The sequence below is a fragment of the Myodes glareolus genome, chromosome 2, assembly GCF_982192425.1.
Source record: "Myodes glareolus chromosome 2, mMyoGla1.1, whole genome shotgun sequence".
Lineage (NCBI taxonomy): Eukaryota > Metazoa > Chordata > Mammalia > Rodentia > Cricetidae > Myodes > Myodes glareolus.
The window spans coordinates 94669950-94730897 of record NC_142027.1 but is presented as its reverse complement, the minus strand read 5'-3'; the positions used below and the strand labels follow the sequence as shown (position 1 = coordinate 94730897).

At 38.4% G+C, this 60948-nt stretch overlaps 1 protein-coding gene across 3 annotated transcripts; it reads left to right on the top strand.

The window, feature by feature from the left end:
* Positions 1-203: 203 nt before the first annotated feature.
* Ube2v2 (ubiquitin conjugating enzyme E2 V2) lies at positions 204-30916 on the top strand. 3 transcript variants are annotated; one of them, XM_085684968.2, is made up of 6 exons: positions 204-275; positions 16528-16676; positions 20286-20411; positions 25547-25588; positions 26336-26415; positions 30034-30262. In XM_085684968.2, exons 1-5 carry the CDS (start codon positions 260-262, stop codon positions 26387-26389), a joined length of 387 nt encoding a protein of 128 aa, XP_085541094.1. In that variant the 5' UTR covers positions 204-259; the 3' UTR covers positions 26390-26415; positions 30034-30262. The 3 variants fall into 3 exon arrangements, with proteins under 3 accessions (XP_085541094.1, XP_048308409.1, XP_048308410.1); XM_048452452.3 differs by lacking the exon at positions 26336-26415 and having other exon boundaries at positions 30034-30916; XM_048452453.3 differs by lacking the exons at positions 25547-25588; positions 26336-26415 and having other exon boundaries at positions 30034-30916.
* Positions 30917-60948: the final 30032 nt, after the last annotated feature.

Below are 60948 nucleotides of genomic sequence, written 5' to 3'. Positions count from 1 at the left end.
TTGGAACTCACAGACTTTTAAAAGGCTTTTTAAGTTCTTTTGAAAGGTTGTCTTCGTCTCCTAACCCCTCCCGAGGTTATTCTTCAGCGTTTACTGTAGAATCAAGCGTCCCAGCGATCAGCTAAAGCAAATTTCGCCTGGGTACACAGGAACCCAGGAGCGTCCCCATTGCGGGGTCCTCTGTGACGCAGAGCGGAGCGCTGACGGAAGTGACGCGTGACGTCCTGCGTGCGGCGGCTGCGTCTGGTAGCAGGAGAAGATGGCGGTTTCCACAGGTCTGTTCCTAGCCCCAGTCCGTCGCGCTGTCGCTGCAGGCTGTTCGGGCGGCCGCGCGGGGCTGCGGGTGCGCAGTGCGGAGGGCCACGCGGGACGCGGCGAGGGAGGGCGGGTGTCGGGGAGGTCGGGCCGCTAGTCCGAGCCCACGGGGACGGCAAATCTGCGCGCCCACTGCCCACGGCGCCCTGCGGGAGCCCCGACTCAGCAGGCCGCCTCCGCCTCTGCCGCGCCGGGGGTGGGATGTGCCGGGGCGGCTCGGCCTGGCGGGTGTCCCTGCACGTCCGCGAGGCATCCTGGATGGCGCTGGGGGGTCTCGGCTGGGATCCCACAGACACGTGCGTGAGGAAAGGACTAACAGGGAGGACGGCCGCTGTTTGGAATGAGGGAGCAATGATTACCCTTAGCCGGCCGAACGTGTGCTCTGTTTTTTTGCTTGTTTGTTTGTTTTTGTTTTTTTAAATTTAAACTAAAAATTACAGTATCCTGCCCAAGACGAACGCCAATTGCAGAGCAGTTGGTGCTTAGCTAAGGGTTCGATTTCCATTTACAATGTTCGGGTCCCATTAGCGGAGACTTGTAATTTAAGTGTTGATGGGGCTTAGAGATTTGACGACTTAAAAAAAAATGTTCAGTTCCACCAGGTTCAAAGTGTGGAGTTTTAGCATTTAAAGATGATGAATCATAAGATTTATTTTTTTTTTAGTTTTTGTTGAATCTAGGTTGTAGAAATGGAAGAGGTTGAGAGGCTGTTGTGATTGTTACATTACCTTTATATACATTTTTCACAGTGATTATTAAGTCTTACCTTCGTTATGTGTAAGTGTCATAGACAGTAAACTCTTCAGGAGTTTTACCTCGGGGAAGTAAATCAGTCTTCTTGCTAGAGCTGACTTAGACCAAGGATTATTTTTAACGTGACATTTTAATGCTCTATCTCTGATTTCTTTACTCCTTATTAGAAATGTATGTTCATATGAACCGAACCATCGTTTTTAAGAGTTGTGCTCAATACTTCAAAACTTAAGTAATAAAATGGTGCATTGTAATATGAAAAAAGTCTGTTTGTGATTGCATTTGTTTATTGAAACATATTTAACATTACTCTTACGAAAGAATGTTCATTATTTTGAAAAGACCAGCAATTATATTCATGAATGGCACAGAACTTTTTGTTAAACTGTTTTGTTCTTGGAAATTGAATGTATACTATAAATAAGCTTTGGATTATTCGTGTCTTTATTGCATATTAGATATCTGTATCTGGCTTGTCATTTTTACTGGTTTTAGACCAATGAATTGGGAAAGCTTTGGTATAATTAAAATACATTTTAGAAAATTGGACTTATTTATTTATATTTTTGAGTCAGGGTCTCATGTAGCCAGGGTTGCCTTATACTCTAACTGAAACAAAGTTTGGAGGAGTATGATTCAAATTAAACCGAGAATTTCTGTTGAGAAGATTTTGAAACCAAGGAAGTAAAAGCTTATACATAACTGGTACTCTTTTCCTAATGAGTAACTGGAGTATTCGTCAAAGGATGACCTTTATTCTGTTTTAGTCTAGATAATGACTTTCATATCCTGCTTCCTAAATGAATTCATCTTTTACACACTCCTCACGTGGAAGTGGTCTGCAGTTTCCTCATTCCTTTCCCTGTGTGTCAGGAGGATTTCATAAAACTTAGCTTACACATTACTCAAGGGAAAGGATGTTTATTAATATTTAGTATCTGTAAAATTTATTTGATTCAGTTATTGTAATTTACCGTGTAAGAAAGAAATTTCTGTGTGTTCTGTGGTGGTGTATATACCTATAATCCCAGCACTGATGTAGGATTGTGAGTTCCTGATGAGCCTGGTCTGCATAATGAATTCATTAGCTTGAGCTAGATAGTAAAGTCCGCCTCAAAAGGAAACAAAACCCAAATACACTGCTGTAGTAGTTTGTAGATTTACAAAAAAGAAATGTGATGATAGTGAGGTGGGCATACTTCCCTTTGATTGCTTAATGTGACACGTTTGTCAAAATTAATGACCCAGTAAGTTTGTCAACATGTTGTAAGTCCATACCATATTTCCAGTTTTTAGATTAGGTCGCCTTTTGGTATTAAGTACCCAATTTAGCTATCGCATTACACTATAACATGAACTATTAAAAGCAAATTAGTATTGTGATGGTACTGTAGTTTTTTTTTTTTTTAATGAAGATGCATGGGAGACTTAGGGGTAAAAATGAAATTTTACCTTTGTGTAGGTCTGTGTAAGGAAAGGAAACAAAGAAAAATACTCTTCTCAGAAGTGGTCAGAGTTCTGTGTACTGAAAGACTAATGTGGCAGTATTCTGATTTTCTTACTGCTCTAGACTTCTGTGCCCTTTAGCCGTGTCACTTAATCACTAATTCTTGTTTTCCTGGTGTGTGTATGCCAGTGCTCACAAGTAGTACTGGAAGAAAATGACTTGAGCCTCAGAACTATGTGATAGAAGAGTTGAACTCTAGTGTATTTCCATCCCCAAACTTTGACTACTGGCTTAGTAGATTTTTCTTGATGTTCTTGATATACATATGTTCTTGATAAACTCTTGATACTTTGATCAAATAATATAGCCCCATCATACAGACAATCCTTTCTGTACATAGAGGTTTGGGGAAGTAAAAATGGCAGTGAAATTTGTTAAGTGAAAAGGTTATTCTGAAATCTTTGAAACTGTCAGGACATTAAAAACTTTGGTTAACTACAAATGTGAGGATAGTAGTAAAATTAGTAGCTTAACTTAGACTTATTAAAGACATTACAGTTTCATTTTCTGATGAAACACTTGCCAAATGTAGTCTGAATACCACTCTCTTTTCTTCTAATTACCTAAGTTAGGATACAGAACAAGGAGTTTCCTTCTCAAGATTTGGTGAATAGGTGAATACTTCTAAATTTTATTATCCAGCAGTATTTTACCCTTTGTCTCCTCAGTGTTATGAACTGTCTCAGAGATTGCTGTGTGGAGGTTTTTCAGTACTATGACATTGTCCTTTGGATTTTGTTGGTACTGGGATTGAATCTAGGGATTGTGCTCTATTCCCAGCCCTCTTTTGATTTTTTTTTCCCATTGATACAGCGTACTGCTGCTGAGTTGCCTAATAAACAGTCCTTGAACTTGTGATTCTCCAGTCTAAACCTTCTGAGTAACTGAGGTTACAGGCCGGTAGCACCAGAACTATATGAAGTCATTCTTTTCTTCTGACCAATTGTTCCATTTGTGTGAATGAAGTATCTTGGAAGCCGGAGGCTGGAGAATCAGAATTTCAAGGTCATCATCCTTGGCTGGAGGTGGAGACTGCTCTTACACTTGACTACATCATAGTTTGTTTTCTGTGTGTATGTGTACACGTGCATGCATCATTGGATACATGAGCCCCTATCTTTTAAACCAAAACAAAGGACTGGGAAAGATGCTCAGTCAGTGTAGTGTCTTCGGAGAACCATGGGGACCTGAGTTACGATCTCCAGAACCCACATACAGCTGGAGGGTGCAGGTAGTGTTCATCTGTAACCCAGTGTTTGGGGTGGTGTGGGCAAGACAGGCGGATTTCTAGAATTTATTGGCTAGCTACTCCAACTAATCAGTAAACTCTGTTTCAAGGGAAAAACTATCTGATGTTGAGGAAGACATTTGATGTTGACTCTGGCCTCCACATATACACACCATGTACTTGATGTAATGATAGGCTAGTATGGTGGAGGAAGTTTGGAGTAGTTGGGTTGTTATTTACTCCGTGCTAATGGAAATTTATGCAAATGAGAACCATTCAAACCAAGATTACTTAATTGTGAAAACATTCACCTAGTAATTAATTTGGGAACTCTTTAACATAAAACTTCAAAGTAGATAGAAAACATGTTGACTGAATAATAAAATTCATTGCTTGAGAACTGAAGTAGAGTAGGTCTGAACGATGGAAGATAGGCTGTCCGACCAGGTTTGGGAGTGGTGTATTGTTTACAGAATTGTTCTTTTGTCTGAGAATAAAGACATTTTCAGTTTAAGTTGGAACCTTACAAAGCTTCAGGCTACAGAAGAGAAATCTGGACCTTAAGGTCCTTACATATGTTGAATAATAGTTGTAATAGACAGTACATTATGACTCCGCTATCTTCTGAGCCGTTTATTTTGTAGATGAACAGTAGAACTCTAGGCATGAAATGACTTTGAGATTATTTAAATAAATAACCCAGCCATAAGGCCAAACTTGAGTTATGGAACATGGGATGAGTAATACATAAACTTTGTTAACTTTGTTGCTAGCTCTTTTATTGACATCCTTTTGTTAATAGTCATTGCTAGTCTCTTGAGCACATACTCTTTCATCATTTTGGTGCCACTGTGTGGTTTATGTATTCTTTGGTTTATTTGTGCATATCTAGTGATGCGAAACCAGGTGTGATGACAAATGCCTGGAATCCTACACTTGAAGCAAGAGAATTGTAAATTTGAGGACAGCCTGTGCTACTTAGTTTCGGGTCAGACTAGGCAAAGGAGTCCAACTAAAAACATGGAAGCAGGGGGAAAAATGAAAAACTAGTGATGTTATTTCATGAAGATAAAGATTTTTATTAGGATAGAGGTTAAAGACATTATAGATTATTAAAAGCTTCATCCTTTATGGGATGAAATGATGTATTTAAAATTAAAAAAATGGGTAGATTAGTTGGCTCAGTGGTTAAGAGCGCTTGTTGTTGTTAAAGAGGACCCAGGTTTGATTCCCAGCACCCATGTAGTAGCTTATAATCATCAGTGACTCTATTCTAGGTAATCCCATCTCTTTTTTTGACCTCCACAAGTACTAGGCATATGTGTGGTACATATACATATGTTTGAGCAAAATGCTTGTGTACATAAAACCTAATTAAAAAAGAAAAAGGAAAACTGTTCATAGTGTCTAAATATTGTTTCGCATTAACAGATTTTTTTGTAAGATTTTTTTTGTAAATTTGGCATTTTAGCACAGTACAAATGTAATTGTTTTCATAAGGATGGCTATAAATTATTTTCTTTTTGAAGTTCTTTTGATTGAAGGAGGGAAAAGAAGGTTTTTGGTAATGCTATGAATGATTGATACAGAGTCATCTTTATAGTGGGTCTAGACCCAGTCTGATTAGTTGAGTCTTAAACCTTTCTTTATCCTATTATTCCTAAAGTGGCCCTTTTTGGTTTGTGGATGTGCTGCTGGGGATTGAACCCAAGTACTTGTGAGTGCTAGGGAAATGCTGTTCTCCCCAGCCCCAAACTAAATCTTTCAGAACTATCTCACTTACCCATTTTCCCAAATAGGCCTTTAGACAAGACCCGTATCTTAGTTACTGTGTTTTTGGAACCATGACAAAGGCAACTTGTAGGAGAAAGAGTTTCTTTGGGGCTTATGGTTTCAGGGGATTAGAGTTTGTGACCACCATGACACCAGATAGTCAGGTGTAGTGCTAGATCTGTAGCTGAGAGCTCATATCTTGTGAGACACAACCTTGGGGCAGAACAAGCACAGTGGGTATGGTGTGAATCTTTAGACTCAAGGCACTTTTCCAGTGATATATCTCCTCCAACAAGGTCATACCTAATTCCAAACAGTTCCACCAACCGGGGACCAAGTACTCATATGTGCCTTTTTTTATAGTCTCAACACAGTTTAAAAGTCCAAAGTCTTAGACTCGAGTAAATCTCTTAATTGTAGCCCCATATAAAATCAAAAAGCAAATTAATACTTCCAGCATACAATGACACCGAATATACATTACAGTGAGGAAGAACTGGACCAAAGCAAGACTTGAAACCAGCTGGACAAACTCCAAATCTCGTACTTCCTGTATAGTGTTAGGGTGCTTAGATGACTCTGTCTTTCCAGCTTTGCTGTCTGCATCACACTTCTCTCTCCTGTGTCTGTTCCAGTCCCTGTCTGCAGTTCCCTTGGGAGACATCCCATGGTTCTGGCATCTTCCCTTGAGGTCTTGAGGTCTCTTAACAAGTCTAGGCTTCATTTTCACAGCTTCACACAATGTCCTTTCCTCTGCCACATCTGGCCTCAGGGACTCTTCTTAACCCCAGAGGAAGATTCACACAGTCTCTTTCCTCATGTATTCCTCATCACTGTAGAGCCAGAACAACATGGACAACACTGCCAGGAGACTACCTACCTGCTTTGGGGGCCTGGCCTCTAGATTTTCAGAAGCTTTCCTTTGTTATTGCTTTTTAGGGGCAAAAAACTCCCCAGGCCTTTCCTATTTACCAATTGGAAGGTTTGCATTTTATTTCCTAATGTGTTCTTTTCACTTCGGACTGTATATTTTTATTTCTTTTTCCCTGTATGCTCTTTTCCTTTATGGACCTGCTTAAGTGGTTACTAATAACCGCGAGATAGAGTCACTATTAGGTTATCTTGAAATCTCTGCTAAGGAAATCAATCCATTATTTTACAATTTAGCCTCAGGCAGGTTCTTAGAACAAGGGCAGAAAGCCACATTCTTTGCCAATTTATCAAGAATTGTTTCTAACCTCGTTGCTTCTATTGATCTTCCTCTGGAACCTCACGAGCTGGGCCTCCATGGCCTACACTTCTCTTAACAGCATTGTCTTCCCAACCGCATGCTAGGAAGGCCTGCTTGCAGTAATCAAGCATTCTCCTGTCCCAACCCAAAATCTTGCCCATTTCTCTAAAAACTTGTCATGACTAAGCTTGTCACAGAATCAGCCTACTCCCTAGTATCAACCTCTGTGCTCCCTTTCTGTTTCTGTGATAAAACACCACACCACATGTTTAATTCGGGACTTAAAGTTTCAGAGGGTTAGCCTATGGTGGAACAAAGGCTTGTCAGCGCAGCAGCAGAACGCTTGCATCTTAATCTGCAAGTTGGAAGCAGAGAGAGGGCATACAGGGAATATCAGGACTGCTTTGAAGCCCACCCTCAATGACAGACCTCCTCCAACACTCTCAAGGCCACACCTCCTAACTTCTTTTCCAAACAATTCTACCAACTGGGGACCAAATATTCAAACAGATGAGTGAGCATATGGGGTCGTTCTCATTCAAGCCACCATAAATCTCAAACTATCACCATATATTAGGTAAGACCGGGAAGGTTGAACAATATTTCTGGGACCCTGATGCCTAAGGGATTTCCGAATAACCTGTGGGAGAAGCCAGGAAAGCCTGAGTGAACCTGAAAAGAACACGTAAATGGTGGTACAGTTCTGAATGAATGTGTATTAGTGATAATGTTTGTGGCCTTGTCAAACCTGCGGGAAACTGGTAAAGTACCCCAGGCCTCAGGGATGACAAAACATGTCTTAGGGTGGGAGTAGGAATGCTGACAGTTTGTGTAAAAACTAGCAACTTAGTTTCCTCTCTCTCTCTCTTTCTGTGTGTGTGTGTGTGTGTGTGTGTAGCCTGCGACTTGTGGCCTCCACAGACCTCCTCCTGAGAATACTTAACTGCTCTCTCTATGCTAATAATTAATATAAATAAAATAATAAAAATGCTGAGATTCCCAGTTGTGTGTAGTCCATGCCATTCCATCAGAGTGTACATAGATAGCACATTAGTCCTGGACTTTTCTGTATGTGTGTCTGTTCTTAATCTCCTCATTGCCTAGTCATGTTCAGAACCAAGCCATGCAGGATGTAGCAGTTACTAAAATCACCATTCTTTTTTGGCCTTTGACCAGACAGATCATAAAGATGCTGGAACTTGAGTTAAGTTTTAGGGAGTTATTTTTCTACCTTAAAAACAACACCCCCCGCCCAGAAAAACAGCATTGCTGAAATGTACTATTTGAATCTATTTAATGAGTACAGTCTATTGGAGTATAGTGTATTTAGAGGTGTGTAGAATAGAGTAAGGTTTACAAAAAGTGTCAATCATTGATTTATTGATTTATTTAGTGATTTACTTAGAGCACTGCCTATACTGCCAATCATGACTTCACTTGCTACCCATAACAGTGGGCCATCGCTCTTAACAACTTGCTGACTGCCACATAAGCTTCTGTAAAATTTCACCTGTTTGCTCACTCTGCCTTGTGGTATTAAACATGAAATAAAAATGTGAACTGGACCTGAGACTTTCCTGGCTCTGGTCCATCGGTGATAACACTTTCACTTTCATTGGTGTTAGTGTTTCTTCCAGGGAGGTTTCACTGTGCATCGTCATTTCTGCAGTCACTTTAAAGTATTTTCAGTTGCTTAGGAAGTAATTTTAAACACATTGTCCTACTTCCCAGTGTCTAGCAGCTGCACATCACTGTCCTAATAGGTTTGCCCCTTTAGTCTTTTCATATATATTCACTTTATTCTTTCTGTGTTACAGTTTGGATATGAGTACCCTTCTAAAGGTCTCGTGTTGAAGGCATGGCCCTTGTTTGGCAGATCTAGTCATTGATAGTTGATTGACTTTGATGTAATCAGTGGATTAACAACCCATTGATGCATTTATATTTTGATGACAATTTGGGGAGGGGTGGAAAGTAGGAACCTGATTAAGGTTACTGGGATTCTTGTTCCTGGCCTTTCCTCCCTGTTTTTGTGTTTCATGAAGGCTGTGAGGTAAGCAGTTTGCCTTCACCGTGCCCTTTCACCCTGATGGTTCTACCCACAGGTCTGAGACCAATGGGGACACCCCAGGAAGGACTTAACTCCTGAAATTGCCCCCAGTTGTTGAGGTAGTTTCCTTTTTTTTTTTTTTGTTTTTGTTTTTGTTTTTCGAGACAGGGTTTCTCTGTAGCTTTGGAGCCTGTACTGGAACTAGCTTTTGTTGACCAGGCTGGTTTCAGACTCACAGAGATCTGCCTGCCTCTGCCTCTCCCGAGTGCTGAGATTAAAGGCATGTGCCACCACTGCTTGGCGAGGTGGTTTCTTATAGTGATGGAAAATATGCTTTGTGTAATGTGTTAAGGGTCATTTGTATTGCATTGTGCATCAATACCTTTAGTGGTTGAAGAAATGTGGCAGATCTATACTATGCATTTTATTTGTCCATTCACCTGCTGATGGACACTTGACTACTTTTAAAAATTTATTGTGGCTATTGGGAATAAGGCTGCTGTTAGCATTCGTATCTGTTCTGAAATATGCTTTTTAACGTAGAGACTTAGAAGTGGAATTGCTAGTTAATAGTGACAACTGTTGAACTGTTGGAGGATCTGTTGCTGCGCTCTTCCAGAGTAGCTGACTTTACAGTCCTAGCAGCAGTGGCTGGTGATCTTGCTTTCTCAACATGCTCACCAGTACTTCCTGACGCCTGCTTCCAGCCAGCCTGTGCATAGAATGTGGCATGGTTTCTTACTGCTTTTTGTGTTTGAGTATCAGGGTCTGATCATTTGTTACCCCACCTACCAGACATAGTAGAATCTGTCAGTCCGGGACACACATAACACACACATTCTCATTCTCTCTCTCTCAAATAACCAAATGGAGAGTACTCAGATTGGCATCCACAATGCATCTGTGAACAGACTTCTGCTTCCTCTCTCTAGTTCTTACTCAACAGCAGATAACACTCTGCTGTGTGATGGGGAAGCTCAGCCAATCACATTTGGCTAGGGTGTGGCCTCCTGGGGCCAAGGAAACATGAACCAAAAAAATCCAGGTGCCCGCCCCTTGTGCGCGCGCTCTCTCTCTCTCTCTCTCTCTCTCTCACTCACTCTCTCTCACTCTCTCTCATTCTCTCTCACTCTCTCTCACTCTCTCACTCTCTCACTCCCGGCTGCGTGTGTGCTCGCTGGATCTCCGTTGTGTGAGTTTTCTCTGTTTTTTCAATTATTAAATAAATTATTTATCTTTGAGCTGGTCTGGTTAATTTTAACTGCCTATCATCCACACCCTTCACTTGGTGCCCAGCGTGGGGCTTTTTAGAACCATTTAAGGCTCTGGCCAGCGGGGGGCCAGGATACATTCATTTGGGCACAGACCCAGGCGCCTGTGCACCAAACTCAGGAATCCGAAGGTGCCGTCTGCCCACTGCACCTGTTGTACTCGGCTCCCACTCCGCCCCGGCCATTGGCTCCCCTCCAGCTGGCCTGCGTCCCAGCTCCCAGCTCTGCTCAGTCCCCGCTGATTCCGCCAAGCCCGTTCCCTTTATATATATATTTATCATATTGCAATGTACATTTCTACCTCTGATTAAGATACTTATATATTGTTTACATTGCTTGCATTTGGAGGTCATTGTCCTCATTTATTGCACAGTTGTTTATTCTCTTAGTCTTCAAGTTAGATAGGTATCGAGAATTATAAATCAATAGTCATATATGTTTGTCATATTTATATTTAGGCTAATCAGTTTTTTTTAGATACATAGAGATTACATTTAGTATAGATAGTATAATCTTCAACCTCTTCGAAGAGCTGTAGAAAATGGCCTTTAATCTAACCTAGAATTCCGTGCTAGTGAGACACAATCACTCCTGGCAACACTGCTCTACTCCTGAGAGAACGTTGAGCACCAAAGACGCTCCAATTGGAGCTTGTCTTTTTCTTGGCAGAACTGGCCTTTGGGCAAAGAAAAGCCCATACCTCGACCACTGACAGAGATGCAGAGTATCCGTAAATGAATAAAAACAGGATTGTCTTATCCAACCAAGAGAGGGTAAGATAGTTCTAAAAAGTTTCTTGCCTTTAAAAATGGTATGTCAATTACGTTAGGCCTTGGCCAAAGTTGATTGCCTCAACATTACAAATGAGACTTTGGGTGATTGCCCAGGTAGTCTGTTGTCTCTATCATTTGTTGCACATTTTGGAAGTTTCGTTGGTACTTCCTGGCTGCTCAAGTAATATTACTTCCCTTCTCAGATTTTTGACGGAGTTAAAGATTAGATAATTGTAGTTACCCTCCTCATGATTTAGCTAAACTTAATTTCAATACATTATTTAGACTCCTTGAAATAGAATGCTTAGTAAAACTTTTTGTTATTTATTTCTTGCTTAATATTGTTTACTTGTAATTTTATATTTAGTATCTGTTCCTATTATATATAGTTTTATTGGGTTTGGTTTGGTCTTGTTTAGACAAAAGGGGGAGATGATGGGGAAGCTCAGCCAATCACATTTGGCTAGAGTGTGGCCACCTGGGGCCAAGGAAACAAGGACCAAAAAATCCAGGTGCCCGCCCCTTGCTCTCTTTCGCTCCCAGCTACGTGTGTGCTCGCTGGATCTCGGTTGTGTGAGTTTTCTCTGTTTTTCCAATTATTAAATATATTATTTATCTTTGAGCTGGTCTGGTTAGTTCTAACTGCCGATCCACCACGCCCTTCAGCTGTGGATCAGGACACTTGACTTCACAAGACACCTTGTCATTCCCACCACTGATTTGGACCATATAATTCTTTCTCTCTTCACCTAGAGCATTAGCAGCTACCTCTGTGACTCTGTGCTTCTCATAGAGTATGAAGTTTGGATTTAATAAGTTTCTGACATTGGGGGCTGGGAAGGAGATATTCAACTTTATCTTGTCACAGCCGATCAGTCATCTAAGAGGCACCATGATAAAAGCCTTACTGTGGTTTTGGTTGTTATTTCCCTGATACCTAGTGATGATGAGCATCCTTTTGTATGTTTGTTAGCCATTTATGTATTCTTGAGGAGATTTCATGTTTATCAGTTTTATTTTCATTTTTAATCTTAAATTTTAAAACAGGGTGTCATGACATCTAAGTTATCCTTAAATTTAGTACGCAGCTAAGACTGACTTTTAAATCTTTTTTTTAAAGATTTATTTATTTATTTATTAAGTATACAGTGGTCTGCCTGCATATGTCCCTGCAGGCCAGAAAAGGGCAGCATATTTCATTACAGATGGTTGTGAGCCACCATGTGGTTGCTGGGAATTGAACTCAGGAGCTTTGGAAGTGCAGCCAGTGCTCTTAACCTCTGAGCCATCTCTCCAGCCTCCCTGATTTTTAAATCTTGAAATTAACTTATTTATCCTTACATTTGTGTGTGTTTGTGCGCGCGCGTGCGTGTGTGTTTGTCTGTCTGTCTGTCTTGACTGCTACATGAAAGTAACAGTCAGAGGATAACCTGTGGGGAGTCAAATTTTCTACTATTACATGGAAATTAAGGGTTGAACTTGTGTGTCAGGCTTGGTGGCAAGCACCTTTATTTCCTGAGCCATTTTGCCAGCTGATCTTGAACTCTTGATCTCTGGGCTTCACTTACCAAGTGCTGGGATTATAGGCATGTGCTACTGTGGCCAGTTCTTTGACTATTCTTAAATTGGGCTGCTTTTCCTTTTCTTCTCTTGAATTGTTTAGTTGGAGAAGTTCTTTGTTCTAGATAGAAATTCCTTCTCAGATAATATACTTCGCAAGTACTTCTCCCATTTTTTGTCACTTGCCTTCACTTAGCATAATACATAGATGTAGTAATAGAGAACTACATCTGATTATATTTAAGAAGTACAGTTAGTTTTCAAGTCAACTGTGCAAAGAACATTCCTGCTTGCATAAGCACTGTGCCTTTTTATGCTAGTGGGATTTTTCTCAGTTCCTATTGCTACTGCCAAGTCTGCCTTTCATAGAGCCCACTGGGCCAGCTAGAATGTGTTTTAGCTTAGCTTTTATGAATCCCATCCTCCTCCTGTTCTTGTTACTCCTGTTTCCCTTATTTTGAGAACTTGTGCTCATGTTTAGATATCACTTTTTTTTCCTGCTTCTCCCACCACCCATTGCCTCTGCTCTACTACGGAAGTCTGGGTTACCTTTCTGTCCCTCTGAGGACTCAGGCTTTTGAACTCTTGAGTTCTTGCTGCTATTCTTAGGGCCAGGGTCATCCTTTCCTAAGCCTTTACTCTGCCCATTCCTCCCAGTCAATGTGTTTGTCTGTCCTCCTTTTTGATATGGGTGTTGTCTTTAGAGCCTTGTGTAGATTTGTCTTTTGGTAAGTGCTTTATCACCTAGCTTGCCCTTTGTTTTCTAATTGATGACCTTGTGGTTTTATATGGTTACCATTGGACAGAATGGCAGTAGTCTGATTTTACCTTAAGGCTTGAAGTTTAACTTCACATTAAAAAATCATTGTAGCTAGTAACCAGGAATGCTGCAGACCATCTATTCTGTGGAGATATTGTAATTTGCCTAGGTCTTTCAGTGTAGTGACTGTAATGTTACTGAAAAGTATAGATAATGCACAGATTGATATACTTTTATTTGTGTTAGTATCAGCTACCCAAGTTACCAGCTGCTGTTTATTAAACACCACTAACACGAGGTAATTTCCCCAGAGGAAATGCTTGTTAGTCAAAAGTATGACTTTTTTGAAGTGTTTACCTCATAAACTGTGGTTTGAAGGAATAGCTGTTTATTTTGTTTTATTCAATCTTCAACTTTGGATTACACAGGAGAGCTATTGTAACCAGTTAGTAGTCTTTGTCAGAAGACCACACATCTAACTTTTAAAGTATGTGTCATTCCTAATTTTACTGAAAAATTATAACTAGAAGAGAGGATGGAGTGTTGTTACTTGTCTGTACCCCCACTTTATTCTAAGGAAAGCACCCCTTCATAGTTCTTGGGTAAACATTGTTGGCTGCTTTACTGGAGTGTGTTAAACTACTGCCATGTCCTCCCTTGAGCTTGTCTATTTCCTTGCACCACCTGTAGAATGTATAGACAACTTGGTGCTTTGTGTTTGCATGAACCCATTAACCTGGTATTATCATTGGGTCTTAAGATCTTAGGGAGAGGCATTTTGTCCCTGAATGTTCAGTCTCAACAGCACTATTGAGAGAGTAAAAGCATTTGCTGTAAGCTCAGCACATTTTACACTGGGTACCTATTGTGGTGTCATCATTTCCCGTGGTATTGGCGCTATGCCCGTGACTTAAGAATGAGAAAATACAAGTACAGTTTTACATGGTTGTTTTTTGCAGCATTTAATTTACCATTCAGAAATGATAGAATCTAAAGGTATGTTATGCCCAAATTCATTAACATAATTAAGACTTATTTCCTCTTTATCTAGTGGTATTAATATGTAACAAATAGATTTGTGAATGAGTAATCCATGTAGTTTTAGAGTGGTTTTGGGAGAGATGGTCAGAATCTTTGTGATCATCACACAAAGAGTGTGATTAATAATTGTGTGATTTAGTTTTCCTGTTTATATAGTAACCCATGGCCCATACCGTGGTTTCAGAAACTTAGAAGTCATCAAAATTGGAGGTCCTTTGACTTGCATATAGTTCAGATGCATCAAAATGTTCAAAGTTTGATTTAAATTTTTTTTTCATTTTGTCTAGTTCAGTTCTGGGTCATATTTTAGCATCTGACTTATGTCTTACAGTTTAATTGTAGTGCTTTATATCATGGACTCTTATGTAGTTGATGCCATCTTAGATTTATAAGGAGGTAGTTATAAATTTATTAAGAGTCACTCTTTGGGATGAACATGTTAGATTTAAAATACTTTATTCTTCAAAAATGCTTCTCTTCTCATGTGTGAATGAAACATGTCAATTTAAAATAGTGAGTTCCAGGCTAGCCAGAGCTACGTAGTGAAACTCAGTTTTAAAACAAAGGAAAACACAAGAGAAATAAGTATATTTTTAATGTTAGCTGTGTTTTTGAAATATTGATTTTGGAAATGAAAGTTAAATTGCTGTTCTAGTGACTTCATTTTAGCAAGGTACTCATTTTTCTTTTCTATCCCCATCCTACTCCAGAGACAGGGTTTCTCCGTGTAGCTTTGGCTATCCTGGAACTTGCTCTGTGGACCAGGTTGGCCTTGAACTCAGAGATCCACCCATCTCTGCCACCCAGTTGCTGGGATTAAAGGTGTGTGCCACCACCACCAGGCTAGCAGGAATGTCTTATCTGTTTGTTTTTCCTCTGTGAATTAAAAATTTACCATTATACGGGCATTTGTATAAATTGTGCCTAATGATGGCTGCAATTTAATTGCAAAGTTTTTGTTTTCTAAAGCTTAATAGGGATGGGAGCTTAGCTCAGTGGTAGTGTGTTTGTGTGGGGTGCTTGAGGCCCTAGGTAGTTCAGTGATGGGGATGATCTGGCAGATGTAGGGCTCCTTTGATCAGGTACAGGAGCCCTAAATTCTGGGACCAGTGGGGGACCATGGGTGGTGGTTCACCTCAGTATTCTAGAAAGCCTTAACCCTTTGTTACATTTTCTAAGATTGAATGAAATTCTCGTAAAAAGTTATTAGAGTTTGTATATTCATATATATCATTTGCTAATTGAACTGTCTGGTTTTGCCCACTAATTTTATGTCAGCGTTCTTGACTGAGAACCTCAGCTAGGGGAAAATGTTCATTTTATTATACTTTCTTCATAATTGATATATACCAGTATAAAATTGATTGAGTAGGAATTTACATACATGTTCAGTACTGCTATAGTGTTTTACACAATGCTTTCCAGTGACATTTTCATTAAAAATAGTTTTTTCATGCTGTATATTTTGATCATATTCCTTCTCCCCAAATTCTTTTTATATTCTCTCAACCGCCACCTGTTAGTCATATTTTGTCTGTCTGCCTGTCTGTCTATGTGTGTGTCTCATAAAACGAAAACAAAATTGAAAATCAAATAAAAAAGCCAATAAGGTAAAAAATAGCAAAAGAAAACAAAAAGCCTATGCACACACAAATCTGGAGTCTATTTTGTGTTGGCCTTCTGCTTCTGGGCATGGAACCTCCCTGGAGTGTGGTTGATATAGTGACCATCTAGTGACATTACATTAGAGAAAACTGACACTCACAGAGACCACCACAGCACATGACCTGTCCAGGGTCAAACCAGACAAAATCCCAGCACCGAGAAAGGGAAATGGATACAAAGTCCCACTTAACCAAAAAGCTATTTGCAATTGATACCAACTGTCCTTTTCATTTTACGGGATTATTAGGCCAGATATTTCCTGAGGCCCAATACTTTTTTGAGGGAAGCTTGCCTTTGGGTGTAATATTTTGTGAAAACTAATCTACAAAAGGCTTAATTATGCATCTCTTGCTGGGTGGTGGTGGTGGCGGTGGCGTACACCTTTAATCTCAGCATTTTGGAGGCAGAGGCAAGCAGATCACTGATTTCAAGGCCAGCCTGGTCTAACGGTGAGATGAATTCCAGGACAGCCAAGGCTATGGAGAGAAACCCTATCTCAGCCCCTCCGCCCCATACCAAAAACCTGAACAAAACAACAAAACCTTTATATCTCTTAATAATTACGAGCTTTTACGTTGACACTGACATTCTTTTGTATAGGAGTTAAAGTTCCTCGGAATTTTCGCTTGTTGGAAGAACTTGAAGAAGGACAGAAAGGAGTAGGTGATGGTACGGTTAGCTGGGGCCTTGAAGATGATGAAGACATGACACTTACAAGGTGGACAGGCATGATTATTGGGCCACCAAGGGTCAGTGCTAAACGTTATACGTGTTTACTGTTAATATTTATTGTTTATTTTGAGTGAATGTTTAATTGGTAATAAAAGAAAATTGTGATAACTTTTGACAGGAAGAATTCCTGCATTTTAGTATGTTTTATGTGTATTTATTTATTGATACTTCTTGTTTGAAAGGTATAAGCTTGGAGAACTGGGATTGAGGAGGAGTGGCATGGTTCTTGCTCCCAAAGTGTTTGTGTTTTAGTAGAGAAGAAAAACAAACAAACAAACAAACAAACAAAACCAGTCCAAGTGTTAGATTTTAATGTGGCTGATCAAGTTCTTCCTGTTTTTTCTACTGGAATAAATTGAGGAAGGCTGAGCAGAGAAGGAAGTTGCCTTTGGAATGGGCTATAAAGGACCGATTGGTAGGATTTTTGAAGGTTGAGACCTGTGAGGATAGAGGACATTCTGTGTCAGAGCGGAAGTGAAGGGAGAAAGTGGAGAGGATATTTGGAAGAGTATCACGTGTTGCCTGCTCTCTTATGTGACTGAAGATGGCTAGATTGACGTGCAGTGATTACATATTGCTGTGCCCTCTTTAGAGATCTTAATATCATAATTTACAAGATATAACAGCAAATTTAAGACTCTCTGGAGGTAGAATATATGAAATTAGAATGCACATGGGGTTTTCAGCAGCAATAAAACAAAATAGCTAGGATTCTTTTTTTTTTTTTTTTTCTTTTTTCTTTTTGAGTTAGGGTCTCTCTGTGTAACCCGGTTGCCTGGAACTCGCTCTGTAGACCAGACTGGCCTCAAATGCAGAGATCCACCTGCCTCTGCCTCTCAAGTGCTGGGATTAAAGGTGTGCACCAACATTGCCTGGCTAAGATTCGTAAATATTTTCTAGTACCGTTATTGATCTCCTGTGTATTTGTTCTTCGGTCTTTCTCAGAATTGTCTGAAGTATTTTTACATAGTTTTTTCCTAGATGGAGATACTTTTTCCTACCGTGCATTCTTTATTTAGTAGTCTCATTCAGTGCGTTCAACACAAATTTGAAAGATTTATTTATTTGTTTGCTTATTTATTGTGATACTGGGATTGAACCTAAGGCATCACCCATGCTGGATATGTTTATTACCACTGACTCTTTTGCTTTTATTCTGAGACCCAATCTCAGCATCCTCCAGGCTAACTGTGAACTCAGTGTGTGGACCAGGTAGACTTTGTACTTTAATCCTGCTAGTTTAGCCTTCTGAGTGGTTTAGGATCATGACCTCTTCTATGAGGACCGATTTTTTTTCTCTTTTACCTTCTGTTGGAAGAATTTGACCTGTTCTGTTTAGATAGAATTTAGATTTTTTTTCTGGTTATTAAAAAGTGTAATTAGCACTGTTAGACGAGTGTATTCTGTGGCATTTGCTGGTGTTCCTTTGCAATCCTTTTATACCAAGTCTGTTAAGAGTACACAGTGTGCATATTTCATGTGCACTACTGAGAGCCTCCTTCTGACTTCTGCTCTGATTTTTCCATAAGACATTTGAGAAAGGAAATATAAGATTGATGGTTAAAAGACTTTATAACTTAGTATTTGTGATAAAACTGATTTTTTTTTCACTGTAAACATTATGATAGTCTAGCTAAAATAAAAAGTAAGTAGTTTTAACAGTCTGGCTTAGATTGGTTTGAAGATTTAAGTCAAAACTTGGTAAAATATAAGTTTGAAATTATTTAGATTGGTTTTTCTCCAGCCACTACTCTCAGTAGACTTTGCATCTGAAGAATGTGTTGGGCCTGTGTCTTGCATACAGACTCTTAGCATAGTTTCCTGATAGGAACTACTTTATTTCTCTCCATTTGGGTTTCCAGTGGGATTCCTAAGCTACTTGCTTTTTCTGGTGTAAAGGCTGTTTGTGTAGCTCCTCTGTCTCTTAGCTGACTGAGACACAGGCTGTAGGCCATGGGCCTTCTCTGTTGGGTCGTTGCATTGGAGTTGTGTGTGTGTGTGTAATAAGGCTTATGGTTGAGGTGTGTAATACACATTTATTTCATTAGAGTTTTACATGACAAGGTAGGCTTTATAGAATTTTATACTGCTTATGTAAGAGTGAACAGTCTGGAGTATGTTTGTGCAAAGAGAGCTTAATCCAGTAGTACTGAATAGAGTGAGAGGTGCTGAATAAGGCCTATTACGTTCTTTTCAGAGATGAAAATTGCTTTTGTTTTCTGGCTGTAGGGATATGAGATTTATTGGCCTACTTTAGGATATGCCTGCCAGGTTTTGTGATCTGATTCAGGGGAGAAGAAGAGAAGGATCTGCTTCTGTTCATTCTTTTGTTGGCTTTTAGGGGGACAGGCAGAGTCTTGCTGTGTAGCCTAGGCTAGTTTCAGACTTGAAGTGATCCTCTTGCCTCAGCCTTCCTAATGCTGGTATTGCAATCATACTGCCATGCCTGGAATTTTTTGGTTTTTGTTTTTAATATATTTTTTTTAGATAATCTGATCTGCATTCAAATTGAAGAACCATGAAAAAGATTCTCTCTTGAGAACTGTTTGATTTCATTCAATTTTATATAGTACCAAATTGCTGGGTGTATGACTGTTAACTGTCAAATTTGGGTGAGTTTTATAGAGCTCTTTCAAAATATTGAAGTGTTTAATAACATATATCAGGTTGTTTCATAATTTTATATTACAGCAGTTCAATGTTATGTATCTGAACTCTACTTGGAATAGCTTTCATTTATCAAAGCTAAATGTTTGAATGAGCTCTTTACTTGTTAATATGGCTTATTTTCTCCCTACTTTTTTACAGGCATTTATTATGCAGTAACCTATTTCAGAACTGTATTAGTAAGTGAGCAAAAGCTATAATGAGACAGAAAAGCTAATTATTCCATGAGAATAAACCCTGAATAGCTTTGAAGTGTAGTCATAGCCTTAAAATTCCATTTTATAAGAATGTAGTATTAGCTAAACTTCATTAATTTAGAAACCATATTTGAAAATATGTATAAATATGATGTATACATTAATTCAGATAATGGAGTTAATAAACCACAGAATTCATTAAGCAGTAGTAAAGTATTGGGAGACAAAAATTGTTTTATTGTAAGATGAGTTATGTTAGGATTTTCTTTTGCTAGAAGTACTTATCTGTGAAAAGTGGTCATAATTTTTTAGCCAACAAATCCATGTGAGAATAAAAAGAGGCATTGTTAGTATTACTGAAATAATAGAAACCAATGAGATTATTCTGGATGATGAAAGCCTTTATATATGTGTGATATAAGCCACACACTTGTCCTTTCAGTATCTTTTAAAAGTAAAATCTAAATGTAAGTTGTTTTTACTTCTTTCTAATTTGTTATTGACACCATCTGTGTTACAAAAAATAAGTTCTGATTATACTGATTCCACTTGGTAGAATTATTTTGGTTTCATACTATAAGCATGAAAAATGCTTAGTGAATTTTTTTCCTAACTATATAGTTAAAATAGCTTTGTATAGAAGTTTGCATGCACTCACACACCATCATAACAAGTATGCACATACTCCATTTTTTTTTGTTAACAGGTGGACAATATAGTTTTTGTCATTATGATCGTTCTTTCTTTTCCCTATCTCTCCAGACAAACTATGAAAACAGAATATATAGTCTGAAGGTAGAATGTGGATCTAAATACCCAGAAGCTCCTCCATCCGTTAGATTTGTAACAAAAATTAATATGAATGGGATCAATAATTCCAGTGGAATGGTAAGTTATGGTAATAATTTTATTTTTATATAACAAGAATATATAGGCAAGAGTTTTCAAAGTTTTGTTCAGTTGAAAGACTAAAGAAGTTTGTCACTAAGGAGGTACAGGCATGGGGATTGGGAGTTTGAGGCTAACCTGGGCTATATAGTTGGCTCTTTTAACCCCCCTCCCCCCCAAAAAAAATTTGTCTTAGGCTTTTTATGTCTTCCCCTCCCTTCAAGATAATAAGGTCACCCGATAGCTAGCTCCAGACTAGCCTTGAACTTGAACCTGTCCTCCTGCTTCAGCCCTCTGAGTGTTAGGAATATAAGCATTCAGCCGCCAGACCTATCCTTACAATCTTTTGGTGTTAAAAAGTAACTTATTTTTCTTAGAATTTTATTAATTGCTTCAGTTTAGTTCAAACTAATCTTAGTTTGAACAAATCTTTGCTTGATGAAAAGGCTTACTATTCTTTAGTTATTCCTTTCTTTAGAGGTACTTTTTGAGATTAAAAGAATGAATATTCATAAAGTGTATTTTTGTTTGAGGAACAAGTCTGTCTGTTTGATTATTATGGCTAAGCATGGCTGACACATAAAGTGGACAACAGAAAGAGGACGCTGTCCTCACCTGTACACGTTAGTAGGTAGCTGATTCTCTGAGGTGAGGAGACTGTTGGGTAGGCTCATAGGACTGGACTAATGCTCTTAAGGTGCCGTGTTGAGAGCAAACTCAGTGCAGAGTGTATGGCAGGGAGCAGAATAGCGTCAGCATAGTAGGGTGAATTTCATCCCTCCTGGGAAGGAAGACGATCAACATTCTTGACTCTATCTGTGTCTGTGTTCCCTCTCCCTACCAATAATATTTTATGTATGTACACATCCACCCCCCTTCTTCTATTATTAAAAGTAACAAGTTTATGCTAATACTGTTAGAAACAAAGAATAATTTTGGTATCGCACAAGGTACATGTGAGTAAAGCAGAAGTAGCTGGGCATTGCCCTTCTTTCTTCATAAATGGTACACCGGAACACAAACCTTGCTACCAAGCGTACATGGACAAGATATTTTTCATCTTTTATTCTTGACATAGGTGATAACTATGTCTTGTCCTATTGGTGCGTGTTCAACTCCACATCTCAGGAGATTCACTGGTTGGCACAAAGGGAAGGTTTGGGAAATAACAGTCCTTACTGGTCTAAAAAACTACCTTTGGAGCCAGAGTTATGCTACCATTGTACCACAAGTCCTTCTCCTTGGGGAGGAGAGGGTTTGATTTCATTTTTTACTTCTAGGAATTAGTTCATCACTGAGAGACATCAGGGCAGGATCTCAAGGAAAGAACTGCAGCAGAACAATGGGAGAATGATCCTTGCTGACCCATCTCTCTGACTTGCTCAGCAAAGTCTCCTGCATAGCCCAGGCCAACTTGCCCAAGAGGACACTGCACACAGTAGTAGCTCTCCTTCAATTAGCAATTAAGAAAATGCCCCATAGACTCACCCATAGGCCAGTCTGGTCGAGGCAGTTCCTCAGTCGAGGTTCCCCCTTCCCAGGTGTTTCTAGTTTGTTTACAATTTACAAAAATTAACCAACACAAAGTGTGTGAAAGCAAAGGTGTGCTCATGTGAAAGTCAGAGGACAACTTTCTGGGACAGTGGAATCCTCCACCAGATGAGCCATATTTCTTGCTTCCCACAGTTTTTACAGAGCAAGTAGCCAGGATAATTACCACTATTATTTTGTTTCAATTTAACTGTGACTTTTTTGATAAAATGGCTGGCAAGATGTTGCAGTGAAGTAGAGCACCAGGCTAAAATCTAAATCATATCGTTTGTCCTTTATAATCCTTTGGCTTTGGCCCAAGATGTAACCTTCTCTTCAATTTAGCAGGTGTCGTTGCTGTATACTACTGTGTTTACACTATGCAAGCCTACATGGATGTACACATGTCTCATGTTGTTTGTTATAATGTACATGCCAATTTGAGCTACTACATATTGAACTATAAAAATTGGATTTGTCATTTTTAGTGTTTAAAATTCTTTGCACCACTTGCTGAGCAATCAGATTAATTTTAAGTTTTCACTGAAAAGTTTGCTGCAATGAGTGTTAAAAGTTTTTGTGTATATGTGTGCAAATATGTGTGTGTATGAGTGCATACCCATGTCACAGTCAAGAGGACAGCTAAAAGGAGTCATATTTTTCTTTCTACTTTATAGTTTCCTGCAGTTAAACTCAGGTTGGCAGTTTTGGTGGTGAGTGCCCTGTAGTGAATAGTTTTATACAGTATTTTGTACCCTAAGGCTGTGCTGTTCATCATAGTTTTCATTGGTTTACTTATTTGGTTCTAATCTGTTATGGGTTTGTACTTTTATAAAACAATAGGAAAATTACTAGAAAAATGAAATAAAAAGACAAAATACTAGTTCAAATTTTGGGGATAGGAGTGCACCTAGTCATACAATTGGGCTATTGACCTTATTTTTCTGTAAGCATAGGATGTGACTAACATTGCCTCTGTGGATCTGCCTTTAACAGTAGTGGCTCTAAAGTTATCTTATGCCCCAAGAAAACTCACATTTTACTTTCAGTTTCATTAACTAAAGCTCAGCCAGGAAGTGGTTAATGAACTTCAGTCAGCTTTGGAAACTTTGCTTTTTGATCCATTTGTTTCAATTAAAAAAAAAGAAAGAAAAGTTGAAGTACTTTTGTTCTTCATAGAAACTTACAAAAATACCAGTAATGGAAAACTTGCATACTCATCCCAGTACTCAAAATATGACTGAATAATTAGAGCTATTTGAAATTGGAGCAAAGGAAATAAAGGAAAATGGAAGGAGTAGGCCGATTAAATCTCTGAGACTGCTGCGTAGTGTTTGTGTGAATAAAGATTTTGTCAGGTATGTGTGGGGGGGACATTAAAATATTTTCATAAAGATGGGAGGTATAAAAAGATTTGAATTCTTTGTTATAGACTAAGTTTTGCAGTATTTGACAGAAAAGACTAGAATTTAATGTTTTTTTACACTAGGAACTGACCCTGATTTTCTCCAAGAACAGCCAGTATCTGCTGAGCATCTCTCTAACCCCTACATACAAATTTTAAATTGAGAAGAATATTTTTTTCTACTAAGTAATTTTAATAAACACCTAAGTAGGTGCATCTTAAACAAAACATTGGATATTTTATTTTAATATCTAACAGTTGTAAAATAAACATAGGCAAATATTTGTTAATAGTCCTGGAGACATTCATTTTTTTTTCCTACTGACAAATTTGAATTAACTTGCTTAAAATTTGAGTAGGGGGATGGAGTGTTGGGCAGTGAGATGACTCAGTAGCCAAAAGCATTTATAGCTCAATACAGATGACCAGAGTTCGATCCCTGGAACCCACATTTAAAAAAAAATAATTCCCAGAGGTGGTTCAAATCTGTAATCCCAGCACTCCTAAGGCATGTTGGGAGTAGGAGACTAGAGAGAGAAATGGCTAGAAACGTCTATAAACAGCACAGCAACAGAAATAACGTAGAACCTACTACTCAGTCCTTCCTTACATGTGCACTGTTGGTGCTCTCAAGCTCTCTCTCATACACATATATTAATATCCCCAAAATATCTCTTTAAACAGAAGGATTTAAGCTGGGTGTGTGTGGTGGCAGATGCCTATAATCCTAGCACTTGGAGATTGAGGCAGTTCAAGGAATTCAAGGTTTTCCTCAGCTACATAGCAAGTTTAAAACTAGCTTGGGCTACATGAGACCCTGTGCACAACAAAACATCTTTTGAGCTAAAAAGAACTTGGGTTAATTAAGTGGTTTCAGTTTACATGAAACAGAAGCCAGTTTGGTTTTTAATAATTATGCGTATGTAAACACATATACATGATTTGTACATTTTCACAGTTAGACATAAAATAGACCAGGTGACTTCCCAAAGTTGTGGCTGTTGTTTAGGTTTAGCATGCCAGTTTTTTTTCTTCTTCTTTTCTTAGGCTACTGATTTGACCATAGTAGTAAGCAATCCTTAGTCCTAAATTTGGACTTGCAATGATAAAGATACAACTTATTAGAAACAACATTGGAAGTTCATGTGTTGAGGAGATGAATTAACCTAAACATTATTGAGAAGAGCTAGTAAAAGCTGAAAAGTCAAAAGGTGAGGCCTGCTAAACAAGCAGAATGATAGAATTTCTTGTTCAAGAGCTAAACAACAGAAAAGACACCCCTACACATGGAAATTTCTCCTGTAATTCTATCTTCAGGTCTAGTTTCCAAAATTTCCAACTTATAATTAGGTTAAATTGTATTCTGTATATATTCACTTTTGATTCTAAAAGAAAAACTGTGGAAAAGAAGGAAAGTAAACCTCAGGATGCTCTAGCTCTAAATGAATTCTACAGTACTGCACTACTGGCCTGTGCTCTATTTACAGTTGAGGTACATGCTTACTGCGCTTCTGCTAGAAGGAGACATGTCATGTCCTGCCTTGTTTTGTATTTCTTCAGTTTCACATGGGTTGGGCTTTCTGAGTAGACGAAGCATATTGCCTATTTTGTTAATAGTTCTTTAAAACATTAGATATACAAAATAGCTGGGTTCTTAAACTCTCATGAAATAAAATCCTATAGATTGTAAGTTTTAGAGCCCCCCGCCCCATTACTGTCTTACTGTTCTGTTGATGTGATGAGTCATTATGACAAGTCAACTCTTAGGAAAGGAAGCATCTAATTTGGGGCTTAACAGTTTTCGTGGGTTAGTCCATGGCCTTCATGGTGCTGGATCAGTAGCTGAGTGCTTTACATCTGATCTGTAGGTAGAGATAAACTGACATGGGCTTTTGAAATGTTAAAGCCTACTCCCAGTGGTGATACTCCCCTTCCAACAAGGCCATACCTTCCATTCTTCCCAAACATTTCCACTAACTGGTGGTGACTAAATATTTGATTTTGGTTTTTCAAACTACCATATTGACCAAACAACTTAGGGGAGAAAGGCTTTATTTTGGTCTTTAGTTTGAGAGACACAGTCAAGAAAGCTCAAGTAAGGTAGGGAACTTAAGCAATAAACAGGCAGCTAGTCACATCGCAGGTAGGAAGCAGAGAGATAAATGCTGGCATTCATCTCTTTTTTCTCCTTTTTATTCAGCTCAGGACCTCAGCCCATGGAATGGTGCCACCCACATTTAGGGTAGGTCTCTCCACCTCTTTTAACCCAATCTAGAAATTCTCACAGCCACAGCAAGAGATTTGTCTTCTAGATAATTCTTTAGCTAGCTAATGTGACTGCTAGTTATGGAAATGAGAGGGTTTCAGCAGGAGAAAAGTTTGAGGGTGTGAAAACAATGTGTTGACGAAGAGGTGAGCAGGGTCCCCTATCCATGAGATTGCAGGTGTGACAGACAGAATGTGCTTAAGGAGGAAAAGGAATAGAAAGCGCCATAGCATGTGTCATTGGAGAGGCCATTCCTAATGGGTTTGGATCCAAAATGTGCTGCTGAATGGATTTTTCCCCTTGGAAGTCACTCCAGAGTTGATTTACCTCAACCTAGATCTTGGGCAAGAGAGTGGTTTAAGATGTTGGACTAGTCTTTAAAGTGATATACTCCTCAATGTTATGATTGTCCCACCTCACCTAAAGTTTGTGAAAAGAGGATTCCTAAGTTCTTCATTGGGCATCCTTCTTAAATACAAGGTAGTCTCTGGCCAGAAACAAAGAATTGAAAGTTATATATAAGTTGAAAGAATAAAGCCAAATAGCTAAGCAACAGTCAAGGAAACTTCGCAGTATAAGGGACTGAGATATTGGTGGCAGGAAGCTGGAGGCAGGAGCACAGACCCATCTTTGGAAGAAAAGCCTGAGGCAGAAGGTGTACAGAGGCCGTGGAGGACTAGTGTTTACTGACTTGCTTCTTAGCCTGCTTTCTTATTCACCTAGGACCATCAGGCCAGGGATGACACTACCCACAGTGAATTGGTCCTTCTTACATAACCATCTATCAAGAAAATGTCCCACAGGTTTGCCTACAGGCCAAGTCTGTAGAAGTATTTCCTTGATTAAGATACCTTCTCTGATGATCCCAGCTGCTGTCAAGTTGCCGTAAAAACAATCCAGCACAAGCATGTGTATTGCTTTTCCAGAGGACCTACCCAGCAACCTCCTTCACTTCAGTTTCAGAGGATCTGATGTTGTCTTCTGCGCTACAAGGACATTTATATTCATCATACATTCATGTGCCCATGTGTATGTGTGCATGTGTGCACATACACACACATTTGTACTTGTGCGTGTGCACATGTTGCTCTCTCTTTCACTTACACAATTTAAAAATTTAAAGTCGGTATTTAAAACAACCCAATGCCCTAGCTGTTGAGCCTTGAGAATTTCTTTTCATAGACTCCTCAGATGCTTCTGGCAGTCTCCTCTTTTAATGTTTGGGAGGCGATTGGTTGTGTTTGTGTGAACATGTGTGTTCACAGATGCAGAGGCTGTCATTTGGCGCTGTCTTCAGTTGTTCTGAACCTTTTACTGAATTGGGTTTGCTGATTTGGCTGGACTGGTGCCTTTCAGCTCTGGCACCCCTGTGGTGGGATACAGGTGCACACTGCTCTGCCTAGCTTTTTGGCTTTGGTGTCAGGGATTGAACTCAAGTCCTTAGCTTGCCTGGTAAGCACGTGACTGACTGAGCCATCTCCCCAGTGTGAGGCCTGGCATTCTTGACTTGGGTCACAGAATAGATTTTCAGGATGAGTTGGTGTGAAGCAGTTTACTAAGAAAAGATTTTAATTGCAGAGTCAAGCATCGATGTTGAGGGAGAGACTCGGACATTTAAGAAAAGGACAGTTGGAGCCCTGGCGGTGGTGGTGCATGCCTTTAATCCCAGCACTCGGGAGGCAGAGGCAGGTGGATCTCTGTGAGTTCGAGGCCAGCCTGGTCTACAAGAACTAGTTCCAGGACAGGCTCCAAAGCCACAGAGAAACTGTCTCAAAAAACAAAAACAAACAAAAAAATAAATAAAAAGAAAAGAACAGTTGTATATATATTCATGCAAGTGGCAAGAATGTCACCTTGTTATTTCTTTACAGCATCTTAATATGCATGTCTTCAATGTTTTTCATAATCTTCATCTTGCAGTCCTTTTTTAAACTCTTAATGTTTTTAGGTAGCCCTCAGTGGGTTTCTTTAATCACTACTCTTGTTCACCATTCCCCTCCCCACTGGTTCTCTTCCTTCTCTTTCTTCCCAATAGCCAGCCTCCCTCCTCCCTCCCTTTCTCCGTCTTTTTCTGTACTATAGGAGACATTTTAGTTATTCTTAAAGTGATCATAGTATTGTTTTGAGTAAAATAAATTTGTATTAAGATACTCACATTGAAGGCTTATTTTTCTTGGAAAAAAATTTCCATGTGTGGCATCTATGTAGTCCCCTCCCCCTGCCGAAAACTTTTAGTGAATATTTAAAATCTCCACTATATATTGCTACATTGTTCTTCAGAAATTATACTGCAGTTCTGCAGGTGTGTTTACTGAACACCGAGCTTGTCTTCATCAGGTCCTACTATGTTACAAAAAAGACTGGTACAATGTAAGTGAGGAATCTGCTTGTGTGCATAGGCATTAGTGGCTAGGTTCAAATCCTGACCTGCTTAGGAGAGTGGACAATGGCTGCTCCATGACAAGCTTCCATATCTAATTCCCAAGCTGCTCACTGATGCATGTACACATATTTAGGCCTTTTCTTTCTGTCAGTAGTATTTCAGTTCCTGCTGCACACTTCTTATTATTTTTGATCCTACTATTGTAACTTAGTTAATTCTTTCCTTCCTTCCTTCCTTCCTTCTTCCTTCCTTCCTTCTCACTTCATTTCACATTCCAACCACTGTTATTCCCCCTTCCCCCACCCCTCCTCCCACCTGCCTTGCCCCACTGCAGCCTACCCCCCTCCTACTCCTCCCAATGGGTAAGGACTCCTATGGGGAATCAACAAAGTCTGGCACATTAAGTTGGGACAGGACCAAGCCTCTCCCTCTGCATTAAGGGTGAACTTGGCGTCCTGCTATAGGGATTGGGCTCTAACAAGCTAACTCATGCACCAGGGATAGATCCTGGTCCTACTGCCAGGGGCCTCTCAGATAGTCCAAGCTTCACCACTGGCTTCCACATATGGAGGGCCTAGTTCATTCCCATGGAGACTGCATAGTTGTCAGTCTAGAGTTCATGAGGTTCCACAAGCTTGATTTAGCTGTCTGTGTAGATGTCTCCATCATGAACTTGACCTCCCCTGCTCATATATTCTCTCCTCCCTCTCTTTGATTGTATTCCTGGAGCTTGGCCTGGTGCTTGGTTATGGCTCTCTGCATCTGGTTCCATCAGTTACTGGATGAAGGCTCTGATGGGGGTATTTACCGCTCTGATTACAGGGGAACGCCAGTTCAGGCACCCTCTCCGTTATTGCTAAGAGTCTTACTTTGGGTCATCCTTGTGGATTCTTAGAAATTCCCCCAGCACCAGGTTTCCCCCTAACCCCATAGTGGCTCTCTATATCAAGGTGTCTCTTTCATTGCTCTCCCACTCCTCTCTTCCCACTGTTCTCACATACCATCCCCTCTCAGTAAATATCTTAATTTTTAAAATTTCTTAATTTTAGGTTTTAGATTCATTACAAGTAGATAGAGATACAACTTTTTTAAAATCATGGATACTATGAACATAACTAGCTTCAGTAGTTTCTTCCCCCACTCACTCTCCTTCTTGTCCTCCCCCTTTCCTCTCTCTCCCCTTTCTATCTCTCCCTCATCCTCTCTCCTCCCCTCTTTCCCCCTTCTTGTTCCTTTCACCATGTGTTTGAGACAAGATTTCACTATGTATTCCTGGATGGCCTGGAACTCAGTGTATAGGCCAGGTTGGCCTCCAAATCACAGAGATCCACCTGCCTCTTCCTCCTGAGTGGCTGGCATTAAAGGTGTGTACCATCATTCCTGACCTTCAGTAGTTTCTTTAATGCTATTCTTTGAGTTGTCTCTGTATAAGATCATGTTGTCTACAAGTAGAAGTACTTTAACTTGTTTCTTCTTTTTTGAGTTTTATTGGAAATAGAAAGGAGTATTCTGACCAATGTTAGTAGATCTAAAATTTGTTTTAAATCAACAACCTCATTTTAATCATCAAGAAGGTTTATAAATGTTTACAAAGTAGTTATTTAATATAGTGTTTGTATATGATAGCTTTGGTAATAAGATTGCTGTATGTTATTGTAAAGTTCAGAAAATAAATTTTAAAATTTAAATTTTTAGAAAATCTTGTTAAAGCTTTTCTTGTTAAAAAATATTTTTAAAATATATAATTTTAAAATATATTCATTATGAGCCTTAGCATTATAATATACATTTTAAATCTGAAATGTCATGGGATCTCATTCTTGTTAAGGTATTTAAAATATTAGTACATAGTAATACATTATCATTATTAGTAGTACTATTATTAATTTTGTTTCCTGTGAAACAGGATTTCTGTATCTATCCCAGGCTGACTTGACCTTTTGACCCTCTTTTCTCTACTCTCATTTGCTCCACTATGTCTAGCTATGGTTCTGTAGTACTTTGGTAATTAATTGTCCCTCTTTTTCTCCCCTCTCAGGTGGATGCACGAAGCATACCAGTATTAGCAAAATGGCAAAATTCCTATAGCATTAAAGTTGTCCTCCAAGAGCTAAGACGTCTAATGATGTCCAAAGAAAATATGAAGCTTCCACAACCACCAGAAGGACAGACTTACAACAACTGATTTTAGTGGATCTCAAACTTGTCTTAAATCAACAACCTTCTACTCATGTTAATGTCTTGATTAAATATCACCATGCAAAATACCCACACATTAAGTAAAAGAATTCCAGCTGGTAAACATGACCTGGACAGTTGTAAGAATATATTTAATATATGTACACCTATTATGTTTTCAGGTAACAGGAGAAGTGCAGCACAATTTTTCTTTCTCTTCTTAAAGCACTGTCATTTAAACATGAGCCTGAAGTATTCAAAGTTGAATTCAGGTTTTCAAGACAAAAGCATGGCAAAGGAGTGTCAGATGGCAGTGGAAACCTTTGTCTTTCTGAACAATAAAGTCTCAAGAAGGAAGAACAGAATGGCATGCTTTATCCATCGTCCTTAGACTACAGCAAACTGTTTAAAGTAGCAGGTGTAATGAGTAGTCACAGTTGTGTTAACTCGAAGCGGTGCGGGTGTGGGTGCTGACTACTATAGCATCAAAAATAGCTTCAGGATTGTTTTGATACCTGTATTTATAATAAAAAGATGTTTGGGGGTATTGATGAATCTCTGTTAAAAGCTGTTCCCGTTTGTTCCATGTAACAGACATGATAAATATTTGTTTACAGTCTTTGTTTAATAAAACATGCTTAGAGGTTTTAAGTGAAGCAATGAAAAGGAAATAGGTGTATGGATATGTGATTTCAGATCAAAGTTAGTCTTGAAATGTAAATAAAATGTGGAATGTGTCCTCAGACTGTGCTATTTCTGTTACATTGGTATTAACTATAGTAGCCATATCAAGGTGGTAAAAATTGGCATTAAGCTAGGCATGATGGTGTCAGGAGCAGAAAGATTGCAAGGTCCAGGCCAGCCTGGGCTGGTGAATAAGATTGCACTTCAAACAAAACCAGAAACATTGAGATTATCACAGATTTTCATTGAAACACATCTTTTACTTATTCTATTTTATATGCTTGCGGTTGGAATTTACAGAGCATTTACTTTGACATATTACGTGCTTAGTTGAATTTCTTTGCACAAAGAGGTATCCCAGTTACGTTTCTAATTTGATTTCATCATAGGTAATATTCAAAAAGGATCTTTGCATTTTAGCAATTTTTCTAGTTATAGACTACAAATTATTTAAGTATCCATTACTTTTCTTTTTGTAACATCTTTATTTTTATATGAAGCTTTAGGTTACTTACATTGAATGTATTGAAGACATTTCCTTCTTATCAAATATTTTAGTTGTTATTTAATTTGGATGTGTGTACACATGCGTGTGCACCTGTGGAGGTCAGAGGATACCTTTGTGGAGTTGGTTCTCTCCTCCCCTTTTATGTGTGTTCCTGGTGTTGAACTCTGATCACCATGCTTGTGAACAAGTGCCTTCATTGCTGAGCCATCTCATTGGTTCCCTTCCCTATCCTTTAAGACCAACAAAAGTTATTTTATTCATTCCACTCCAGTTTCATGTTAAGAAATCTATGTCTGAACTTGAAAGTTCATTTTTGTTCTTTTATCAAGGTGACAAAGATTTATTGTCTTAATAAAAAAATTAGATGTTCACACTCTGCCTGTAAAGAAGTCAAGGAAAATAATTAATAGCAGGTTGTGGATTATCAATCTGTTTCATTCGTTACTTTTATAGCAAGAACAGGTTTCTTGAAACATACTTGGCATGTTTTAAGCTGTTTCAAAGTTAAAACTTTTTATTTGTCAGCATTGCATTAATTAAACTCCTTTGACAGTTTGCTTAAACATCTTCACTCTTATTGGTATTTTGAAACAGTATTACTGTGTAGCCTATGATGGCCTTTTAGCAGTTTTCCTGTCTGAGCATTCTAAGTACTGGTTCAGGTGTACACCACCATGTTCAGCATAAATGCACCAATCTTAACACAGTTGAATTATCACAGATGTTTGTTTTTTTTTCGTGTGTGTGTTTGTGTGTGTGGGTGCATGTAGAGGTCTTAAGGTTGGTGTGAAGAATCTTTCTCAATTACTCTTTCACTTTATAATTTGAGACAGGGTTTCTAAGTGAACCCAGAGCTCACTGATGCAGCTAGCCTTATCAATCAGCTAGTTGAGAGATCCCCTGCCTCTACTTTCCAAGGCTGGAATTACAGCCTCCTCTATCATTTGATGTGGATTCTGGGGATCTGATCCCCAACAGGCATTTCAACCATTGAGCCATCTCATCAGCCCCTCAAAGATGTTCTAAGTGTTGCAAAACAACACAACATACACAGTTTGTTCCATGTTTAATTTATTAAAACAGACTTAAATGTTATCCTGAAGTATTATCCTAGTATTTTAATGGTTCAAGATTAAGGTGAATTGCACTGACAGTATAGAGATGTTACCCGTATGATCTTTTCTGCCTTGAAAATATGTCTTGTGATTCTTGAAAGCTAGTAAGTATTGGGATACTTTTTGTAGGCTGGGATTTGGTACGTTTGCCTCATGTCCTCACTCTGTATGCTACTGTGGAAGTCCTCTCGTCCGCCCAAGTCTCTGTTGTCAGAGAGTCCAGCCTAAAAACAACTCTTTCTTGTGTTAGGGATTGTGGACCTTAACAGAAATCTGTAAGTCAGCAGATTCCAAAGCAGAATCCATTATGCATGTAACAGTTGCAATATATATGATTTTCTAAGATATAATTGATGAAACTTAAGGGTTAATAGAGCCTCTTTCAAATAGAAGCCATCAAAAGCAAATTTTCCTTTGTAAAATGGCTAAGGTTGCAGGAATGTTGTATAAACAGATGAGAAAATTGCCTTAGAAATTTGTTTCAGAGAGTTTTCAAGTGTGACTGAAAACTCTTGAGGCTGAGTATATGTTAATAAAAGTTACAAAAGTTACAAAAGTAAAATTTTTGTCCTAGTAGGTCACTGTTACTCTTTAATGCCTTTAGCTACTTGGTTGATAATTTTCAGAACTGAGAAGTTTTTATTATTTGATAATTTAAAATAAAGTTATTGCATTTGTTTAGGGATCTGTGTATAACTTTCCAGGATTTTGTATCATAAACATTGGGAGGGGGGTCAAAGGCTTTTTAGTCTTCTGGGTGTGAAAACAAGCTTAGGATTTTATTTTATCCTTTAAAAAACTGTTACACTCAGCATTTGAGTAGGCCAATAGAGAGGGAATCAGTTTGGTTTATCTGCCCAAGCTGTTTTACCAATAGACTTATTTCAATGCTAAAAGCTACCTAATATGTTATACATTGTAAATGCATGTAAAATTATTATTTGAAAATTTAGAGCATGCCACTGAAAAACATTGCTAAGTTTGATCATGACTTTAGGTCATTCTAGTAAGTGCATTTGTATTTGTAGACTCTCTTGCATAGAAAAGACAGCATTGCCAGCCACAATCACGTCTGCTTTTTAAATGAATTCTTAGGTATATTTAAAATGGTAACACACCTTTAATCCCAGCACTCAGGAGGCAGAGGCAGACTGATCTCTGTGAGTTCCAGGCCGGCCTGGTCTACAGTTTCAGGACTGGCTCCATAGCAACTGAAAAAGCCTGTCAAGATACAGTTTTGAAAGAATTTTTGGAAGTATTTAAGGAATCTTTTTTAGTTTTTCCTTTGTAAGTACTTTTTAGGTATTTGCATGCAGAATTAAGATATTCATTGTTGGGCAGAATCTAACAGACACTTATTTGTAACATGAGGGCCTGCTCATTGGGGTTTCTGTCTTGCCTGGTTCTTGCAGCTGGTAGCCCCAAAGAAAATCACACACCGGTCTCCTTAAGTTGTAAAACTGATTGGCCCACTAGCTCAGGCTTCATATTAGCTCTCATAACGTGTATTAACTTATTATCCTTATCTATGTTAGCCACATAGTTCAGTACCTTTTTCAGCAGGGCTGGTCACTTCCTGCTGCTTCCATGATCTGGGCAGAACTGTGAGAGAGCTTCCTTCTTCCCAGAATACTCCTGTTCTCATTGCCCCACCTCTACTTCCTATCTGGTTTTCCTGCCTGGCTAGTGGGCCAATCAGCGTTTATTTAAAACATGATTGACAGAATACAGACAATTCTCCCGTACCATTTATTTTACTTTTCTGATAAGTACCAGTGTAATTTTACTGCTTCTGTTGGACTAGTTTTTGACTAGTTGTAACTTTTCAAGATCTTGGAAAGGTATATATGTTAAATAGATGTAATCAGTGTATTATGGAACCTATTGGAACATTAGTGGTTAACTCACATTCAATACTGACTTTACTCGAAAGCAGGGAATCCAAAGAAATAGGATTTCTAAAGTTAATATTTTTTGGTGATATTGCCAAAGAGTGGATGGATATGTCCCCCCCCCCAATGTATTATTTTGTGTGTGCCTGTGTACTTGTGCATGGCTGTGTGTTCGTGTATGTGGACACATGCTAGCTCTGGAGGTCAGAGAATAGCTTAGGAGTTTATTCTCCTACCACGTGAGGAATTGAACTCAGGTCGTCTGTATTAGGGACAAGTACCTTTACTCTCTAAGCCATCTTTTCAGCCCTAGGGAAATCTTACACTGAAAATGTTGGATGCTTAGAAAGATTTGTTGAATGTTGAGAAGATAACACCCAACATAATTATTTTTTTGCAAAGAAAACTAAACCTGATATAGAAACGAAATAAAGATCAAAACCATCATTTTGTAAAATTCAGGAGTTTGAGAAACTCATGGAATGAGTTACATGATTTAAAAAGTCATTTTGATAAGGCTGGAGAAAGAAGCCTCGTGACTTGAGTTTGGATTGGCTGAAGCTGTATAAAAAACTGGACTCTAGTGTGTGTCTGTAATCCTAACATGTCTCTAGATCAAGAGGTGGGAAGAGGAGACAATTTTTCAAACTATTGGATATAAATTGGTTGTTGTGGTGTTTATATTCTTAGTGAAAGGTTCTCAGCTGTGAAATAATGGCTTTGCTCCTCATTTTTACGTGTAGTTTAATATTGACGTAGTAGGTTCCCCCTTGCAAGTTTATGAAGTCAGTGATAAAAGCTGAATCGATTCTTCTTCACTTGGAAGGTTTAGCAAGTGTCCTATCTCAAACGGGTAACTGACTAAACCCCACGTAATAGTTGCTCAGTAATCTGTGTGCCACCAACAGGTGTAATGGTGTCTGTTTTATTTTTGTCTTCACTCAGTAACAAGTAGCTACTAAAAAAAAAAAAAAAGCTGGGTAAAGATTATACACAAAAGCAAGGTTGATTTCTGCTTGCAGGCTGTTGTCTTAAAGATTAAAGTTATCTGTTGATAACTGTACCAGCATCTTTGATGCTAGCACTGCTGAGTGAGTCAGGAAAAGGTGTGTTTTAGCCCCAGCTGCCCATGACTTGTACTTCTCACTTCCTGGGCCTCCCCATGAAGAAATGATTGCTGACTTGGCCCCAAGTCTCTGCATGTACATTGATCCATGCTGTGAAGGTTTCATAATGAAATGGGAAGGTACTAGGAAGAGTAGGTTTGTATTTAGTATTTTTGGATGAGGACTGCAGAGCAGCAGCAGAGCAGTAAGCAACAGCTATTTGATTGAGTTCCTTAGGCAAGTTCATTTGAAGGCAAGGCTTTGATGAACCTAAGATAGAAGGAAAGTGAACACTTCCGTTATGTCTGGCCTAAAAACTGCTTAGAGAACACGAGCCACCAAAAATGAGAGAAAAAAACAAAACAAAAATCCTGAACCAGAACAGACAGTTGCAGGCATAGAAGTGAAAAAAAGGAAAGACCCTACTTGGGACGAGCCCAGGCTGTAGGATTCCAGCAGTCAAATAATGGAGACACAACACATGGAATCCAGTCTAGATGTCCCTCAACCTCACATTCCCAGATGAAGACCAGCACATGTTCTTGTGTGAAGAAATATAGTCATTAAATTGTATGCATTATGTAACTAAAAATTTAAAAATAGGATACAAAGATGTTTTAAAGATTTGTCTTCTAAATATAATATAATAGAGGAATATTAGACCTATTGTTTTTAAAAAATGGAAAGAAATAGAAGTAGGTGAAGGAAGCAGGCATTTAACCACCTCCCCCAATCCTCTGCATGTGCTGTACTCCTTAACCAGACTGATTCCCTCATCTTTTAATTCTGGGTTTTCTTTTAGTTGGTTTGGTTCTTTAGAATAACCTCATGTGTAATGGCTAATTCTAATTCCAGGAAAGACACTTTCAGTACCTAGGTTTTTGTACATATTTGTGAATTACTATTTTCTTGGTACTGCGTCAGATTTCAGTTTGGGTAAGTAAATGAATAGTCACATTGTGGAAGAAATCAGATAGCAATATGACATGGTTCTGAGTTCCTTCCCAACAGAACTAGTCTTTTTCTGTGCATCAGATATTAGTGACGTGCAGGAAGACGGGGTCAGGCTTGTCTAAGTCAGGATTCCCTAGCTAGACCTTATGTCTCATTTCACAGTCAGGACAATGGGAGTCCAGTGAGAGAGTCACTTTGTAATACTGCCCATCTGTTTCCCACCGACAGAATGAGTGTGGCTCAGAAATTCCCCAGTCCTAGCTGTGAGATGCCGTGAAGATCCACTTAATTGGGGTAGCACAGACTCTTAAAGTACAGCGTTTTAGGTTACAAGTTCTGTTTATTTTCTGTAATTGAAGTTTCCCTAAGTCATCAGCACTAGATTCTACACTGAGAAATGTTGACTGTTCTCCTTTAGCTACTTCAGATTCCGTTTGTATTGATGTTGTCAGCAATTCTGGTAAGTTAAAGTCCAGGCTCCTTCCCACCTCAGGGTTTGGGATAGTCTTGTGTAGTTTATCTCATTTTTACCCAGTCTTTCAGGAAATCATTTTGAAACAATATCCTTTCTTCTCTCAAAGTAATAGCCACTCTTTAGACATTTTTATTTTGCAATGAATTTAGTCTGTTCTAAAATTTCTATACTTGCAGTAAGATTTCTGTTGTCTGTAGTATTTGGTCAGTTTTGATGAACATTGTTGCTGCCATTGGAGATTGATTGCTTTTGTACAATTGTAATAAAAAGAGTCAACCCCAAATGTTTGGGTGTCAATAAGGTAGATGTTATTTTAAAGTAAGTGGAAGTCTAAGTGTAACCATAGAGGCTTGATGGTAGGTCTCATGCATCTGGAATTTAAGTTTTCAAGTTACTCCTATGAACTGGATTTCCTATGGTAGGGTTGGAGAGTTCCCGTGCTGTGAGGTTGCCAGTCAGTCACATTTGTAGGGCAGCTGGTCATATTATAAATGGGTCTAGGGTGGTCACAAGACATAGTCCAAAATATTTTGGCAAAACAAAAAGTTTCACGTTTGTAGAAGGATGTATAGCCCTGTCAAATCATGCCACAACATCCACTGTTGGTCTGGTTGGGTTTTATTCCTAGTGTAAAGGGATCCTGTGCCTCTCAGAGTCATCAGAGCTTGGCCTCACACTCATACACAGTTGGCTAACTCAAAATGGTTCAGATGAGGAGCAAAGTTCATCTTTTGAGGGGAGTATACAATCTTGAGTAGATATTTTTTTCTTAAAAACTCCTGGCCTTTGGGGGAATTTCAATTTCTGCCAAGTGGCTTCACAATTTATCTATTTTTTTTTAATGGAGTTTTGTCCTCTGTTAGAAGAAACTGTATTTTGTTTAGATTTTCCACAATTTTCCCCTCACAATTCATGCCACTAAACCTTTTCTTTGCTTGTACAATCTCCCCCACCCCGAGTAGTTAGAAATAGACATTTTAGCAAACACATTGTCAAAATGGCCTTGATGTGAGGGAGTATTACCTGTAGAGAAGAAAAGGCAGACTAGAAAGCATGTACAGAGCAAAGATCACCACATGCTCACCCTGTAATTGCAGTTACAGACGGTAATACATTTCTTGATGTCTCCAGTCCTCATCAGAAGTCATGAGGAGTAGTTTTTCTTTTTATGACAGGGCATTCCCTCTTGCAATGTCCCTTCTTCATATATTGGTAGCAGTTTATTTTTTTCCTCACTAGAATCTTTTTTCAGTCCTGTCTCTCAAACTTCAGTAACCTTTTCACTGGCTAGCTGTTAGTTGCAAAATGTAGTCTTAGCATCCCTATCCCAAGTTCTCTTATAGATGTCTACTTCCAACTACTTTTTCATCTGACCTTTTAGCATCTTTAGGAAGTCTGTAGATCTATATTTTCCTGTGGCACATTAATATTCTGGGATGGGAGTGCTAATTCTTCAGTTCCCCTTATGATCAAGTTTCAAAGATGGTGTGTGGCCTCCATGAGCTTTATTGTTAAAGCTGTGTAGGCCATTGGTTTGGGGATTTTTTTTGTCCTGTTTTAGTTACACATTGTCCAGGTTTGTTTTCTTTCTCAAGAAGCCATGGTGACAGCCCTTTTCATTCTCTTCTCTTCACCAGAGAAGAAAATACTCAGTATTGACATGAACTTGGGCCAAGTGTAGAATTGGGACCCAAGAAATTGATAAAATCGACTAGTCATCCCATATGGGTCTTTTATCAGAAGCCGCCGTTTAGTTATTCTGAAACTTAAACCTCTGAACTGGTGAGGGAGGACAATGACAGATTTCTTCTCCTACTCAGGGATCTTCTCTAAGTGCAAGCATCAACTGAGGAAATTTCTTTATTGAGAGGGGAAGATTTCAGATATCTTTTGACATTGTTTATGTTTATTTCCCTTTTATTGAAAATAGATTTTTTTTCTCAAATAATATGTCCTGATTGTGGCTTCCCCTCCCTCTACTTCACCAAGTTCCTCTCCACCTCCCCTCCCATCTAGATCCACTTTCTGTCTCATTAGAAAACAAACAGGCTCCTAAGGGATGATAATTAAGCTAAAGCAAAAGCTATCACATTGGAATTGGGCAAAACAAAGAGAAAGAAAAGAATGGTAGAGAATACACAAGACCCACTCATTCCCACACTCAGGAATCCCATAGAACCGCTAACCTGGAAGGCGTAAGCACAGGTGACCTGGTGTAGACCTGTGTGAGCTTTGCCCATGCTGCTTCCGTCTTTGTAAGTTCATGTGAGCTTTGCTCATGTTCTTTTAGAGGGCCTTATTTTCTGGGTGTCCTTTAGCACCCCTGGCTCTTATATTCTTTCTGCCCCCTCTTCTGTGAAGTTTCCTAACCTCTGAGGGGCAGAATCTGATGGAGACATACCACTTAGGGCTGAGTGTTCCAAGGTCTCTTAACTCTGTCATGTCTGGCTGTATTTGTTCCCATCTGCTGTAGGAGGAAGCGACTGATGATGGCTTGAGCAAGACACTGATCTATGTTATCTATGCTATCATTTGGAGCCATCAATACATTTTTAAAAGAGCACTATTATTTTGTTTTTCCTCTAGATCCTTGGGCTATCTACTGTCCAGTTCTTGGTCATCCAAAGCAGAGTTGGTTTCATTTGGAGTGAGCCTTAAGTCAAATCAGGTGTTGGTTGGTTACACCCACAAGTTTTGTGCCACCGTTGTGCTAGTGTATTTGCAGGCGGGATACCACTATAGAGCAAAGAGTTTGTGATTGGCTTAGGTTTACGTTTCTCCTTTAGTCGTGTGCAAAGTACCAAAGATGCTAGAGTGTAGGAATGAAGGCTGTATAGGCACCAGCTAGGCTTTTTCATCTTCAGTGAGTTGTACAGATGTTGTCTTTAGCAATAGTGCCTTGCCCTCAGTTTGTGGAGAGTAACATATAGTCTTGGGAATAGCCTGGGTGGTTTGGGGATTCCCATGTGACCCCTTTGTGCAGTGTCTCAATTAGATCTAAGCCATTCCTGGTACTTTGGTGAGAAGAGATGGCCAGTTGGGACTCTGTTTCTCCCATTATTTGGCAATTTCAGTTAGATCTCCTTCATTTGTGTATATACTTTAGGTACTACTTCTATGTATCAGCTTTCCATACTACCCCTCAAATGGCCCTTAATTTTAGCTGTCTCTCCTTGTATTATCTCCCTCATCTCCTTCTCTTCTCATTCACATTTGATCCTCCTGTTCCAGCCCACTCCAATACAACCATAATTGTCTTTTCCTTTTTCTTAATGAAATCTCTCACCTCTAGTCCCTCTCTATATCTATGCTCTGTGCTTATGAATTATAGCTTGATTATCATTGATCTAATAACTAGTATCCACAAATAAGTGAATACTTTCTAGGTCTGGGTTACCTCACTCAGGATGATATTTTTCTAGTTCCACCCACTTACTTGCAAATTTTATGGTGGCATCTTTTTTTATGACTGGGTAATATTCCATTGTGTAGGTGTACCACATTTTCTTTATCCACTCTTCTATTGAAGAACATCCAGATTGTTTCTGGTTTTTAGATATTATGAATAGAGCAACAATTAACATGGTTGAGCAAGTGTCCTTGTGGTACGATGAAACATCCTTTGGGTGTATGCTCAAGAGTAGTGTAGCCAGATTTTGAGGTACATTGATTCCCATTTTCTCAAGAAACTGCCATGTTGATTTCCATAGTGGTGATGTAAGTTTGAACTCCCCTTAGTCCAAATTCTAACCAACATGAGCTGTCATTTATTTTATTGATCTTAGCCATTATGACAGATGAAAATGAAATCCCAGAGTAGTTTTGATTTGCATTTCCCTGATGGCTATGGATGTTGAACATTTCTTTAAGTGTTTCTCAGCCATTTGAGTTTTCTCTTTTGAGAATTCTCTGTTTAGCTCTGTACCACATTTTAAAATTAGATTCGTTTCTTTTCTGAGGGTGGGTTTCAAGACAGGGTTTCTCTGTGTAACAGCCCTGACTGTCCTGTATCATGCTTGAAGACCAGGCTGGCCTCAAACTTAGAGTCTCCTGAGTCCTAGGATTAAAGGTATGTACCACTATTCCCGCCTGGGTTGTTTGTTTTATTGACACTAGTTTTTTGAGTTCTTTATCTGTTTTGAATCTGTTGTAAAATTCTTTTTCCATTCTGTAGGCTGCCATGTTCTAATGTGACTGTTCTTTGCCTTGCAGACACTTCTTTGTTTCATGAGTTCCTGTTTCTTAATTGTTGTTTTTACTGCCTGCACTAATACTGTTCTATTTAGAAAATACTTTCTTGTGTTGATGAGTTCAAGGCTATTTCCCTCTATCTGTTAATCAGGTTCATTGTATTTGGTTTTACATTGAGATCTTTGATCTATTTGCAGTTGAGTTTTGTGCAGGGTGACACATATGGAATTACAACCAGCAAAAACAATATTAAACAAGAAGCATATGCTAATGTTTCAATAATTATTCTATACTAAGGAGTCTAAGTCTTGTATTAGAAATGGTTTGGCTAAGTCATAAGAGGAAAGTAACTATGACTTCAACCCCATTAAAGTCCTGAGATGGGAAATAATATTACTTGAGTAGACAAGAAGTACTATCAAGCAGCTTCCAAAATCTGCAATAAATGACAGAGACAACTGGCTACCTGGGCAATCACCCAAAGTCTCATTTGCAATGTTGGAGCAACCAACTTTGACTAAGGCCTAAAGTAATTGACAGAACATTTTCAGAGGCAGGAAAAAATTCAAAACCATCTTACCCTGTCTTGGCAAGGTTTGGCAGTCTTGTATTGTGCTTATTAAATCTGAACACCGTGCATTTTGTCAGTGGTTGAGGCATGGGCAGTTCCTTGCCCAAAGGCCAGTTTTGCCAACAAGAAAACAAGCTTCAAGTGGAGTGTCTTCAGTGCATAACATTCTCTTGGGAATAGATCAGTGCTGCTGGGAGCAATCATGTCTCATGTCAACAGAACCCTAAGTTATTTAAATGCCATATTTTACAGTTATTTGAAGTGGTTAAAGATTACCTAATTATGTGGAATATGATCTCTATGTATCAAAAGATCCTGATTAACTGTAAGTATGACAAACATTGATGACTATTGACCTTTAATACTTAATACTTGTATAACTTAAAGACTAAGACTTCATATTAGAATATTAAACAATCTTTAAACAACTGTGTAGCTAATGAGGACAATGGCCTCAAAATGTAAACAATGTATAAGTATCTTGATCAGAGGTAGAAATGTATAATGCACCTGGCAGTGGTGGCACACATCTCTAATCCCAGCACTCAGGAGGTAGAGGCAGGAGGATCTCTGTGAGTTAGAGGCCAGCCTGGTCTACAAGAGCTAGTTCAGGACAGTTTCCAAAGCTACAGAGAAACCTATCTTGAAAAACCAAAAAAAAGAATGTATAAAGCAATATAATAAATATTTCCTAAAATTGTATCAATATACAAAATATCTTAAACAGAGGTAGAAATATGCATGCATACAATATGACAAAATAACTTTGCATAGTTGTATAAATATTGTAAACAGAAATAGGAGCATATTCAATATAACAACTATAATTTGAGTTTGTATCAATATACAAGAATCTATACCAATGTAAATTATCTATAGCTCACAAGTAATCACTCTATTACTATTATTATTATTAGTGTGAGTAAGCTCACACTAATCTACCTATTATCTCATTCAATTTCCTTTTCTTTGAAGTGGGATCCCTGGGTCTACAAAATTTCCACCCCAACCCCTAACCCTATACAAGTAATAATCAACCCCTAATTGATGTCCCTAACCCTGAGGACAAAATTCGTTGGGAGAAGGGATTTTGTCTTCTAGAATTACTTCCAGCTGTCATGGGAGTGATGTTCTTTCTATGGGATCCTGTAAAACTAAAGTGATGGTTAAGTTTCAAGATTACAGTCTGGTATAATTGCAAATAGTCTCGGAGTAGTTGATGGGGGTTTTTCTGAAGTTCTTATTTGGAGTTCTAGCCAGAATATTGTAAGAAGGTGCACCATTTCAGCTAACCAAGTTGGAACCATCTTGAGTAGCAGGCACTCAAAATTGGTATTACAGTAGCACTATAAGCATCATGATGCCATATCAACCAGGTGGAGTCGTGGTTGTGGGACCCCATCTTCTTCCTGGATACTTTAGAGATCACTGCAGGAAATTTATTGTTCCTTGTGGAAAACTTAAAAATTATTTATATAGACAAATATTCAATGAAAAGTATAATAGAGACAAAAATAGGTATGAAGAAAAGTAAATTTTTTCCTAAATTCTTTCTTCTTTCTGTTTCATACAAGATACCTCCTGATATGAGACAGGAACTCTGAATTTTTCTTTCAACAAAATGCGTGGATTTAGAGAAGAATAACTATTGTCTAACTCCAATGCCAGCTTTGATTTTTAAGTGAATCTATTACTCTACTGGGATATATATATATATATATATATATATATATATATATATATATATATATCTATTACCCTCCAGATGACCTGTCTTCATAAGTCATATTCCTCTTTGCTTGGTGATCTTTTCTATATAGTTATCTTTTTCTCTTTAGGCATTCAAATGTCCAAGGTCTCTTGACTTTTTGAAGATGAATATTTTCCCGTGAAGAGAAGAGCAGAACCTCTAACCCTTATCAGATTTTCTTTCCACCTGTATGGTTATTGTCTCTGTGGATGAACTGTCATTTCCCTTTCTCGAGAGGTTTCTCCTTTTCAAACTGAATCTTTATTAATTTTAAAGGTATGCATAGCTTTTCTTCTCCTGTGGAAAAAAGAGCAAAACTTCTTACCCAACATAGACCATCTCCTGGTTTCCATTCTGATGTCAACACATCATTGAAATACATCATCTGATTTAATTCAGAAATCTTTTCTATTATCCAATGTCTCTCTGCTGCCATTGTTCCTTTCACATTAGCATTAAGAAAATTCAAGGTTAATAAAGCATTATCCAATCTATTTCTAGGTATAATTTCCATTCATTTCTGTTTGTTTAACATATCCGTTATGGTTTGATTGGATCTTTCTATAACTGCCTGATCTGTAGGATTGTTTTGTATACCTGTAATATACTTTATATTATAATGAGCAAAAAACCTGTTTTATTTTCTTAGAGGTATATGCTGGACCATTATCTGTCTTTATTTGGGCAGGTATAACTATAATGGTCATAACTTCTAATAAATACATGAATCAGCCCTTTCTGAGCTCAAAGTTGTTGCCCGTTGAAAACCTGAATAAGTGTCAATGGTGTGGTGTACATATTTTAATTTTCAAAATTCTGTAAATTGGAACACATTCATCTACCAGATTTCATTCATTTGAGTACCCTTTGGGTTATTCTCTGTAGGTAATGCTATTTGGGTTATAGAAAGAGCAAGTAGGACATTTCCTATATTCTCCTTAGCTTGTTGCTATGTAATAGAAACCTCTTTCTTTAAACCTCTGCTATTGACATGATGTCCTTTATGAAATTCTGAGGCCTCAGCACATTTCCAATCAATAATTGACCAATTTCTGCATTACCTTGTGCTAGAGGGCCTGACAGACCTGTATGGGATCAAATGTGTGTTATGTATATGGGACAAAGCCTATTCCTGATTAAATCTTGAACCTGAATGAATAATGAAGTCAATTCTGTATCATCTGGTATAAATTCAGCAGTTTCAATATGCAAGACAACTCTTTCTGCATATTGCAAAACAGTAACTATATTGAGAGGTTTTTTAAAATTCCTTAGTACTATGAGAATAGCATATACTCTGCCTTTTGGACAAAATTAGAAGGGCTTTTTTCCCCACATTACTTAAATCTTCTTCTGATTTGTAACCTGCTTTTCCTGACTGATTTGCATCAGGATAGAATGTACAGGCTTTAGTTATTTGTGTGTCACATGCTATTCAGGGAAGAATCCAAGTAGTTCTCTTTATAAAGTTAATTCTTTCACTTTTGGTATAATTGCTACTAATCTCTCCTAAAAATTTAGCACAAGCTTTTTGCCAGGGTTAATTGTCTTCCCATCATTTGCTAATTCCATATTTAGTAAAAGGTCTATAATCTCTGCTGGATCTATTCCTACTAGTTGACGAAGTCTCAATTTTCCTTTTATAATTATTTCAGAGACCTTTACCACATAAGTTTTTAATTTTTTACTTGTTTTATGTGATAAAAGATTCATTCTAAGATATATCTTCTCTCTGCATTAAAATTCTTGTAGAGGAAATTCTGCAATGCAATATGATTAAAATACAATTAAGATTTGGATTCACCCTATTCACATGTGCCTCCTGTAATTTCTCTTCAACCACAGTTCTTGGTTGAATTCTTTCCCATCCTTAGCTGTTAATTCTCTGGGATTATTTAAGTCTTTGTTAACATCTAAGGTTTTATTTAAATAAAACATTCAATCTGGTGTTATCCTAATAGCAAGTTGTAAACTGGACATATCTTTGAAAGTGATTAAGAGTCTGCAATCAGTGTCTCCTAATTTGTGTCTCTTGTGTTCTAATTTTCTGTAAATGTATTTTATAACCTAGGTAATTGACAGAATCTTCTCTTTGTGTTTTTTCAGGAGCAATTTGTAATCTCCATTTAGGCAAACTTTCTTATTTCTTCAAACATTTTTCTAAGGTACCTGCATTTGAATCAGATATCAAAATGTAATAGTAAATTATAGATTTAGGAAATTGTTTATGTATTATTTCCAATGGCTGACTTACAAAGTATTGGCACATGGTGGGGCTGCTGAGCATTCCCTGTGGGAGGATGATCCATTGATATCTTGTAGTAGGGTGAGAATTATTATCAGTAGGCACTGTGAAGGCAATTTTTCTTTGTCCTTTTCTTGCAAAGGTATACTAAAAAACAATCTTTCAAATCAATACTTGTAAGAAGCCATCCTTTAGGTAATAGGGAAGGCAAAGAAATTACATATTGTAGAGGGCCCATAGGTTGAATTACCTTGTTGACAGCTCTTAAATCTGTCACCATTTGCCATTTTTCAGATTTCTTTTTAACAATAAATACAAGAAAATCCCAAGGGCTGGTTGATTCTTCATTATGGTAAGCATCTTGTTGCTCCTGTACCAGCTGTTCTAAAGCCTGCAGTTTCTCTTTTGTTAAAGGCCACTGTTTAACCAATATTGGTTTCTCAGTTAATAATTTTAAAGGTAGGGCTGCTAGTACCTCCAAAGGTTTGGTAATTGCTTTGTATTCTTGTATGAATGGCTACTGACCTTTATAGTACTTTATAATATCCTCCCCAGGAACATGAGTGTTTGGAACTGCATGAATGTTAATCTGAGCATTCTATTGCTACAGCAGGTCATGAACCCATAGATTCACTGTGATATCAGCCCACAGATGACCTCAGCCTTTCTCTCTGTCCTTCTGCCCCTATGCATTCAACCCATCTCAAGCTTTGTTTCACTTTAGATTGGGTTTCAATTCCTAGGAATTGAACATCTGCCTCTTGAAGAGGCCAATTAGGATGCCAGATTCTGGAGTAATGATAATCACAACCACACCTGTTTCCATTAATCCCTCAATTACAGTGTTATTTATATGCACTCTTAGCTTTGGTCTTTGATAATTTATAGAAGTCTGTCAAAATATATGTTTCCTTTTTCTTACTAGAATTTTTGAGTCATCCTCCATGTCTTTTCCATCATCTAGAACAGAATGGATTTTTACAGCATGCACTGACATTTTAATTTTTCTGGTGAGACATGTTCTCCACAGTGACTGGGAATGACTGGACTATGCTTGACATGGGTGTCTGAGAGAGGTCCCCCAAGGAGTTTCCTGATGGTATCAGGTTGCCTTGTCTGTCCTTTGTTGATCTATATTAATTGATCCAATGTTAACCTTTGTCACATCTCCTACATCGTCCAGAAGATTGAGACCTTCTAATTTTGTTATTCCCCGAGGAGATATTATTTCTAGGAATTTTTTTTTGCCTACAATTCCTTCTTTGATGTTCTGTTCTGGCACAATTAAAACATTTGGCATTTTGGTGTCTCCTCATACCATTGGAAGTTGCCTCTCCTACCCAAGCCTCAGTATTATAGTCAAATATCTCAACATTCATTATATGCAGGATCCACTCATCCATTGGTGCTAATTTGACCTTTAAAGACCCAAGTAACTTTTTGCATTCTAAGTCAGCATTTTCAAAAGACAGAGATTAAGTAAATACTCATCTAACTTCTGGGTCTGTTATTCCTATTTGTACAGCCTTAGTTAATCTTTGTAAAAAGTCACTAAAGGGTTCTCTCTAGCCCTGTTTAACCCTGGTATATAATTCAATTATTTTCTTGGCTCTTGAATCCTTTCTCAAGCCTTTAAAGTTGCTGTGTGGCATAGTGACAAGATGTGTTTGTCATATAAAGCCTGATCCTTTGGGTTACACATAATAGTCTTTGCCACAGATATGAGCTTGGGAAGCCTCAAATTCTTTTGCTTTTTCCTGTTGTTCTAAAAATTTTGCCTCTTCTCTCCAATAGCACTTCCATAGCAGCTGTGTTCTGTCTTCAAGGACTGCTGAAAGTAGTTGAAGCCAATCATGTGGAGTAGTCTAATTGCTTGAAGCCCACATTTTCACCATTTCCCTAAGAAATGGTGAACGCAAGCCTTAAGATACTATTGCTTGCTTAATTTCCTTTAGATCATTCATACCTATAGGTTGCCATTTACATTCTTTGAATCATTTAGGATATTTAGTACTGGATGGCCTATCAGAGGAGATTACAGGATAAGTAGCTAGAACTCTGGGTAAGTCATCCCTGACTCTGACATGTACTGGTGAGGCTTAATCCTATTCTTGTACCTTCTCTCCCTACTCATCAGTTCTGATAATTTCCTCAATTGTTTCAAATTCTTTTACCACTGCCTTTTGTAAAGTCTGACTCTCTTGTCTTGCATATAATTCTAGTGCCTTCATTGATTTACTTAGCCTCTGGTCCTTATTCTGCACATTTACTTCCAAGAAATTTATCCAGTGAAGATAGTGTCTCATCCTTTGACATTATTTGGATGGTATGTATATTGCCTTCCTCAAGAGATACCCTATCTATCATAACTTCCTTTTTTTTTTCTCAAGAGATACACTATCTATCATAACTTTTCAACAGATTTCAATTGTTAAATTCAACAATCGAATCTTTTAGACAATTTCTCGCACCCTTTGACATGGATTGAATTTTTTTCTGTCAAATTAATGTTATCCTTTTCAATGGTATTAATTTTTTTCAGATTTCTGTTCATTATTAGTCTATAAAGACTGTGTCATTTCTAAAAGTGCCTCATTCTTGGCTTTGTTATCAAACCATTTTCTTAAGGATATACTATTAAAAACAGTATTAAGGATATACTATTAAAATAATAAAAGCTAATTCCCAAATCAAATAAATGCATATATAGGAAAAAAGTCACATAAGCCTTGGAGAATACCATCCATAGTGTAAGCAAAATGGTTATTAAATTCCTGAAAGGTAATATTGTCTGAAATCACATAGCTATCAAATTTATTAATTTACTTACCTCTGTTATAAAATTTCAGTGAATTGTCGTAGGTGTAATAATCTTTATTGGCTCACAAGTGTCACGGTTGCAGCTGCATGGAGCTGCATGGCAGAGAGATGCAGCCAGTGGCAACTAATAGTCCTGCTTTGATTGTGCATATTGGTGCATACTTATAAACTGTCAAATATGCTTTGCTTGGCAAATTAAGAGCAATTATGAAGAGCAATTAAAGAGATTTCATTCATAGAGAGAGTTTTTTGGTGGCCAGAATAAGAACGAAACCAAAAGCTTTCCATCAGTCACGAGCCATGAATGGGCTATGGTCAGCTGGTGGATATTACTCTGTGGGGATTGCACTGGGGAAAAAACCCAGATGACTGGAGACATTGCAGCAGCATGATGTGGGTGGGAGCAACTGGGTGGGGAGCGATGATGCTGGTCCTGTTAAAGAGGGCTCATACCCGCATTGGGGTTGCCAGATGATGGCAGATGCTAGTAAAGTAATCTCAGACTAGCTCTGAATTGGATATTATAAGGGATTCTTTATTTAAGGGGGGGACTCACATATCACAGTCCTTTGCACGAATGGGGATCAGGAACCGAGTTCAGCGTGCAGATGAGGGACAAAAGAGAGTGAATGGGTGGGTGTGCACCTTTTTCAAGACCACACTAACCTGGTCCAGTCTCTTAAAAGTTATTGGCTGAAGGATGTTCCCCACCACTCTTCATAAACATTGTTTTAAAAATGTAGCAGGCACCCCCCACAAGAGTGAGTGAGCTTGTGAGTCTGATTTTTGTTTTCCAAAAGCAGCTTCCTGAAACCGTAAGCAATCAGAAGCACAGTTCATATGATAGACAGACATTAATTAACATTTGCTTCTTTCAGCTTTAGTAAGAGTTTATAGACAGCTCATTGAACATCTTAACATTCCTGCAGAGGCCAGGCAAAGGCATCATCCCCTGGAACTGGAGTTACAGATAGTCTCGAGGCCTGATATGGGAGCTGGAAACTGAACCTGGATCTTCTCTAAGGGCAGCTAGTGGTGCTGAGCCATCTCTCCCTAAGGTATTGTGAAACAAAATATGTTTTAGTGGATTCTTGGTCCCTTTCACCTGCGTAGAAAACCTTTTCCAGGCTCCTTTCTGTTATCATGTTCCATGTGTCCTTTTGTCCCACATCCCCTTCCATAAATCTTTTTTGTTTTCTTTTTGTCTCTTTTCTAGTTCTAAAAACTGTTTTTATTTGGCTTTATTCACATTTATACACCTTTAGCTATAAGCTTAAGTTATGTACTCTCCCATGCCTTTTATGCAAAGAACAATGCATATGTGTATATCTGTATAATATATATGACAGTCATTTGTTGAAAGCAACAAGTAGGTTAAAAGCAACCTTATGAAGTCAATATCCACTATAAATATTGAAAGGAATATATTGATATTGCTTTATGCCATTTGTTTGTTATTTGGGTCAGTTGGAGTTTTCATTGACTTAATCTCTTATAAAACTCTCCTAAATATTTCCTTAACTATTCTCCACTCCTTCCCCATGTTATGCTTTGTTATGTTTATTCCTATGTACACACAGAGATGGAACATATCCAGAAGACAACATACAGTTAGGCACAGATTCAGTCTCAGTCAACTGGTAGATGGAAGACACAGAGAGAAAGAAGTAGAAAATTCAAACTGGGTGCACCCTTGCTTAAATGATCCCAAGGGGAAGTACTTGCTATTTCTTTTCCTTAATTCAGCACTGACACATTATAGGTGACTCTGAGGTTATTATTTATGTGTTCACCATTTTTTGGAATAGACTTTTTCCCCTGTTACATATATTTGTCAAAACTCAGGCAGTCATAGCTTTGTCAGTTTACTTCCAGATTCTCTATTCTGTTTCTTTGGTCTATCTCTTTTATGCCAGCACCAGATGCCTTTGCGGTCAGACATTATGATACTTACAGCTGTATTCTTTCCCCTTAGGATTGTTTTGACTACTTGTGGTCTTTTGTAGTTTCATATAAATCATTGGATTGTTTTCTCTAGTTATCTGAAGAATGTTTTTGAAATTTTGATGGAAATTGCATTGAGTCTCAATATTAACTCAAGATAGCCATTTTCATGATATCAGTTCTTATAATCTATCACCATGGAAGGTTTTTCCATTGTAGTATCTTCTTTGGCTTCCTTTGTCAATGCTATAAAGTTTTCATTATAGAGTCCTTTCGCTTTCTTGTTATGCTTATTCCTATGTACCTTATTTAATATTTTTGAGAAATTATGAATGAAATATTTGTCCTAATTTCTTTCTAAGGTCATTGTTGGTTAATATAAAACTATTGATTTTTGTATGTTAGTTTTATATCCCGAAACTTTACTGATTTATTAGATATTTATTAGATATGAGTTTTCTGATAGTTTTTAAGTTTATTTCATTTTTTTGCTAGAGATTAGCAGTGCTGTTTTTCTCTTTTTATTAAATTTTTGTTATTTAAAACATTTACTAAATTTAAATATGTTTTATTCATATTCTTCCCCTCCCCCAAGTCCTTACCAAACCTCTCTCCTCCCTTTAAAACTCAACTTCAAGTTCTTTCTCAAAGAACAAAAGTCTTATGCAACAATAAAATCCCCCAAAATAAAGAAAACAACACCCTAAAGCAACAAAAACACCCACTAAGCTATAACTAAATAAAAATACACAAAACTGAGGATTTCATTAAATGTTGTCAGTTACTCCTGAAGATGAGTGATTGATATAGCCAGTCTCACTCAATGGGAGCTGACAGTTCATTTGTTAATATTTAGTGACTGGGTTTACATTCATCCATCCCTTCACTTTTTAAAACCAGAACAAAATAAAATGTGATAAGATAGAACAAAACTATCACATCTAAGTTGGACAACACAAAACAAGAGAAAGTATAGCTCGATTTTTACTCACTTGGCAATTCCTATAATGTTATTGGATATATTAAGGTTAGTTGTTTGAAAACAACCTGGAGAGGTGACTATGTGGTTCCTTGGCTGGAGAACTCTACTCTCTAGGCCATAGTCACCAGAGGCACATCCTGTGCCCCATTCCCATCCACCAGAGCCCAGGAGACCTGGGAGCAACCTTCCCACAGCTTCAGTCATCCCTCATGGCATCTGGGACCACCAGAGTCTTGGTTCTTCCCTTACCTGGAGAGATGAGTATCTGGATCCCCTATTCCTTAGGCCATAGTACCCAGAGACACATCATGTGCCCCACCCCCACCCATCAGAGCCATAGAAACCTGGGAGCAGACTCTCCACATCCCTACCAACCCCCCATGCATCAGAGACCACCAGAGCCTTGGCCCTGCCTACACTTGGAAAGAGCCTTGGCCCTGCCTACACTTGGAAAGAGCCTTGGCCCTGCCTACACTTGGAAAGAGCCTTGGCCCTGAATGAACCTAGAGGGGTGAGTATATGGGTCCCCTGTTGAAGGACTCTATTCTTTAGGCCCTAGTTTTCGGGAGGCACATCCCATGCCCTACTCACATCCAGTGAAGCCTCAGAGTCCTGGGAGTTATATCCCCACACTCACAACCACCTTGTGCAGCATCTGCAACCATCAGACCCTTGACCCCACCGATACCTGGAGGAGCTTCAGAGCATTACCAGCATCCACCAGAGGCACAGACCAGCCTGCGTCTGGAGAAAGAGTGACCACCTAAGCCACAGGATCCTCCTGCACTAATTTGAGAAAGAGGGACCCCCGAAGCACAGACCCCACTTGCACCCACTGAAGGAAGAGATGGGTAGATGGCAGTTTAAGGACACATTTAACAACATACAGAACAATATGGCATCACCATACCAGTGATTCTACACCAGCAAGACCTGAACATCCCAACACAGACAAAGCAGAAGAAAATAACATTAAATATAACTTTATAAAGATGCTAGAGACACTTAAAAAGGAAATGAAAAATTCCCTTAACGAAGTGGAGAAAAAGACAATCAAAAAAGGAAAGAAATCAACAAATCTCTTAAAGAAAGCAAAGAAAGGCAAGAGGAAATCAAACAGGTAAAGGAAATGGTTCAAGACTTGAAAACTCAAATAGAGGCAATAAAAACACAAACCAAGGGAATTTTGGAAATGGAAAATCTGGGTAAATGATCAGGAACTACAGATGCAAACATAACCGACAGAATACAAGAGATGGAAGAGGAAATCTCAGGCCTTGAAGACACGACAGAGGAAATAGATTCATCGGCCAAAGAAAGTGTTAAATCCAACAAACTCTAAAAACAAAATATCTAGGAAATCTGGGATACCAGGAAAAGACCAAACCTAACAATGATAGGGATAGAAGAAGGAGAAGTCCAGCTTAAAGGCAAAGAAAATACATTCAACAAAATCACAGAAGAAAACTTTCCCAACCTAAAGAAGGATATACCTATGAAAATAAAAGAAGCCTTCAGAACCCCAAATAGACTAGACCAAAAAAGAAAGTTCCCTCACCACATAATAACCAAAACACTAAACATACAGAATAAAGAAAGATTATTAAGAACTGCAAGGAAAAATGTCAAGTAACATACAAAAGCAGACCTATCAGAATTACACCTGAATTCTCAATGGAAGCTCTGAAAGCCAGAGAGTCCTGGATAGATGTTCTGAAGACACTATGAGACCACAGGTGTCAGCCTAGACTATTATAACCAGAAAAGTTTTCAATCACCATAGATGGAGCAAACAAGAAATCCATGACAAAAACCTGATTTAAACAATGCCTACCCACAAATCTATTCCTACAGAAAATACTAGAAGGAAAACTCCAACCCAAAAAAGCTAGTGACACCCACAAATATACAGTCAGTAGATAATCCCACATCAGCAAAACCCAAGGAAGGAAAACACTCACACAATGCCACTACCACCACCAAATCAAAAATAACAGGTACTAACAATCACTGTTCATTGATATTAACAGTTTTAATTTATTTATTAAAAGACACAGACTAACAGAATGGATATAAATACAGGATCCATCCTTCTGCTCCATCCAAAATCACACCTCAACTTCAGAAGACAGATATTACCTCAGAGTAAATGATTGGGAAAATATTATTCAATAAAATGGACATAAGAAACAAGCTGGTGTAGCTATCATAATATCTAACAAAATAGACTTCAAACAAAAGTTAACCAAAAGAGGTGAAGAAGCACATTTCATATTCATCTCAGGAAAAATTCATCATGATGACATTTCAATTTTGAACTTCTATGCCCCCAATACAAGGTCACCCACATTTATAAAAGAAACATTACTAAGCTCAAATCACACATCAAACCCCACACACTAACAGTAGGAGACTTTAACACCCTACTCTCACCACTAGACAGGATTACTAGACAGAAACTTAACAGAGAAATAAAGGAACTAACAGAAGTTATGACTCAAATTGGTTTAACAGACATATCTAGAACATTCCACTTAAACATAAAATAATATATGTTCTGGAGGGAGGGGGAGGAACTTGAACTTCCCACAGGGCAGGAAACCCTGACTGCTCTTAGGACTGGAGAGGGAGGAGGAGAGGGAGTGGGGGGAGTGGGAGGATATTGGGAGGAGGGGAGGAAGTGGAAATTTTTATAAATAAATAAATAAGTAAATTAAAAAAAGAATATATGTTCTTCTCAGCCCCTCATAGAACCTTCTCAAAAATCAACCACATACTAGGTAACAAAGCAAACCTCAGTAGATATAAATTGAAATAACCCCCTATATCTTATCAGACAACCACAGCTTAAAGTTAGAATTCAATAACAACACTAATTGCAGAAAGCCCACAAATGAATGGAAAATAAACAATGCTCAACAGAATCATCAAGGAATAAATAAAGAAATCAAAGACTTCCTAGAATTCAATGAAAATGAATGCACAACATACTCAAACTTATGGGATACTTTGAAAGCAGTCTTAAGAGTAAAGTTCATAGCACTAAGTGCCTATATAAGAAAGTGAAGAAATCTCACACTGGCAATTTAATAACACAACTGAAAGTTTTAGAACAAAAAAGGCAGACTCACACATGAGATGTAGAAGCCAGGAAATAATCAAATTGAGGGCTGAAATAAATAAAATAGAAACAAAGGATGCAATACAAAGAATCAATGAGACAAAGAGTTGGTTCTTTGAGAAAATCAGCAAGATAGACAAACCCTTATCCAGACTAACCAAAAGGCAGAGGAGTATGTCAATTAACAACATGGAAGTGAAAAGGGGGAAATGACAACAGAGACAGAGGAAATCCAGAGAATCATCAGGTTCAAAAACCTGTACTCCACAAAAGTGGAAAATGTAAAGGAAATGGACAATTTTCTGGATAGGTACCACACATCAAAATTAAATGAAGACCAGATAAGCAATTTAAAGAGACCTATAAACCCTAATGAAATAGAAGCAGTTATCAAAAGTCTCCCAAAGCAAAAAAATCCCAGGACCAGATGGTTTCAGCACAGATTTCTATAAGAATTTCAAAGAAGAGCTAATATCAATACTCCTCAAATATTTCCAGACAATAGAAACAGAATGAACATTGTCAAACTCTTTTTATGAGGAGACAGTTACCCTGATACCCAAACTACACAAAGATGCACTAAGAAAGAGAATTACAGGCCAATTTCCCTCATGAACATCGATGCAAAAATTCTCAATTAAATACTGGCAAATTGAATCCAAGAACACATCAAAAAAAAATCACCTACCATGATCAAGTAGGCTACATCCCAGCTTTGCAGGGATGGATGGTTCAATTAATCCACCATATAAACAAACTGAAAGAAAAACAAACCACATGATTATCTCATTAGATGCTGAAAAAAACCTTCTACAAAATTCATCACTCCTTCATGCTAAAGGTCTTGGAGAGATCAGGGATATAAGGAACATACCTAAACATAATAAAGTCAAGAAAACAAGCCAACAGCCAACAATCAAACTAAATGGAGAGAAACTCAAAGCGATTCTGCTAAAATCAGGAACAAGACAAGGCTGGACACATTCTCCATATCTATTAAATACAGTACTTGAAGTTTTAGCTAGAGCAATAAGACAACAGAAGGAGATCAAGAGACACAAATTGGAAAGATGTCAAACTTTCACTATTTGTAGATGATATGCTAGTTTACATAAGTGACCCCAAACATTCTACCAGTGAGCTCCTACAGCTGATAAATACCTTCAGTAATGTGTCAGAATACAAGATTAACTCAAAAAATCAATAGCCCTACCATATACAAATGATAAAAGGATGGAGATGGATCAGAGAAGCATTACACTTCACAATAGCCACAAACAACATACAATATCTTGGGGGGTAACTCTATCCAAACAAGTGAAAGACCTGTGTGACAGGAATTTTAAGTCTTTCAAGAAAGAAATTAAAGAAGATATCAGAAAATGGAAAGATTTCCCATGCTCTTGGATACGGAGGATCAACATAGTAAAAATGACAATCTTCCCAAAAGCTATCTACAGATTTAATACAATCCCCATCAAAATCAATCCTTCACAATCAGTCCCCAGCACAATTCTTCACAGACTTTTAAAGAACAATACTGAACTTCATATGGAAAATCAAAAAACTTAGGATAGCAAATACAATCCTGTATAATAAAGGAACTTATGGAGGCATCACAATTCTTACACTATTACTATAATAAGATTAATAAAAATGAGTTAAATTAGTATGTAAGAGCTAGCCAATAAAAAGCTAGAGCTAATAGGCCAAGCAGTGATTTAATTAATACAATTTCTGTCTGATTATTTTGGGGTTAAGCAGCTAGAGGAAAAAAGCGGCCTTCTGCTACTTTACTATAGAGATATAATAAAAACAGTTTGGTATTGGCACAAAACAGACAGGTGTACCAATGGAATTGAATCAAAGATCCTGATATTAATTCACACACCTATGAACACCTGGTATTTGACAAAGAATCTGAAATTGTACAACAGAAAAAAGAAAATCTCTTCAATAAAAGGTGTTGGCATAACTGAATGTCAGTATGTAGATTACAAATAATTGTACATATATCCCTATGCACAAAACTCAAGTCCAGAAAATCCAGTCTACAGTTTACAACCCCAGAGAACCTAGACAACAAGGAGGACCCTAAGATAGACATACATGAATCTAATCTACATGGGAAGTAGAAAAAGACAAGATCTCCTGAGTAAATTGGGAGCATGGGGATCATGAAAGAGGGTAGAAGGGAAGTGGGGAGGAAGGGAGAAGAACAGAGAAAACTATATAGCTCAATAAAAACAACAAAGTGGACCCCCCAAATATCTCAAGTCCAGATGGATCAAGGACCTCAACATAAATTCAGCTACACTAAACTTCACAGAAAAGAAAGTGGGAAGTAGCCTTGAATGCATTGGCACAGGAGACCACTTCCTGAATATCACACCAATAGCACAGACACTGAGAGCAACAACCAATAAATAGCACCTCCTGAAACTGAGAAGCTTCTGTAAGACAAAGGACACAGTAATCAAGACAAAACAACAACCTATAGAATGGGAAAAATATCTCTACCAAATCCACATCAGACAGAGGGCTGATCTCCAAAATATACAAAGAACTCAAGAAGCTAGATATCAATATATCAAATAATCCAATTAGCTGGGGAACAAGGAGAAGCCTAAGAGAGACACACATAGCTCCCCCAGGGAAAGGGAAATAGACAAGATCTCCTGAGAAATTTGGGAGCATGGTGGGGTAGTGGGGAGAAAAGGGAGGCTGAAGAGGAAGGGGCAAAAGGAAGGGAAGAGGAGAACATGAGGGAACAGAATTGTTGAGACAGGGGAATGACAGAGAGGGATATTTATTGTTCTTCCTCTCTGATTTTTCTATCTCCCCAAATACAATACTATGTTATTTCTTTTGTTGCTCAAATTAAAGGTTTGGCTGTTGGGAACTCTTTCAATTGGCTCCATATTCTTTTGATATCCCCTTGCAGGAGTGCATTGCTATTTCTTAGTTCTCAGCACCTGGCTTATCTTGTAAAAATCCTGCCCAGTCCTAAATTTAGCCACGTCACCACATAGGTCTGCTTTCTTTCATACAGAAAGATGTTAAAAACCCAGACCTCTACTCAGTGCTACTAGGATGTTATTCCTTAGAGTCCCCCTCCACTGACAGAGCAAACAAATCGATGTGTGCATTAATCTGTACATATACACACATCATGAATCTTTTTGCATGTATCCATATGAATGTATATAAAGCTCTGTATCATTCATACTGATAATACAAATCCTGATCCATCACCATGTGGGCCATTCTAACCTTGCTTGCCTGTAATGTTGGATTTCAACTGTGAAAAACATGTTTCCGTCCAGTTGCCATCCATTAGTTTCTTCCTAAACTCACTCACAGGGTTTGTGGGATTCGTTTACACATTTGTACAGTTAGATCCTTCTATTACAGACTGATTTTTATATTGGGAGTCTTCCCACATTCTATTTGACTTAAAAAAGAAAAACTTGCATACACCCAAAGGGCTAACCTCCCAAGAGAAAAAGAAGAATTTTCTGCATGGAACAGTATTAGATATGGTCATTGGAGAGTCAGAGTGGACTTTGCCTGAGAACTCTTGGTCACCATGTGACTCCTTTGCCATACTGCCCACTAGCTTGCCAGATTTTCTGATTGTCCTTGCTGTAATACCTCTTACAATGCATACTTGTGCAACAATACATGTCTGAGCTCTGGGGTAGCTACTTGATATGTTTTGACCAATGACATGTGGAAACAATGTGTACCATTTCTAGACAAATGCGTTTGCAACTGACACTGAGATTGATTTTTGATTCTTTGCCACAAAATTGGGGGTAATTGAGGTAATGATTCTGTGTTCCCCTCATCTGTGTCTAGGTGCTGGAAGGAGGACATACATAAATATGTGATCATTTTGAAACGTTAATGGAATTTGGATAACTGTTTATTGTCACAAACTCAGTTTTTAAGAAATTATATATATGTATAAAATATGTATATTTATATCAGTGCATTTCTATCTTACTCATGCTGTGAGCTATGAGCTGAGATCAGAAATATGCAAATCTCTTAGTGGTTCATTTGGGCTTAGCATTTGGCATATGGGAGTAGAGATAAAGGAAAACTCAGAGTACTCAGTTTCCTGTGTTTTCTTTGTCATGATAAGGGTCAAAGATAAGAGTGTTCTTCTACCTGAAAAGACCTCAACAGTTTGGTCATGTCTCTTTTCTGTGCTTCTTAGAGGGAAGCACAATATTTTTTCCTCAGCCAAATAATGTCTTTTAGCCTTCCCATTTTATCAAGTCCTAATTGCCCCCAGAGTCATTTGACTTTCTACCACTTCTTGAAAATACCCAAGATAATCAGTTTAAGATAAGATTCATTTTGGGAGGCTTTGTTCACAGTTTCTTGGTCCTGATGATTTGAACCTGTGCTGGTCTAAGACATCATGGCAGGAACAAATGAAGAGGCCAGCTATTCTCAGAGTGACTGGGAAGCGAAAGGAGAGAGATAAAGGAATTAGGGTCTCAGTATCCCTTTCAAAGGTATACCCCTGGTAATCTTACTGTCTCCTTCTGGGCCCCATCTCCTAAAGGTTCTATTACCATCTCGGGGTCTTTATCAGGTTTAAAAGGTACTAGGTTTCCACAGAGACAACTTCAGTAGCCAGGCTGGGATCCTAGTGGTGGAACTGGAACACCAACCCAGCCACAAAACCTTCAACCCACAACCTGTCCTGCCTGCAAGAAGCACTGGGACAATGACATCTCAGAGTGTGTGGGAGTGGCCAACCAAAAACTGGTCTATCTTGAGGACCATGCTATAAGAGGGAGCACATGCCCAACTCTGCCTGGATGATCAGGAACCAGAGGTTGGATAGCCCAGTGATCTAGGGTAGAACCAAACATGACTGGCCAAAACCAGCCAACCAACCAACCAACCAACCAACCAACCAACCAACCAACCAACCAACAAACCCAAAATGTCTATGAAATGATTCCTAATGATATTCTACTATGTTCATAGATCGGAGCCTAGCCCAGGCATCTTCAGAGAGACTTTATTCAGCAGCTGATGGGAGCAGATACAGAGAGCCACAACTACACATTAGGCAGAGCTCAGTAATGCCACGTAAGAGGTGGAAGAGGGATTGTAGGAGCCAGAGGGGTCAAGGACACCAGGAGAATAGGATCCACAGAATATACTAAGCAGGGCTCAAAGGGGTTCACAGGGACTAAAGCGGCAATCACAGAGGCTGTAGGGGGCTGCTTTAAGCCCTCTATATTCATGCCGAGCTGTTTAGCTTGGAGTTTTTGTGGGACTCCTAACAGTGGGAATGGGTTAATCTCTGACTCTTTTGCCCTTTTTCTCCTACTGGCTTACCTCAGCCAACCTTGTTAATGAGAGTTTGTGCCTAGTTGTATTGCATATTGTTCTGTTGTGTTTGGTTGTTATTACTGGGAGGTCTGCTTGTTTCTGAGAGGAAGTGGAGAAGCAGTGGATATGGGTGAGAAGGGAGGTGTGCATTGGGGAGATTTGGGAGGACTGTAGTGGAGGCCATGGTCAGGATGTATAGTGTGATAGAGGAACAAAAAAAGAAAAGCAACAACAAAAATAGTTAAAAGGCAGAAAAAGAATATCCAGCATGACAGGTAGCATCAGAGAAATCTTGAACATAGCAGACAGATTCAGCAGGTGAAGTCAGAATATAATAAGGAGTGATGAAACACACACACACACACACACACACACACATACACACATACACACAAAACAGAGGAGCTGAGGCCTGGTCTCTTCCTGAGTGTTGACAGTTCTAAGGGTCTTTGAGGGTGGTCTTCCTCTCCCAATTTAGGGTTGGTCAGTTTAGTAAAGATGGGAATGCTGGTAGGTCCATAAATTTGAGGTAAAATGATCTAGAAGTTCAGCAACATATGAATGTATAAATAACATTTAGAGTTTTATTAACAATAAGGAAGAATGAAGTATGTTATGTTCAGGAAAATGAATAGAACTGGTCCCCTTCAAATTAAATGAAATACAAGGCACAGACAAGTATCATGTCTTCATACTTGACATGTATCCATATATGTATACATTATATACATTCATCACACACACATATGACTTTGGTGGAGTGGAAGAGGTCTGAAGGGGAGAGAGAGTGAGGAACAAGAGAGGGGGAGGGGAAGGAAGAAACAAAAATACTAGGTCTTCTCTTTCACCAGAAATCTAGATTTAATACACATATACGCAGTGTGATACAAAGCAGGGCCACTGAGAGGGAATAAAGGGTACCGGAGAGGCAAGGGAGGAAGAATAGCAGAAGGTAGTTGTGTGAATGAATATGAGGAAGAAATAAGTATATGTGTTTTTCAAATGTCTTTATGAAACCCTGGCAGGCAATTTTCTGTTGCTCTTATGTCCAATACT

Coding starts and splice junctions, on each gene's coding strand:
- Ube2v2 (XM_048452452.3), top strand. Junction 16,677..20,285: donor TGATTATTGGGCCACCAAGG/GTCAGTGCTAAA, acceptor CTATCTCTCCAG/ACAAACTATGAAAACAGAAT. Junction 20,412..25,546: donor TCAATAATTCCAGTGGAATG/GTAAGTTATGGT, acceptor CTTTTTATTCAG/CTCAGGACCTCAGCCCATGG.